Here is a 72,089-nt window from a genome sequence, read left to right as displayed (position 1 = left end):
ACAATCTGGACTGTGTCTGAGAGACATCCTCTGGCATAATCTTCCAAAAATTACTCTGTGAAGCAATCACCAAAAGAATTGAGAGAGAGATCCGCGGGATTGATAGTTGTGAGAGAGAGGGAGAGGTGGAGGGGAAGGGAGAGGGAGAGGGAGAGGGAGAGGGGGAGGGGGAGGGAGAGAAAACTCTGATACATACATCATGATTTAAAACTGTGATTATTAATTAAACTCCTTCACTTTAATAAGAAATTGACTAGACACCTACAAATTGTAAAAAGCATGATTAATAGAAATGTGTTAAGAGGCAGAGAGAGGAGAGAAATTTGATATTTACATTATGGTTATAGAGCTTGATTGATTTAACTAACTCATTCATTATAACAAGAAAATGACTAGACAACTGCAAATTGTAAAAATCATGCTTAATAGGAGTGTTCCATCTCTAAACTTTGCAAAACCTGAAAGAAGTGTAGTTGATGATTTTGATAAATATTTGCCTAAAAAGGGCATGATTAATTCGTTGAGGGGAATGGATTCGACATAGACCGACCAACAAAGCTCTATGACTGGGGATCCCATAAGGAGGTTCAATGGGGAGAAGCAACATATATGAAGGTGGTACATAAAAGAAGCAATATTTTGCTATAGGCAAGCATATTACCATGTTTTCATGGTTATTGTGCTTCTACCCAGCCATAGTTGTCGCAAGGCTGCAAATATAGGATGGGCTATTTTTTTTCCCTAAAAATATCATGAAAATCAAGATCAAGTGCATGACCTTTTAATAAAGTTAACCTGCGAACAAACCCCATCAAGTACCATGAGTGTGACTCGTTTGAAGTTTGGGCGAGGGACCTCATTCCAAGTTTAGTCCTCTTTCCACAACTCATGCGCAATTAATTCTTTTTTCCTTTTAATTTTTTGTTTATGTCATTTATTATCTTATTGATTTATTGCATCTGACGCACAATTAATCAACGCACAAAAAAAAAAATCTCAATAGAATCACAACAAACTCAAATTACACTAAACTTGACCCTGGAATCCAAACAAGCTGAAGTTTGGGGTAGTAGGATCATAAATTCACAACTCACACACACATGAAGGTTAAAATATGGTTATGTATTTAAGCTCAATCTCAAGCTTGATAGCTCCAAAAGCTTAACTTAATGAGTAAAGTTGGGACAAGCTCCAGCTTCTCAATCTTGAGATTGAGCTAGCATATTTTTTTTACCAAGCTGAGCTCGAATTCCCACTAGCTTAGTTCAGCTCAACCCTTTTGCAGCTCTAATCTCTTTTTCAGTCTATAACAGCACAAGAATCCAATCAATCCTTCTACATCTCAGAGAAACTTTTGTTTCCATTTTATCATTTTTTCCCAAAAAAGTAAAAGTATTTTTAAAATTACATTTAGTTTGCACAATACCTATTCATAGGAATAGAATGGGAAAATGATGAGAATGACATCAGATTCCAAATAGACACATTCACAGGCATCAGCTTTTTCATCTTAGTATCTAGTTTTCTCCGGCTTAATAGCTTGCAGTAGCAAAACTCTTCCCATGTGCCCTCGGATCAATTGTTATAAAGTTGATCAAACTATATTTAAAAAACAAAAAAAAAAAAAAAAAAAAAACAAAACAAAACAAAATATGACCTAAAAAACACTCAAAAGTTGGTCATCACTAGTTTACTACCACTTATGGCTATTGCCACATATCCTTCCTACTCATTTTAGCACTTCCTTGTGCACGTTTCTTGTGCACGTAGACCCATTATTTCCAACACGGTTGTGAGTCCTGTCGGAGTGATTTTAATTAAGCTTCAGCATGCAAGAAGGAAATAATCTTAGGCAGATAATGTCTCCCACTCGGAACAAACACGATCCAGAAGCGCATTCAACAAATCCACCACTAAGTCGACCCAAATCAACAACGAGCAATGCACACTCTCCAACAAAATGAGAATAATATGTAGTTTATTTTGCTACGAGAACTGGAGTAACGAAGAATTCCATCCCTAAGTAGAGGAGTGTGAAACGAAAAGAACAAAAAATGAAGAAACCTGTTCAGAGAGGGGGCCAGAGGAAGAGAGCTCCTGGCGAACAAGATCCCCTGTGGCGATGTGAGGGACGCCGAGGAGTGTGGAGAGGCGGCTGGCGTAGGTGCCCTTGCCGACTCCGGGACAGCCGAGGAACACCCACTGAACGTTTCTGTCCTTGGGATCTCGGCGCGGAGAGAAGGGCTTGGACGAGGACGAGAGAGATTCGGATACGGCAACTGAAGATAACGCCCTCCATAGCCGCGGGACGGAAAAGGACGACGTCGAAGGGTTCAATATGCGATTCAAGGCCGCCATTGTTGAAGATCTGTCAGCTGCAGAGGCAGGAAATTGGGAATGCAGCTCGACCAGAAAATCAACTCTCTCGATATTTATATGCCTGTGCGGACTTGAGAGAATGGATCGTTAGGTTTTAAGGCCAAGTGGCCATCAATGTAATGAGCAATTGTGAAAATGTCCTTTTTACTTTTTATTTATTTTCTTCTCACGAACTGCGATATGGTAAAATCTGCAAAAACACCTTTTGAGAATTTTTATAAATGAGATTTTATTTCAAAAATGATATTAAATTCTCACGTTGTGTAAATTTTGTAAATAATATTGCGCAAATGTCATATTCATTTTCAATATACTAACATGTCACTTGCATCGCACATGACTTCTTGTGAATAATATTGTGCTAATTTATATATATATATATATATATATATAATTATTAATAATGGGACTTAAGGGATGATGGAAGGCAAAAGAGAGGGAAAGATAATTTAAAAAAAAAAGTAACTTTTTAGAGATATTTTTTAAACAAATTAATAATATATTGTCATAATTTTGTCTTATGTTAAAAAAATTTACCAGTTTATTTTGAGATATACCTTTTATTTAGAATTTATAACATCATTTTATTTATTTTATTTTCAGTTAAATGACTTTTTTTTTCATGTGTTAACGTGTTCAAACTAAAATTTATAAAATATAAATTTACATATTTTTTATTGAATTTATTTTTTTAAGAAATGTTTTATCTTATTTTAGGAGAAATAATTTTGTTTACATAAACTGATTTACATTACTTTTACTTTCGAATATAATAACTCATGTTACGTATGAAATTTTTATTATTTAATTCTTTTAAATGTTATGCATATTTTACAACACTATCACTAAAATATTATTTTAAAAACTATAATTTAATGCATAGTAAGATAGACTCTAAACATAAATTTAACTAATCTCTGAGTAAATTACTAAAACTATATTTCTATCACATTGTTGCCTATATATATATATATATATATATATATATATATATATATATATATATATATATATTAAAATGCATGGATTTTGAATGAATAGTAAAAAATTAAATTGATTGATTTAAGATATTTTTAGACGAAACATGCAACTAATCTATGTGTCAACACATGCATTAAAAATAAATGCATTTTCATTTTGAAAAAAATTAAATAAATGTGAATCTTAATTGTGTGGACAATAAAATAAAAATACTAATAAATTAATTAATTATCCTAAAAAAAATTAATTGGTTCTTAAATTGTAAAAGAAAATAGTTCAAACTTTTCAAAAAAAAAAAAGTAAAATTGGAGTATTATTTACTTATACATCACATCGGAATGTGGGCGATGAAAAAATATAATATCCAAAAAGTAAAAGTTGTCGAGATGAGAATGCTTAGATGGATAAGTATAATAACATTGAAAGATAAATTAAGGAATGAACATATTTATGATAAGTTAGGTGTAACTCCTATAGAAGATAAGATAAGGGAGGGACAACTCAGATAGTATGGACACTTGCAACGTAGGTCACATAGTGCACCTGTGAGGAAGAGTGACTTAGTTACTGTGGGGGGCAGTAGAAGAGGTAAGGATAGACCTAAAATAACTTGAAAGGAGATGGTGAGTAAGGATTCAATATCCTTGAATTTATCAAAAGAAATAGTCCATGATCACATAAATTATCAAAAAATAATTCATATAACCAACATCACCTAGTGGGATAAAGGCTTAATTTTGTTGTTGTTGTATTTAGTTTATTTACATCTATTCAAAAATAATCGAACAAAGGTTTTTGTGGTTGCACATGTTTCATTATAGGGAACGAGTAGCCAGGTGTATTACCAACATTTCTATTTAATTAATTTTTACTTAAAATTATAAAAACAAAGACTAAATATGTGCTACACAAAGAACCAAATGCAATATTTTTGTAAACTAAATAAAAATTATATAATAATGAGACCCATGTATTATTGTTGGCCCTAGAGTCGAGTTTATAAGGGGGTGAATAGATTTTTTTGCGTACTTTCGCTTTTCTTTATAAAATATAAAATCTTTGCAAAATACAAATGATTATATCACAATATATAAAATATAAATCATGCATAAGATATAAATTAAATAGAAGGAAAGAAAAGTTTAACTCCGATGTTAACATGGTTTAGCCTCTTGCATACGTCGACGCCCTGAATCACACCCAAGATTTTCACAATCCACTAACACAACTTCTTCACCAGCAGTGAAGCCTTTACACCATAGGAACAAATCTCTTTCACTCGCCAAAAGTCTTTCAATAAGGTTCACCAAGAACCCTTTTTAGTTTTTACAACAAATGGAAGAAAACGATTTACAAATACAATGTTTCTTGAATGAGTTGATATTTGATACAATAAAATCCTCACACAACTCTCTCAAAATAATGTACCACACTAAGATTGAAGAGTAAAAGAGAAGTTGAGCACAAAAATGATGAAGTAATTGAAGTGTGCTTGCAAATGATACATGATTACTAAAATTAATGTTTAAACAAGCCTTTAGACTTGTATTTATAGGCAAATTGAGCTACTAGCCTTTTTATGGTATTTGGCTTATACATTAATTATTTATTTTGAAAACTAGTCATTTATAGTCATTAGGTGTAGAATCCCGACGCAAACCATTGATGAATTCCCCCATACCGTTGACGGTTTCTGTTGTTTTTTGTCCCACATTAGTATAATAGTTCCACATTGGTAGAAAAAGTTGTTTTGAATTTTTTCTTTGCTTGTCCCACGTTGGTGAGAAGTGTTTTTTGAACTTGAAGTTGAAACTATATAAAGAGTTCAACTCTCCATTTGTAAAACACAACTCAAAGTTGTACTTTGTCAAGAAGTAGTGGATTGATTGTCAGCACTCGAGGACATAGGTAATTTTGTACCAAGTCTCGTTAAATTTTTATCTTATTCTTTTTATTGTCTTTTATTATTAGTTTATGCATTTGCTTTAGTTCTTTATATTTTCAAATAGCATTAGTTGTAGTATTGGTGTTTGACAAAAGTGGGGTGCCCAGCACAACAATTAGCATCAGAGCTAGGTTGAATAGTGTCAAAACGGAGATGTTCCTTTGTTAGGATCCTTGATTCCACATTTGATGCCTAAGAAAGACTTTATCTAAGTGAGTACTTAGAGACCACTGCGGCTCAGTTGCTCCTTAGAAGTCAGTCTGGTCAAAATGGAATTTTATAGGATAAAATAGAGTAGACATAGTTGGTATGTACTATTCATCATAGGTCTTTTGCTTTATTAGTTGCTATTGAATATAGAGAAGATTGCAGAAACTAGTGCAGCAGTAGAAGAAACTCTGTCCACACGAACTCCAACCCCTTCGGTTTCAACATCATCGTCAAAGATAATAGCTAATGCTCGGTTTGAGGTGGAGAAATTTGATGGCACCAATAATTTTGGTATGTGGCAATGTGAGGTGATGGACATCTTGTATCAATAAGAATTAGATATTGCTTTGGATGATAAACCAGTGGATATGGGTGACAGAGATTGGGAAAAGATCAATCGTTAGGCATGTGGTATGATGCATCTGTGTCTCGCTAAGAATCAGAAATATTGTGTTATGAGGAAGACATCTACAAAGAAATTGTGAAAGACATTGGAAGATATATTTATGATAAAGAGTCTAAAAAATCGGCTCTATTTGAAAAAGAAATTATTTCGCTTCCAGTATCAACCAGGTATTTTGATTAATGACCATATAAATGCTTTCAATAAAATTTTGGCTAATTTGTTAAATTTGGATGAAAAGGTGAAATATGAGGATAAAGTCATATTGTTAATGAACTCTCTCCCTTATGATTATGAACATCTGACCGCCACTCTATTGTATGGAAAAGATAAAGTTACTTTTGATGTTGTTTATACTGCATTGATTAGTACTGAATGCAGAAAGAAGGATTAGAGGGTCCATAAGAAAACAGTAGAAGCACTAACAATAAGGGGACATTCTCATAGTCATAAGCTTGAAAGGAGGAGTAAATCTCATAGGAGCGGTAAATCTCATGGGAGACCTGCTAAAAACGAATGCTCCTTTTGTCGCGAGAGATGGCAATGGAAGAAAGATTGCCCTAAATTACACCAGAAGAATAAGGGCAAAACACATTCTAATGTCAATATTGTCAATGATGATAGGAGTGAGTCAGATTTTTCTCTTATTGGAACATCTTTGTCACATTATTTTGGTGAGTGGATTTTGGATTCTGGTTGTTCCTATCACATGTGTCCTAATAAGGAATGATTTTCTAATTTTGAAGAATTAGATGGTGATGTTGTTTTTAAGGGAAATGATAATACCTGTAAAACAATTGGAATAAGATCAATACAGTTGAAATGTCAAGATGGAACTATTAAAACCTTGACTAATGTTAGGTATGTTCCAAGCCTAAAGAAAAATCTGATTTCATTAGGTGCCTTAGAATCTAAAGGGTTAACTATCACTTTGAAATATGAAACCTTGAAGATTAAATCAGGTGCACTGGTAGTGATGAAAGGAGTAAGGAAAAATAACTTATATTATTTACAAGATAGTACAATTATTAGCTCAGCAACTGTTGTTTTTGAAAAAGATGCAGGTTTAGATACAATCAAGTTATGGCATATGCAATTAACACATGCAGAAGAAAAATCTTTGCAACAATTAGTTAAGCGAGGTTTGTTAAAGGGTGTAAAGGTGTGCAATCTTGAATTTTATGAGCATTGCATTCTGGGAAAATAGATTAAAGTGAAATTTGGCACTGCAATCCACCAGACTGAAAATATTTTAGACTACATCCATATGGATGTATGGGAGGCCCACAAAAACGGCTTCATTTGGTATGCATTATTTTTGTCACTTTTGTTGATGATTTTTCGAGAAGAGTTTGGGTGTATTCTATTAAGAATAAAAGTGAAGTATGTGATATTTTCCTTAAGTGGAAAAAATTAGTTGAAACTCAAACTGGTAGAAAGATTAAACGACTCAGATAAGATAATGGTAGTGAATACAAGAGTGGCCCATTTATGGAGGTATGTCAAGATGAAGGTATTGCTCGACACTTCACAGTTAGAGATACACCACAGCAGAATGGGGTGACAAAGTGCATGAATCGGATTTTGCTGGAGAAAGTTCGATGTATGTTGTCTAATGTTGGGTTAGACAAAAGGTTTTGGGCCGAGGTTGTTAGATATACGTGTCATCTCATCAATCGTCTACCATCGTCTACAATAGGAGGAAAAACACCCTATGAGGTATGGTCTGGAAAGCCTGCTAGTGATTATAATTCCTTTTCATGTATTTGGTACAACGACTTATTATCATGTTAAAGAATCTAAGTTGGATCCAAGAAAGTAATATTTTTGGGGATAAGTGTAGGAGTCAAAGGATACCATATTTGGTGTCTTAAAACGAAAAAAAGGATTTTAAGTAGGGATGTGACTTTTGATGAACTTGCGATGATGAAGAAAACAATACGCAAGGAGCCACGAGTTGAAGAGAAAACCAGTGGTACTCAACAACAGGTGGAGGTTGAGACAATTTTGGGAAACCCAGTGAGAAATGAGACTACACAAGGTAACTCTCCAGTTACGGTGGGGAACAGTGTACAAGAAAAGGAGATTTCAATTCGAGAATCTTCATAGCAACAAAAATCAATTGTTTCTCAGAAGCCAAGGTGAGAAATTTGAAAACCTGCTCGGTAAACTGATATGGTGGCCTACGTACTTCCAGCTGTGGAGGATAATGTTCCTTACACTTTCAAAGAAGTAATGAGGAACTCTGAATCAGGCAAGTGGAAAAGAGCGATGAATGAAGAAATGCAGTCTCTTCATCATAATCAGACTTGAGAGTTAGCCCAACTGCCCAAAGGTAAGAAAGCAATTGATTGCAAATGGGCTTATGTAAAGAAAGAAGGATTTCCTTACGCAAATAATGTTCACTTCAAAGCTAGATTGGTAGCTAAGGGCTACGCACAAAAGGAAAGCATTGATTATAATGAGGTATTTTCTCCAGTTGTTAAACATTATTCCATTCGAATTTTGTTGGCTTTGGTAGCACTATTTGATCTTGAACTAGTTTAGCTTGATGTAAAAACTGCATTTTTACATGGTGATTTAGATGAGGAAATCTATGCGACTCAGTCAGAAGGATTTCAAGTTGCTAGGAAAGAAAATTGGGTTTGTAAACTAGGTAAATCGTTGTATGGTTTAAAACAGTCTCCAAGACAGTGGTACAAACGATTTCATCAGTTTATGATGTGTGAGAAGTACAACAGAAATAAACATGATCTGTCACGCCCCGAACCCGGTAATGAGACCCAGGGGTGAATTAGTAACCTAACCTGTCCCTGTTCCATACAAGACATCTATACACAGGACAATGAATGAGGGTCCAACCCCGTGGGGTTCCTAGGTACCCTATACACATCCATATACAACAGAGTATACGCAACGGAAAATGGTCTTTCTATACACATCCAGTACCATACCAGAGTCTATACAAAAGGAAATCCAGGTCTATAATACAAAACACAACCCAGGTGTCAGCCAAAACTACAAAAGACCACCCGATACAATCTTAGTACTTACCCAAGTACCTCTCGCAGTACCTCGACCACTACACTCCCAACTCAAACGACGCTAGTTCCGGTTACTTGAAGGACCTGAAAAATATGTATGTACAGCAAGGGTGAGACACCTCTTAGTAAGGGCAGATACAGGTTATATCGATGTGTGGCATATGAGTGTTATCATGATACACAAAACATACGCAGTTAAATGCAATTCCAATATTTTCACAATACAGTTCCAGTACAGTGCATACACGCACACACACATGATCAAGCAACCCGGTGTTGTCACACCCTTCGACCTGAAACTGGCCCGCATTACACGGCATCCTTGGTACATGGCTAGTCCCAGACTCCCATGACATCGTACCAGTACAAATTGGTGGATCCACACCCTTTGGTGATCAGTTGGCAAGGCTCACGCCCTCGGATATAGAGCCGAACACTCTTGCCAAATATGGCCAGCGATTTCATACGCCCTCGGATATAGAGTCGGATACTCTTTTTGTACTTGGAACAACTCAGAACTCAGTTCCTATTTTTTTGTATTTCAAAAAAACACAACCATGCATGCTTATATAACCAAACAAACCACACCCATTTGGTAATCTAAAATTATGGTTTTCCAAACACATACAGTTCAAACAAGTTAGGGCACAACCATCCCTATAACACAATATATATCACAATATATTTACGATTTTCCAACGAACCAAGGATGCAGCCCGTCGCCTCCTTTTCCCAAAAATGTAATCATGAAAAACTCATAGTTTTACCCGTTAGATCCCCCCCAAATGGGTAACCAAAATGCACACAAGACCGTGAACCACGGTTCCACAGAGTCCAATTTCAAAAATAACCGACATAAACTGAATCCCCTTACCTTTCCTCAAATGACCAATCCCGAGCTTTACAGCTCCTAAATTGCGAACCGAGTTCCCAAAATCTACAAAGCACATTACAGAAGATACTCACAATCCTATTCCCTACATAATTGAAAACCGAGCCTTACCTCAATTTCGAGCCAAAACTCGAAGTGTCTGGAATGAAGATTTGATTCGTAGGACTTGTAGAGAATCCTTCATTGATCCTCATGGTAACTCCAGATCATTGATTCCAGCAACGATCGGCAAAGAAATCTAGAGAGAGAGGGACTATGTTGAGTTTCTAAAGAGATAGAGAGAAAAATTGAGTTTTCTTAGCTGAGAAGTAATGAAAATAGATATTTATAGCCCTTTGACTAGGTCATCTTCGTCGATGAATGGCGTCCTCGTCGACGAGCCCATATAGACAGCTCGTCAATGAAACAGTGGCCTCGTCGACAAGCTTGAGACTTTCGGTTTCTCGAAACCTCTCGGCTTCTCCTTGTCGACAAGCACCTGAAATTCATCACCGAGAAACTAGGGCCTTCGTCAACGAACTCTTGCTTCATCGACGAAGCCTGCTCAATTACTATTTTTCCCTTCTCTCAATTAATATATCACGGTTCGGTTTCTTACATTATCATTGTGTATATTTTCGTAGACTACAAAATGAATCTTTTATATATTTACTCTTGTATGTTAATGATATGTTGATAGCTTCAAAGAACAAAGAATAAAGAATAAATCAACAAGTTGAAAAGTCAATTAAATCAAGAGTTTGAGATGAAAGATCTTGGTGAAGCAAAGAAGATACTTTGCATGGAGACTCGCAGAAACAAAATGAGAGGAAAAGTTAGTTTGTCTTAAAAACAGTATTTGATGAAGGTAGTATAGAGTTTTGGCATGTCTAAGCAGTCAAAATCAGTAAACACTCCTCTTGCTTCTCATTTCAAACTTAATGCGGCTTTATCTCCTAAATCAGATAAGGAACGTAAGTATATGTCACAGGTTCCTTATGCAAGTGTTGTTGGTAGTCTAATGTATGCAATGGTTTGTACTAAACCTGATATTTCACAAGTTGTTAGTACGGTGAGCAGGTATATGCATGATCCGGGTAAAGGACATTGGCAAGTTGTGAAATAGATTTTGAGATATATTATGAATACAATTGATGTTGGCATAGTATTTGAGGAAAATAATACTATTGATCAACAAGTTGTTGGATATGTGGATTCTTATTTTGCAGGAGATCTGGATAAATGTCGATCAACTACTAGATATGTTTTTATATTTGCTAATGGTCCAGTGAGTTGGAGGTCTACGTTACAGTCTACCATTGCCTTGTCTACAACAGAAGTAGAGTATATGACAGCTTCATAAGTTGTTAAGGAAGCTATTTGGTTGTAGGGTTTACTTTAAAATTTGGGAGTTGTTCAGAAACAAATTGTTGCATTCTATGATAGGCAAAGTGCTATTCATTTGACAAAGAACCAAGTTTATTATACACGAACGAAGCACATCAACATCCGGTTTCATTTTATGCGGGATATTATTGATGGAAGCAAGATACTTCTTCAGAAGATTGCTTCAATTGAAAATCTCGCAGATATTTTGACTAAGATTATGACAACAATCAAGTTCAAACATTGTTTGGACTTGATTAATATCCTGCAAGTTTGAATATTCTTGAAAGGCGCCGATGATGTGGAACTCTAGAAAATGTTGGTGACTAAAAATTTTGTTGAATTTATCGTCAAGGTGGAGATTTGTGGTTTTTGGTCCCACATTAGTAGAATAGTTCCACATTGGTAGAAAAAGTTATTTCGAATTTTTTCTTTGTTTGTCCCACATTGGTGAGAAGTGTTTTTTGGACTAGAGGTTAAAGATAAAGAGTTCAACTCTCCATTTGTAAAACACATCTCATAGTTGTACTTTGTTAAGAAGTAGTGTAATGATCGTCAATGCCCGAGGACATAGAAAATTCTATACTGAACCTCGTTGTTAGCTTTGGTGTATTCCCAAGAGAGGGGGTGAATTAGGTATTAAAAATTTATTCCTAGGTTTAGTTAATTCAACAGCAACATTACACGAACTTAGGGTATTTCTATTTAATTATAACCCAATCAACACATGCATTACCTATAATGAATCAAGCATACAACATACTTGTGTTGAAAAATAAAAGTGCAGAAAATAAATTTACGGAAATAAAAAGAACACGCACGATATGTTATCGAGGTTTGGCCAACTGTGCCTACGTCCCCGCCTTTAGCTCACAAGCCCAAGGATTCCACTAATGCTCACTTAACGGGTGTAGCGACACCTAATACAATCAGGTCAATTAGCACAGGGCTAACCTCAATCTTTACAAATTCTCCTTACGAGGCGAAGAAGGCCCTAGGTTAAATTTATAGGGCTGACCCCAACCTTTACAACCACGTCAATTAACACACGGCTGACCTCAACTTACACAATCCTTCCCGGGTTGGATTACTGCCCCCTCAAGCCACGCCTGGAAATACAATAGTAAGTTCACAATAAAATGGTACAATGATTATGCTTTCATGTAAAGCAGATATGTACCCAATATAAGCGCAATCACATACACATCAACAATATAGGTAAATGTAAGCTCAGTGATGTGTATTTTTGTGCAAGCCACACTCAACGAGATATGATCGCTAATATGCTCAAGAGTGTTCTAAACAAGCAATACTTTGGAATTTAAGCAAAGCACAAATCAATAGCAAATCAGTATTCTAAAGATATCAATCGGATATTCAAACTCAAGAAGATTTTCTTTAATGAAATAGGCACACTACTAGTTTGAAAATGTTTTGCTTGTTGGAAAATATCTTTGCACAACCAAAAACAAAGCTATTGGACACTTACAATAACAATGCAAATATCCTAAGCTTACTAGGTTATCCCAACACAAGATTTATAGTGTGAAAATATGTGGGATAAATCTAAGCTAAACTCCCAAAAAATAATATCTTAATCACACAAGCAAGTGGGAGTTTTTAGCAAGACCTAGTAATCACAATAACACAAAATATGCTTTTATAATCTCAGAATATATCAGAGGAATGGAAATTTGAGAGTATTTGGCCAAAGAGTATATTTTCAAAAGAGATGATTTTTTGGCTAATCAACTTGCTAATTAATTGTTAATCTTTGTAAATGAGTCTATATCTATAGGGAGGGGTAAAATTATAACTGTTTGAGATATGTTGGGAATAATTACAAAAAAAGTCTCAAATAGTTAAAATACAATTAGCCCAATTTAACCCAGTTTTACCGTGGTTAAAATAATTTTAACCCGCCGAGGTTCGGGTGGCTAAACCGAGGTTCGGTCACCCGACTAGACTCGGTAATAAAAGATATTCAAGGAAGTTCGGTCGCCCGGATTCAGGTTCGGTGACCCGAATCAAAGTCAATAGCATTGTTTTGTGACTTTAGGTGCCTGGTCCTATATTCGGTGGCCCGAAATCGTGTGTTCGGTCACCCGAAGTTCTTTTTGAACTAAAACGATCGGTCACCCGAGTTGGTGGGATGTCCCTTTCGAAGGGTTCGAGCGCCCGTGGAAGGTATGCACATTATTGGTCGGTCGCTCGAGAGCCCAAGTCAACTGTTGACTCATCAACAGTTCGGGCGCCTGAGGAGTTTTGAACTCTAGGGATTCGATCGCCCGAGCTCTCTTAAATTCCTGATAATTGTTCAATTTAAGGCGCATATTTAACACTCCTATGTATTAGATGATATGTGTGTGAGTGTTGGTACTTAGAGTCATGCTATGGTCTTATTGAGCTTATCATATATCTTATATGCATGATGTGCAGGTAAGATAAATACAAACCATATCCTAGGTTACTATTACAAACCCAGATTACAATCATTGAATTTATAATTACAAATTAAAGTCTTCAGGGTCTTCTAGTTGCTTCAAGTATCATTCCTTTTCCTTGGGATATCCATTTACGCCTGCACAAACACTTGAAAATCATCAAATACCTGAGTATTTGTCATTATCAAAAATAGGTGCGACCTATAAGGTCAGCACTCGTTAATTTTTTGTCTTGTTCTTTTTACTGTCTTTTATTATTAGTTTCTTCATTTGCTTTAGTTCTTTATATCTTCAATAGCATTAGTTGTAGTATTGGTGTTTGACACAAGTGGGGTGCCCGGCATAACAATTTCCTCCAAGTCAAAATTCAATTAACTCTCTGCCTAAGACATCTAGGCTGAACCGTTGACGGTTTGCCCTGTTCCTTCATAAACTTGATTCTAAGGTGCATGAAAGAGATTTAAACCTATTGACCTTATAAGGCTTAACATCCTGTTTTGGTGCTAACAAACAAATGGAACTTAACATATTTGGTTAAGTGATGACATTTCAGGACACAACCATGAGAAAGCAAGGTCAAGTATACAAAAGGATTCATGAAAGCTTATATTTCAAATGAGAGATGATCATATAAAGTTTAAAGCATGGATTTCAAGATGATATCTTAAAGCTTGAAGAATATGAGAGGATGGATTGATGTTAAAGAGTTTAAAGTATGCCAAAGTTTAAAGCAAAGAGAGCTCAAAGAAAAACAAGCATGAAGATTTAAGCACTTAGAATGTCAAATGTCCTAAAGAAGTCTTTATATAAGTGCTTCATATTTTAAATATCTTTTGAAATATTTTTTAAACTCATTAGGATGCATCATAGACTAAGAGATCAATTTTCTAAGAACGCTGAAAAATGATTTTGAAAAATCACACTTAAGTCTTTCAAATAACAAAGGTTTAAAAATAATAAAAAAAATGAAAGTTTTTCAGAAAATGAAACTGGTTAGCCGACTTACCAGAATACACTGAATTTTCCTAACTAATTGACAAAAACCTCAGGTTGAATATTTGTCCAGCCGACTGACCATTTTGAACTGAGATCAGTCAGCCAACTGATAAGGCCAGCAGACTAACTCTTTTTGAACTGTGTTCAGTCATCCGACTAACAATTTCCTAGAATTCATTTCTGGCAGACAAAAGGGTCTCAGCTGCTTGTCTAGTTGACTGACCCTATAAAAATACCTACCCAGTCGCCTGTCCAGCCGACTAACTCTACAGGATTTTTAAATTTTGAACTTTAACAGGAAAATTCTAAAAATTAGTTTTTCAAATATGAACATTATAAAAACTTGGTGGATACTCCAAGTTGCTTGGGACATAAGGAAACTCATCCGAAAAAGTCTATAAATACTCCTTTAAACCCAAGAAATCAAATCACCAAGCAATCACACAACACTCAACTCTCAATCTCTCACAAAGTTCTTTCTTGCTCACACTCTTGCTGGGAGAATTCTATTGAACTACAGCTGATATTCATTTAGAAATGAATTGGCGACATATTATACTTGAGCTTCAATTCTATTTCATCTTGATATTTAAATTCTTGAAGTACATAGTACTGAATTTGTACTAATCTACTCTATCTTGAGAGTGTTCTTGTACGCAGAGTTTATTTCATATATATTGTAGTTCTTAGACGATTCAAGGTGTTTGGATCGTTGACCAAGCGTGAGGTATCGCTTGGAGAGATGATTACTCTAACCTACTAAAGGAGTGCCCAAGCGTGGGGTATCGCTTTGAGAGGTGCAGCTCTAGCCTACCGAAGGAGTCTGTAATGATTTTGTTCCACTCAAAAAGGAACTGGTTTAGTGAATCCTTTGGTGGTTTGTCAAAGGCGAGGACGTAGGCAGGGGATAAGCCGAACCTCATAAAAGCCTAGTCTCACTCTCTTTCTCTTACTCTCTTTAAATTTTAGCAAACATATAAATTGCGTGGATGATTTAATTCTTTAATCATAAAAACGACGTGGATTGGAAATTAAATAAACCAAAGTGTAATTTTGATTTGGGATTGTGGAAATCGAAAGGGAGTACGTTGGTTGATCAATACTTTGCGAAAACCTCAAAAGGGAGTAGGTTGATTAGTTAACACCCAAAGATAAATTAACTAAGAGTTTATTTAAATTCTGAGTTGTTAGGAATTTGAGTTGTGGTTTACATTGAAGAAACAAATTTCATTACCACGGGGCTTACATATATTTACAGGACTGCAAAAAAGAAAATATCTTGAATCATTGAAAAGCTAAAAATTGTCAAAAGGCTATCTTGATTGGGTATTTGTGGATTGAACACTTTGGTTGATTGATTGACTGAATGTTTAAGTTTTGATTTACTTGAATTGTGTTGTGTTTAGTTATGGATTGAATAAAGAACTAAGGATTGGTTGTATGATTGCTGAAATAACAAAAGGTTAAGAATTCACGAAAATGTTTAAAAGAAAATTTTAATAACCCAATTCACCCCCCTCTTGGGACTACACCTTAGTTTTCAATTGGTATCAGAGCGAGGTTATAACAAATCCTAACAAGTAGTTATACAAAGATCTAGATGACACACATAGAAGAGGGTCAATCCTCAACTAGGTCTCCCATCTTTTGTGGTTTAAACTACATATTTTGGAAACAAAGGATGAGAATCTATCTACAAACCATGGATTGAAAAGCATGAAAGGTTGTCCCACATGGTGACCTTATCCCCACTAAACTTGTAGATGGTAAAGAAGTACCCAAAGAAGAAAAAGAATGGACCGACCATACCCATAAGATGCTACAAATAAATTTTAGTGCTATGAACGCATTGTATTGTACCCTTGATATTAATGAATTTAATAGGGTCATGGAATGTAAATCAGGAAAAGAAATTTGGGAAAATTAGAAGTAACCTATGAAGGTACTATTGATGTAAGGGACAATCAAATTGATATGCTCACTAGCGAGTATGAAGCTTTTAAGATAAACTCGGATGAATCCATCACTAGTAATACGTACGCTAGGTTCACCCACATAATAAACTTCCTAAATGCATTAGGAAAAACTTACACCACCTATGAGATGACCCGAAAAATTCTTAGAGAGTTGCCACCTATATGGGAACCAAAAGCCACAGCTATAACGGAAGGAAGAAACCTTAAAAATACCTCCCTAGATGAAGTCATAGGCTCTCTCCTCACATATGAAATGACAATGAATGAAAGAAGTGGAAAATCAAAAGCCCAAGAATCTGTTGCTTTTAAAGCTTCAAAAGAAAACTTTAGTAGTGAAAATGAAGAGGATGAACTAGCCTTCATATCTAAGAAACTTGCAAGAATACTAAGAAGGAAAAATAAATTCAAAAGAAGAATCCGAAACTTGGAATCAGATGTTGAAGAAACGAAGAAGTTAAAGGATAAAATTCCCACATGTTATAATTGCAAGAAAGATGGACACATAAAACCGGAATGTCCATTACTTAAGAAAGATTCTAAAAAGAAAAAGAAAAAGGTAATGAAAGTCACTATTTGGGACAATATGAGTACAAGTAGTTACGATAATGAATCAAGTGACCAAGAAGTTGCTTATACTTGCTTCATGGCACAGAACGATGATGAAAAACAAAGCTCTTCATCCAAATCGGTTAGTGGTTATAGTAGTGATTCATCTAATAAATCCAATGATGAAAGCATGTCATCTTATGAAGAGTTACAAAATAATTTATTCAAAGTGCATAAGATGCTATTCAAAATAACTAAACAATACACATTATTGAAAAACAAGAATGAAACTGTGATAAAAGAGTTAGAATCTAAAAATCTTGCTGAAAAGGAAAAAAATTGAAAATCAAGAAATTAAAAAGTAAGAATGAAAAGTTGATAAAGGAATTAGAAGACTTAAGATTCTATGGAAAATGAGAAAGATCAATATATTTCAAAATTAGAAAATATAATCAGAAAAATATCTCAAAATCAAGAAAATGGCAAAAATATATAGAATTCAGAAATTTATGATCTTAAGAATGAAATTGAGGATCAAGCCAAAATCATTTACAATTTCACAAAATGAAAAGAAAATTTTCACAAAATAATTGGCTCACAAAGAATGTCTCTAAATAAAGGAGACATAGGATTTAATGGAGTTGAGAATACAAAGAAAAAAAATCTCTACATGGGATACTTTATAAAAGTCTCTATAGATTACGCTAGTACTTCTTCAAATGCCTACACTCACACCACATTTTACCTATGTAAGAAAAAAAGACATATAAAGTTTAAATGTTCATTAAAGAGAAAGGGTGTGAAAACTAAACAAGTATGGAAAGTAAAAGAAACATCTTTTGTTAAATAATAAGGACCCAAAAAAGTATGGGTACCAAGATGAAATACTATGACTAAATCCTTTAATTTCAATTGATATCAAATCTATAGAAAATCATACAAGGATATTGAACAAAATTGAAATAGAGAATAAGGATAAAATTATTCAAGCTTATTAATGTTTATCTTATTGAAACTAATGAAAATTGTTGGCCTCAATCAATGAATGAATCATACAAGGCTAAAATTAGAAAGTATAAAGATATATGAAGTTTGGATGTTTATGTGAAATCAAAAGAAAAGAAAATATGAAGCAAATTGAGCTTATTGCATGAGTATTTTGATAAAGAAGAGAGCTTGGCAAAGAAATTGTGAAAGAAAACAAACTTTAAAAGAAAGCAAAGGTCAATCGACTGACCATAAGCTCAGCCGACTGACTAAAAATAAAATTTTTAAACAAGTTTTAATGGAACTTAAAATGAAATATATTTGAGAATAAGAGATACTTGAGCAACATAAGAACAATCTAAGAAAAAGCGTATTACAATGCACATGATAACGATATACTCTGTGCTTATATGATATGTAATATGCTACATGTATATATCTTGAAATTGTAGAGAATCTCCCCAAGATCAACGTGGTAGCTTCTGATCGTCGAATTGAAGAGAAACGGGGCCAAAATCGTAGAGAGAAGGCAGAGGGGTCGAATTTTAGGGAGAGAGACAGAAGAGAATTATATTCCTCACTAAAATTCTGATTTTCACCTATTTATAGGCAACTTGCCATGTGACCTCATCAACGAGACATCTGAACTCGTCGACGAGCCCAAGCACATCGCTCGTGGACGAAACTGGGAGCTCATCGACGAAATTCAAAAATATGAAAAGCTCTCTCGATAAGTCCTCGTTGACGAGACATGTATACTCTATGACAATGCTCAGAATATTGCTCGTCGATGAGAAAATCAAGTTCATCGACGAGCATATGTTTATTACCTTTTAAAATTCCTTTTCCCCTTTCTTCTATTTCCCCCTTTACCTTTTATTTTCTTTCTTATTATTTTAAATAGTTAAAAAAATTTTGGGTCGTTACACCTACGATGTCCCAACGACAAATCTACTCAAGTTAAAGTGTTCAGGAGCGGAGTTAGGACCCGAATATGATGTTCGTTTTTTAATCTGACAGGGAAATGGAGAGAAATTGAAGAAAGAGGGAGAGAGACCTTAAGGAGAGAGAGAGAGGGAGGGTGTAGGGAGAGAGAGTGGCGAGAGAACCAGAGGGGGGGTTGATTCTAAATTCAATTTGGATTGAATTCATTTGGAAGCATCTTGATGCTTCCTGATGTGTGTGTGTGTGTGTGTGTATAATATGATAATGTTATATTATATTATATATTAATATATTGTATTGTTAAATTAATGAATCTTATTATTTAATTTAAATTTTTTATTTTTTAGATCACTACATCATGAACTGTTATTGACTATACTGAATTGATTGATACCATCTCCATGGTTGATGCAGAATGTGTGCTTGCATGCTAATAGTTATCTAGGAGATTTGCATGCTATTTGAATTGAACGCCACCTACATGGCTGATGCAAACTTTGTGATTGCATGTTAGTAGTTGACTAGGGTATTGCATGATTGATTAAATAATCATATATAGACATACATGCTGACCAATTGACTGAAATTATGATTCCATAAGACTCATTTTGAATTCTAAATATTTCAACAAGTCTTATGTAGCTTTGAAGGAGTGGCCATGTTCAAAATATTGTTTTAATCTTAAATGGCCACTTACACTGTTATTGTGTACAAAATTGCAAATTTTTCCAAACAACTATAAGACTGCTATCTAAGCCCATTTTTGTGTCAAAAAGAGGGAGTTTTTTTTAATGCTTAAATGATATTGTGCTTAGCTTGATCCTTTTGTTGATGACAAAAGGCGGAAAATATTTAAGCAAAATTGCAAAATTCATTTATAACACTCCATGCTTCTTGATTTTTAAATGGGATAAGTGTCTGAGCAAGTTGCCAAAACTAAATGCATTTTGAGCTGAAATTAAAAATCTCTCAACTTGAAAAATTTCAATGTCTTCTTTCTAGATATGCTTGAATTACATTGTCTATTTTGAAATTATGCATATTGTAAAGGGGAGCCTTGTCAGTCGAACCTCATTTTGCTCTTGTATTTGTCATCATAAAAAAGAGAGAGATTATTGACTTTTTTAGTCTTATCCTATTTTAATAATAACAAATCTTATACAACTCATTTGTGCATTTAGTCTACGAACAGATTTATTATTTAGAAGGCACAAATAGTGTATGCGATATGGGAGCCATGAGGCTCTTACAGTTCAGTTCACCTAGCCTATTCCATGGATAATTGAAGAGTAAAAAGTGAAGACATGTATTGTTTCAGCTGTAATGCATTTATATTAAATTGTATGTGCATGTCTTACTTGATCTGATGAGAAGCTCAGTAACGACCTTAGATTAACCCTAGGAACTCAAGTTTTTCATGAAAAACCCATTCACTTAAAAGTTAAATATTTACAAAAGGTTTAAAATGATTTTGAAGTCAAAAGAGGGCTAAAACTCAATTTTCTTAAAGGGTCGGTCGTTTGGCTCATAAACCTGGTCGACCGAGGTCAAAGAATGGCCGAAGCTTGAAATTTATAAAGGGTTCAGCCAACCAGATCTTAAGTCCAGTCGACTGACACTCAATGGAATGAAGGTTTGGCAAACTGGATCAATGGTCTAGCCGACCAAACCGCGCTAAAAGGAAAATCGCCTTAGGGTCGGTCGACCGGACCCTCGGTCAATCAACCGAAACTCTTAGGTTGAAGCTATTTTGAGCAGAAAACGGCCATAAAATTCAAAATTATATTATTATTTAGTTACCAACGGCCATAAAACGGTCATATTTTGAATTTGCCTATATAAACCAAGCCCAAAAGCCTTTAAACAACTTTTGGCCAATATATTTTCATACTAACATATTTGGGCATTTCTTATACTCAAAATCAAAGAGCATTTACTCTCATCTACTCTCTTCGTTGCAAAAACAATTTTAAGAGCAAATCCATAATTTTTCCTACTCTTTTCTTTGAAAATATTTTTGGAGAAAAATCATATACTGCTAGTAAATCTTTGATCATTCATTATATATTATTTTTTTCACATCAAAGATCATCTTGCTCTCTCATTTGCAAAAAATCATCTTGAGAGAAAACCCTAACTTCTCCTACACTCATTTTGAAAATCATTCTTGGAGAAATCATTTATTGGTCTTAGATCTTTGAAGCATTTATTGCACATTTATTTTTACATCAAATATCAACTACTCTCATTTGCTCTCATTTATTTCTAAATATTTTGGAGAAAAACACTTAAACTCTACTGAACTTTCAATCTTATCTTGTGAGAGTGCATTAGGTTTTTCATTGTACAAACTAGCTTTCAAAGAAACATTTCATTGTACTCAAACTTTTTATTCTCATTTGTATTTGTGGTTTGGGTTTTGAACTGTATCAAACGAGGGCATATCATTTGGAGAGGTGGCTCCGCTTATAAGGAGTGGTGTAACGAGTATCTCCGCCCAAATGAAGGAGTGTTGTATAAGGTAGCTTTGCCTTGTTTGAAGGAGTGGATAGTGGAAATTCTCAAACAGTTGTCTTGAGGCGAGGATGTAGGTGGGGATAGCCGAACCTTGTAAAAATCGTCATGTTTGCATTCTCTTTCCCTACTCTCATTTATATTTCCGCACTTGTATATTTACATTTATTTTGTTGTGATTATTGTGTATGCTTTAAATATTGATAGTACTTGAGATTGATTGAGGAACCCTAAAACTTCATGGTGTGTTTGTTTTAAAAATACGGTATTAATTGACCTAGATTTTTTAAATAGCAAATTCACCCCCCTTATTGTGATTACACCATATCTCACAGTTATGCATATTTTACAACATTGTTAGTAAAATATTATTAGAAAAACTATAATTTAATGCATAGGAAGAATAAACTCTAAACATAGATTTTGGTTGTTGTATATTATTTCATCTCAATAGGTAATTGCTTAGTTCAATTTGATTAACTAATCTCTAAGTAAATTAATAAAACTATATATCTAGCACATTGTCAGCTAATCTATATATATATATATATATATATATATATATATATATATATGTATATGTATATAAAATCATGGATTTTGAATGAAGAATAAAAAATTAAATTGACTGATTTAAAATATTTTTAAACAAAACATACAATTAATCTATGTGTCAATGCATGCATTAAAATAAATATGTTTCCATTTTATAATATAAATACGCTGGTAATAAAAATTCTTGCATTGAACCCTATGATAGATGGAGCATAATAGCTTTTCTTAATTTGAATAATTAATATGTCTCATTATTTTTTAATAAAATTATTCTAAATAAGTTGGTATCCGATGTCTTGATTTTATGTAATTATTAGTTGCAAAGATTGTTTTATTATGCTTTTTAAAATTAATTAACTTGTCAAGAAAAAAAAAAGAATATATATTTCACATGAAATATTAATTTATTTCCATTTGATCTTCCAATGTCAAGCAAAACTATGTTTCATTAATTTTGTGATTATTTAATTAATATGTTTCATAATTTGTGATAAATTAATTGTAATATTAATTTTTCATTAAAAGTTTTCTTCATATATGCTACACAATGTGCATGCTCCGCTGCTTTTTTATAGGTAGGCATATATATACTCACACATAGATATATTGTTTATTTACAAATTTAAATTCTTGATTGAAAATAACTTGCCTTGAGATTTTTTTTTTAAGTAAAAAAATTGAATTTGATTATATTAAACTATACATAACCTATAAGATTATGGGAGAATAATGGACAGTTAAAAATATTTATTTAAAGTTTAAATGTCTACCTAATTTTTTTTTTTTTTTTAAGTTTTAAAATATGAATTTATTAAATTTCTCATATGTTCAAAATTTGCAAAATATTGCAATTAAAATATAACTTATAAATTGAGGGTTTTTGAAAAAATTATTGAAAATGACCTCTCTTAATCAATAACAGAGAATTTGAAGTTGATGCATTTCCGAATTAATTTTTATTGAGTTTATATTAACATAGTTTTTATTATATTTGCAAATGCCAACATGTTTTCTTTTTCATAATAAATATTTTGAACTTTTTTTTTATAATGGATATTTTAAAATAAACTATTTTAGAATCTTGGGGTTTATAGAGAGAAGAGAAGATAGCGATGCTATATAGAATACCGGTTTACTCATATTTTAACTGTTTCCAAAATTTTGGGTTTTTTAGGATTAGAGAAGATAGTAATGCCATATTTTGAGATGCCTCAATTTGACACACAAAAAAAAAATCATAGTAAGTTAATTTGTAATGTTCGAATAATAATAAAAAATCATAGTAAGTTAATTTGTAATGTTCGAATAATAAATTATTTTGTTATGTCTTTTGTCATCTTATTCAAGTTTTTGTTTTGATGATTTCAAAATACAAATGTCTATATATTTGATTTACTAATTTGATTTATGATAAATATAGCTTGCATGTGCATTGTTACGATATTAGATTCAGTATCAAGTGATCTAACAAAAAGACTAATGCATGAATGGTTTACTCATATGTTTTCTACATGTATAGTTACTCATCAACTGTGTCTATCACATGTCTAATGCCTTAAATTCATATTCACTATGGCATATTTGATTTATTTCCTTATATAGCGATATTTTACTTTGTTAAATAAACTTAGTCACATCTTTCTAAGTAAATCATGAGATTTTAAGATTAAATAAATTAAGATTTTGTATTGAGTAAAAGATATATTCTTTGGACTTCTATTCAAACTAAATTCGAGTAATTTTGAAAGCTTGCTAAATTCTTAGTTCAATTTGTTAGACTAGAGGAGCCTATGTGTAACGACCTGAAGAATAATGATATTTAAATAATAAAGAGGGAGGGAAATGGAAACAATAACAGAAGGATGCAGCCGACTTCGTCGCGTTCATCGACGACGTTGCACTTTGGGATGTAATAACCTAAGAATTTTCCTAGGGCCTCGTCGACGAACACAGGGGATTCGTCGACGAGAGTACATCTGGACATTGTCGACGAGGAAGCATTTTGTCGATGGGAAAATACTGAGCAACTGTTTTTCGAATTCTGAATTTCATCGACGAGATGATGCGGCTCGTCGACGAAGGCCGCAATATAAATAGCCCTAAACTAGGTTTAATCGCAGAACCTTCAGCGAAAATCTTCCCCTCTCTCTCTTCTACAGTTTTTCTTCCCTCTCTCTTCAATTTCGGTCCCCTCAGTCGCCGGATCGACGATCTGAGGCCACCACGACGTTCCTTACGAAGCTCTCTCCAAGTTTATCAGGGCGGATCAACGGTGGGATTGAGTTGAATTTCTTCCCGTGTTCAGGGTAAGGTATTTTATTCGAAATTAGGCTTTCCAGTAGTTGTAGGAAATGAAGTAGACAGAAAAATAATGATGTTTTGTTCTGATGAATGTTGTTTTAGGGAGTTGAGTGGGAAACCCTACAGGTGCAGGATCGATATTCAATAAGGGTTTTCTAATAGTCAAGTAAGAGAAACATGCTATGTTAGGAAACTTCATTATGATTTCAGTACAAAATATAGGTTGTTATCAAATTATTATTCAAATTATATATACGGTTTTCAGAGCCTGATTGTAATAATATTTATTAGTGTGACTTGAGTTGATTAGAGCATAGTACCATATTTATACAAACCATGAATACCATGTTTACAGTTTATGAACATAAATACCATGATATTTACATGCCTATGGAATAAAGGACTTTTAGTATGCAATATACTCAAAAAATATATATTTTCAATAATTTCAGAATAATCAGTTTTTCAGTACCATAACGCCCCAATATTTAGTTATACAGATAACAGTTCAGTTATATAGAAATCAGATTTTCAGTCAGTTAATTTAGAATTTTAGATAAATTATATGAGGTTATGATTATTTCATAAATCATGGTAAAACAGTATGTTAAAGATATTAGCTATCTATATAGTATTAGACCTTGATGGATCAGATTCAACAGAGCACGGTACCGTAGCTACAGACATTCAGTTTAGAGTGCAACCACTTTACTCAGATAGTAAGTGGTATGAGGTCGATCGTGCCCACGTCGGGACAGACTCTCCATTAGATATGGATTGAGGGGGCCGATCAAACTATCGGAGTTCAGTTGACTTACCCTGATTGGCCAGCCAGGATAGGTCTCACCTTCGGGCCGCACAACCCTATCATGAGGGGTTAAATCATGACATACAGCCATTTAAAGAAATTTTCTCAAATATTACAAGTATATGTAGATTTCCAGAAATAGTAGTAGTATTATGATAAGTAAATTTATATAGTTTTAATATATGTTATTTATACCCACATTTACAATTTCAGTTATCCATGATATTAATTTTAAATCAGATTATTTATATAGAAATATAACTAGTAGTCACACACTAGTAATAACATGTTTCGTCATACTGAGCGTCGTCTCACCCCAGTGTTGAATTATTTTTCAAGTGAACCAGCTAGACGAGCGGATCGGGCTCGCAGGTAGATGGGCTGTTGGTCTACCCTGTTAAGGGTGAGTAGTATTTTTGGGTAGTATTTTGTATGCCCTGACTTCAGTACGGAATAGTTTTGAGGAGAACAGTGATATATGTATAATTTAAAGGATATTTAGACGCTCTGGTATTGTAATTTATGTGGTTATGTTTATGTATGTGACTTTCTGCTGTTTAGGTTAATGTTTGATATTAAAATAGGAGAAAAAAATTTATTTTATTAGCAGGTCGTTACACTATGAGTGGGCTTGATGCATATGGGTGAACACCAACTTGACCCATGGGCTCCTCCAGTCTAACAAGTGGTATCAGAGCCGATGATTCATAACTCTGGGTGAGCAACTAGCCTAGAAGATGGATCCGAATAAGGTCAAGACGTGAAAGGTAAGATTGGTTTAGAGGCCCACATGGAATACAATCTGAGATACGTAAGATGCGGCGGTAAGGTCCACTTGAACGATTGTTGGAGAATTAGTCCCATGAGGGAGAATATGACTTGTTCAATGGGGAGTAATTGAAACTCACAAGTGAGGGAGAAATTATGAAAAATTTCACTCGTGAGTTTGTCCCACATTGGAAAAAATGAGTTGATGATGGATGTTTATATACATGGTTGAACTCAATATCCAATAGATTTAAACTTTTGAGTTAAGTTGCTATTCACCCATGCGTATCAAGCACACTTTTGGATTCCTCTGGTGCTAACACAATTTAGTTGAAAAAGTTTTTAAATTTTAGTTTATGGGTTTCCTAAAGCCTAATTGAATTTCAAATTCAAATTATATCCGGTGGAAACTATTCAAAATCTAGTAAATTTCAAGAATTTTGTATTTAATGAACATTTTTCCAAGACGGAATGAAAACTTCATTGACTTGGGCCGATTCAATCTCTCTTGTTCTCTATGTCTCGGTTATAATTAATCATCCGCATTACACAATTTGAATTTGAATTTAGAAGTTATTGTATGATCTTTTATCAATTGTTTTTATGCTAAATTTGAATTTGAGTGGACTTTATTATTTCTTCGGTAATATATTTTTAAATCTCTTTAATACTTTTTATTGATTGTTTTTTAAAATTTTGAATGCTTGATTGACTTGATCACAAATTTGAGTCAAGACCCAATTGACTCCTTGTTGGAAATCAATTTGAACATGTTTGATTTACAAAGATTTCAAAAAGGTTGATTTATTTCAAATCCTTTCCTTTAAATTTTGTCTGAAGGAAAACCTTCTGCGTAACAGGTGATCAGGGCCGAGTCCGTACTCCTCCGACTTTTTCTTCCATCATCCAATGGAATTTCGAAACGTGTCAGCGCCACTAGCCTCCTGGCCATAGGATATTCACCACTTGGGGCGCCCCCGTCTCAGGTGTGGGGCCCGCGGGCCACTCGGGGCACCCGTTTTTGTTTTCCTATGGCGGGTACACTTGACACGACAAAGTAAAGTCTGCTGTACTGGGTGCGCCAACGTAACGCCACGTTTCGGCAGATCCTTTGATTGAAAAGCAAAGGAGCACGAGGAGCCCAGGTTGGGTCAAAGCCGATCGTCCACCACACGTTTGAGACCGGCAATATCAGCCGTCGGATCGATCACTTTGAGGGTTAATGGCATCATCCGAGGGTGTAGGCGACACGGCCGGCGTCAGCTGCAATGGACGCACATGCATGGGATCGTACGGGGTGTCCCGCTGGGAAAGCTAGTGGACTGCAGAGACTCGCACTTCACATCCCAAATCTGCTGTTGGGCCCAATTTCCGTTACACGCTGCCAATTACTCGCTCCCAACCAAAACATCGCCGCTGTTAATGGGAGGAAAATGCTAACATGCCTACTCTTGTTTGGCGAGTTTGATTCCGAATTTAAAAAGTATTTATAAGTATAATTAATTTTTTTTATAATTTTACAACTCATATTTATATGTATGATATATTTACAGAGTCGAGTTAATGAACCCATAAAATAAGTTGAGTCTAAATAAATTATGGATTAAATTACACTTACAGTTCCTATATCATGATATTTTTATGTTTATACCCGACCTTTAATTTATTTACTGTTACTTTTAAACTTTTAAAGTTATTTCAATTTCGTTACATCAATTTAATATAAGACTCTAAACTATTGCACCAATAATCTCTATACAATTGACTATATCATACTCATTTAGGTCCAAATTTTAATATTTTACAAAACTCAATTAATAACTTAGAGACAATTAAAGCAATAAAATTGGACATGATTATTGTGTCAAAACTCGCATAAAAAGTAAAGGTTCCAAAGAGGGACTTATTTTAAGAACTTTGGAATTGTTTGGAACTATTTATGAAAAACGTACATTTCAAATACTTATTTTGAGCATTGCTGATAATTAAGTATTAAAATTATGAAAATGCAAAAAATCATAAGTAATGTTTAGTTGTGTTATAAAAATGTATGGTCATAAGTACTTGTGAAATTAATAGTATTTGGATAATTACTTTTGCTATAAGTAAAAAGTGCCATACCAGTTTATTACAATATTATTATTAAATTCAACACATAGTTAATTTATTATAGTAAATATAGCAAACAATATATGATTACAAAATTATGTTAATAATATCAATTAAAAAAAATATTTTAATTAATAATTTAACCATTCTAATTAAAAATCTATTTATATTTATTTCACTCAACACTTAGTACTTTAATTAACAAATTAATTAACATATCTTATAGTTAAGAAATTAAATAAAATCCTTATTAAAATATTTAATTAACATTAAAAGTAATTAACAATAATTAAATGTAAAAGTCGGCGGAGTTGAAGTTCATCAAGTCGGCGATTAATTGAACGGTTTCAGATTACTGCTCACTGTGCCTACACCCACGAGTTACGCTCTCTCTGTCCTAATGCCTCTCTCTATCTCCCTCATGTTATCGTCACCATGAATCCGAGCTCATCAAACGCTCAATCGATGGCGGCCTCGACCCCTACGGATAGTTCCGGCAAGAAGGTGAGGAAGCCGTATACCATCACCAAGTCCAGAGAGAGTTGGACCGAAGAAGAGCACGACAAGTTCCTCGAAGCTCTGCAACTGTCCGTTTTTTCTTGTTCCCAGTCTTCTCTTTTCCGTTTCTCTTAAAAAATTTCATTTCGTCTCTACTTTCTTTGACTTCTATTGCGTCTTGATTATCGATCTTGATATATATGATTTAATCTTCTTATGAGCTTCTATGGAGTTGGTTTTGCTTTTGTAGATGTTTTTTTCTTTTTTGGGGTGGGGGGAGGTAATTATTTCAACTTGGTTTTTGTTTTTGATTGGTTGTTCTCTTTATATTGATTTGGTTGCTGGTGTAGGAGATAATCTTAGCTCTGTAGCCCGAATATAAATGATGACATAGATATGAATTTAACAAGAAGTTTATTATTATTGCTTAGTATTGCATGTTGTGAATCTTGGAAGCTTTGATACCAATTTTTAGCACCACGGAAATTTAGTGGATTACTCGGCAAGTGAAAAACAATTAGGAGTTGTCAAACGATGAATATAAAACACAAGAATTTTTGGCAATAGTTTTAGTTTCATAGTGATACGTCAACAGGTAATCAAAATGATGAACAAGCTTCACTAGATTAATGGAGACAACAGAGAAAAAAATAATTTTATCAAAACGAGTGCCAACAAAATCGCAAACAACTGAAAAATCTACAATCTATGATAACCTAGAACAAACTCCTTAATTTTAGGATGCCAGGAAAATTTTTATGTGCTCAGTCCGAATTCCTTGCAACATTTGACATTCCAACTTAAATTTACATAAGTCAGCTCGAAAAGAGGTTTTCCATTAAAATTAACCATGTAAACAGAATTTGCATGGAAGCTAATGACAAGTAATTTGACAGTTAGCTTCAGTAGGCCTGACATGCTTTAATTTGGGAAATTTTATATAGATCACATTCATTTTGGTTGAACAGGGCTTCCTTGAGATGAATTTAGTGTTAAGAACTTCCAATGATGAGTGCTTCCAAGTACCTTGTATATTGGCCCTTTCGACTATTATTGCAATTTAGTCTTTTGCACACACACACACACACACACACATATATATTACTTGAATATGGCTGGCAGTTAGATCTCAGTTATTGCGTGAATCAGCCTCTGAAATTTAGTTTTTCGGCTTCTGTGTCATTAGGTTTGACCGTGACTGGAAGAAGATTGAAGATTTCATTGGTTCAAAGACAGTGATTCAGGTGCTTAGTACATCATATTACACCTGCCTGTGGCAAGCTTACCTTTGGTTTGATGGTAGTTTGTACAGTAGTACTTGTTTATTTGCCAGCTCTATTAACTGCAGATTTGCTAGCTATATTAACTGCACCCATCTTAAAATCTCAAAGTATTAGTGGGGCTTGGATAAAGTGCATGATGCATAGGGTTGGCTCCATGCTATGTCACATGAACACTTAAAAATATGTGAAGTGCCCATATCAGCTGGAGGACTGATGAATTAAGAAAGAGAGAAGTGAGACACATTCTTAGTTGCCAACACGTTATTCTTAGCATAGGTCCCCAAATTACTTTTTTAATTTGCTTCCTTCGTCTATATTTTTATAGAGTGCCCACATTGAACTGATTGGCTTCATTTTGCCTACAAAACTAGAATGAAAAATTTTCATACGTCTGCAAGTTAACCATGGTGTTGTGTTCTTTGACATAAACAAATTTGTAGAAATCCCGAAGACCATTAGAGGATTTCGAGAATAAAGGGTCAATAATACGAGAGATTGTATAGGGAATTATTGGGCAGATTTTAGGCATTTATTTTAGGAATTCTTGCCTTGTTAATATGCGATTGTATTATATATAGAGAGAAGTGGTTGTACAAAAATTAATTTAAGAAATACAGAAATTCAATTATGTTTTCATGGTATTAGAGCTAGGATTTTTGAACCTTAGTTAACAATTGTAGACGGCGCCGTCAACAGTAGAGGGTCGAGCTCCTCTGAAACTCTCGACGGCGACTTCGAAGCCATCTCCATCGGAGGCTCAATAGGACTTGACAACTTGTCCTTCCAGCTAACGGTGGAGAAGATGAATGGAAAAAACTACTGAGAATGGTCACAATCGATCAAACTTGTGATCGATGGCAAGGGAAAGTTTGGGTTTCTTATCGGCAAGACACGAAGACCTGCCCCAACAGAAGCTGCCGCCCTTCGGAAATGGAAATCGGAGAACTCCATGGTCACGGCGTGGTTGATAAACTTAATGAAGCCGTTGATCGGGAGGACCTATCTCTTCCTGCCTTTGGAGAAGGACGTCTGGGACGCCGTTCGTGAGACCTACTCCGACGTTGAGAACTCGTCTCAGATCTTCAAGCTTAAGATGAGACTGTGGCAAATGAAACAGGGAAAGCGGAACATTACGGAGTATTATATGGAGATGTCGGTTCTTTGGTAGGAACTCGATATGAGTTTCGAAGAAGAGTGGGAATGCCCGGGAGATAGCGTTCGATACAAAAAAACGCATCGAAAATGAACGGGTGTTTGAGTTTCTTGTTGGTTTAAATCAGAACCTTGATGATGTTCGTGGAAGAATTCTGGTTCATCGTCCCTTACCATCAACACGCGAAGTGTTCTCGGAAGCGAGACGAGAAGAAAGTAGGCGTAAGGTGATGCTGAAGGAGGCAGTCTCTACTGATCATACTGGACCAGAAATGTCTGCCTTGGTATCTTGAGGAACTATTCTAGGATCCAGTTCAAGACAGCAGAAAGGACGTCCCTAGTGTGAACATTGTCGAAAAATTGGCCACACTAAGGAGACGTGTTATGAGATACATGGGAAACCAGCTGACTGGAAGCCACGACAAGGCAACAAAAATCGTGGCTACCAAGCCACGGTTGACAAACAAGCCGAAAGACCTCAAGGGGAGAAATGCAGTAATAATTCCAATTCAAGTGCTGCGTTTAACTTTGAGCAGTTGGAACAATTCTACAAAATGTTTTCTACCTTTCAGACTTCGGGTCAGTCTTCCACAAATATTTCTTCAGTTTCTTTAGCTCAAAGAGGTAATTTTTTGCAAGCCTTGAGTATAAATCCTTGGATTATTGATTCTGGTGCCTTTGACCACATGACCGATGCTTATCATCTATTTTCATCAGATTCACACTGTGCTAGAAATTTGAAAGTTAAAATTGTGGATGAATCACTCTTGTCTGTCGCAGGCAAAGGGAATATCTGACTCTCTGACTCCATCACACTAGAGTCTGTTATTCATGTTTCTAATTCATCCTGCAACTTACTAACCATTAGTCAGTTAACAAAAAATTCCAATTGTTCTGCTAAAGTTTTTCCCTCTCATTGTGTTTTTCGGGACCTATCATCGGGGAAGACGATTGGCAGTGCTAAGGAATATGAGGAACTCTACTACTTTGAGGAGGCTACTGTGAGTGAACAATGTCAAATTGCTAGCTGTGATTCTGCATCTGTTCCTAAGGATAGTAATATTTTGTTATGGCATTTTAGAATGGGTCATCCCAATTTCCAATGTTTGAGACAGTTATTTCCTTCCATTTGTTCGAATAAAACATCATTTGACTTTCAATGTGAAATTTTTGAAATTGCAAAACATCATCGTACTTCTTTCCCAAAGTCCAAATACAAACCAACTTTACCGTTTACTATGATTCACAGTGATGTATGGGGTCCATCTAACACTCTTAATCGTACCTACACAAAATGGTTTGTCACTTTCATTGATGTCACACTTGTATTTGTTGGGTATACTTGTTGAAAGATAAACCTTAAGTACTTTCTGTGTTTATCAATTTTTATTCCATGATTCAAACACAATTGCACACAAAAATTCGAATTATATGTAATCCTATTCTGGGAAATTATTTACAAGAACATGGAATAATACATCAAAGTAAAAAATGGGGTTGCCGAACGGAAAAATAAACATATCCTTGAAGTAGCTCGTGCATTGTTGTTTACTATTAATGTGCCAAAATTGTTTTGGGGGGATGCCATTCTCACAGCTACATATCTCATCAACAGAATGCCTAGTCGAGTTCTCTCTTTTGCTTCACCTCTTCAAAAATTCCAGGCATTTTTTCCAAACTCCCATCTCAGCTCAAATCTCTCCCTAAAAGTGTTTGGTTGTACTACTTTTGTCCATATATATCATCGACGTAAACTGGATCCACGTGCTCTCAAGTGTGTCTTTCTTGGCTATTCTTCTACCCAAAAAGGGTACAAATGTTATGATCCTACAACAAAAAGGGTATTCGTGAGTCTCGATGTTACTTTCTTTGAAACTACTCCTTACTTCCAAAAACCCTCTCTTTAGGGGGAGACTGTGGGTAGCAAAGAAGCTCAAGTTTTGGATTTCAATACCTTTATTATTGCAACTGAACCTGTGCCAAACATTGAACTTGTTACTGTACCTGTCCCAAACATTGAGCTTGTCATAAAAAACCCTCCTAACCTACCAAATACAAAAGAAAACTTGAATTCGGGGGGAGATGCAAGAAAACAATATAACAAGGAGATACTTGTCTACTCAAGAAAGCCAAAATTAAAGGACACAGAGAATCTCATACCTGAAGGACCAAAATAGTAGGAACTGGTGATAGATCCAAGCAACCATGAGTCTTCATCCACTCCTGGTCAGGTAATATCTTCAAGTAACCTTGAATCTTCCTTTGATAAACCTGCACATGATGATCTCAATTTACCCATTGTAGTCAGAAAACAAACTAGGTCATGTACTAAATATCCTTGGTCAAAATTCTTGTCTTATAAAAGCTTGTCTATAGAATATCATGCTTTTACTTCTAACCTTGATAGGATAAAAATTTCAAAGAATATCCAGGAAGCCTTGAAGATTCCTGAATGGAGGGAAGCTATAATGGAGGAAATGTGGGCTCTGGAAAAGAATGGAACTTGGGACGTTATGAATTTGCCGAGAGGGAAGAAGCTAGTTGGTTGTAAATGGGTCTTCACAGTGAAATATAGAGCTGATGGGATAGTTGAACGCTATAAAGCCAGATTTGTTGCAAAAGGATTTACATAGACCTTTGGCATTAACTACACGGAGACATTTGCACCAGTGGCAAAACTGAATACAGTTTGGGTTCTCTTGTCCTTGGCAGCCAACTTGGATTGGCCACTGTAACAACTCGACATTAAAAATGTGTTTCTAAATGGTGAGTTAGAAGAAGAAATCGACATGATGATACCTCCAGGTTTCAGTAAAAGAGGTAAAGAAAACAGGGTATGTAAACTCAAAAAGTCCCTGTATAGACTCAAGCAATCTCCTAGAGCATGGTTCGACAGGTTTGCGAAGGTGAGAAAAAACCAAGGATATCGACAAGGGCAATCAGATCACATTATGTTTTTCCATCAGTCTGAAAGTGGTGAAGAAAACAATTTTGATTGTGTATGTTAATGATATAATCCTAACTGGAGATGATACAATGGAGATGGAAAGATTGAAGAAAGTCCTAGCTGCTGAGTTTGAAGTTAAAGACCTGGGACAAATGCGATGCTTCTTAGGAATGGAAGTTGCCAGATCAAAAAAGGGTATCAGTGTCTCTCAGCGAAAGTATATCCTTGATCTCCTAACCGAAACTGGCATGCTTGGATGCAAACCTAGTGAACCCCCCATTGAAGCAGTAAAGAGAGTTGAAGACTGCGGAATATCGGTTGAAAAGGAGAGGTATCAGAGATTGGTTGGGAAACTCATCTATCTATCGCATACTAGACCCGACATTGCATTTGCAGTTAGTGTGGTAAGCCAACGCATGCATTCACCCAAAAAGACTCACCTAGATGCCGTGTACAAGATCCTTAGGTATCTCAAGGGTTCTCTGGGCAAAGGACTCTTCTTCAAGAAGTATGAAAGCAAGGAAGTAGAATTTTTCACAGATGCAGATTGGGCAGGATCAATAGAAGATAGAAGGTCTACCACTGGATATTGCACCTTTGTATGGGGAAATTTGGTGACTTCGAGGAGTAAAAAATAGAATGTACTGGTTCGAAGTAGTGCTGAAGCTGAATTCAGGGCAGCTACACAAGGGATATGTGAAGAACTGTGGTTACAGAAACTCTTGGAGGAGTTACATGTCACGGTAAAGTTCCCTATCAAACTCTATTGTGATAGCAAAGCAGCCATTAACATCTCTCTCAATCTAGTCCAGCATGACAGAACCAAACATGTAGAGGTGGACAGACACTTTATTAAGGAAAAGGTTGAAGAAGGAACCATTTGCATGACCTATGTTCCTACCAAAGAACAAACAATTGACATTTTCACCAAAGGAATACCTCGACAAAGTTTTAATGATTTCATATACGAGTTGGATATGATTGACATTTATGATCCAACTTGAGGGGGAGTGTAGAAATCCCGAAGATCATTAGAGGATTCCGAAAATAAAGTGTCAATTGCACGAGAGATTGTATAGGGAATTATTGGGCAGATTTTATGCATTTATTTTAGGAATTCTTTCCTTGTTAATATGCGATTGTATTATATATAGAGAGAAGTGGTTGTATACAAATTAATTCAAGAAATACAGAAATTCAATTCTATTTTCAAAATTAGACATAGAGATGTCACTAAATCCTGACTAACCCCATGTCCATGTAACATAGACCTCACAATATCAATAAGATTAGACAGCTCACCAACGCCATTGAAGCAATCTTGACTAATCAACTTGTCAATCTTATGCCATTCATATCTTTAATAGATGCTTTGCCTGTTTTGGTTTAAGATCAATTATATGATATTCCATATCAGGAGTGTTCTAATTATCTTTGATATCCTATAACTCATCAAAATTTCTCTTGTTTGTGCATTTACGTGACTCTACTTGAATGCAAGAAACAAATGCTTAGTAATGTATTTTGTAACTTGTAATTATAATGTGCTGGAGTTCTAATGTTTTTATACTACTACAAGAAAATTTGTTATAACCCAGTTGTGTCATGCTATCTATTATCTGGTTAAGACATTTAATCCTTTAACTTGTCCACCAATTGCTTGCTAATGGTCTTAGGTGGCTTTGATAGCTTCATTGAGATACACTTTGGTTATGCCTCCAGCCTAATGTGAATGGGTTCACTCATGTGAAGAGAAATAGATTTTTCATTCCATACGGAAAGACAGGTGGGCATGAAATAGAATCTAAGTGAAAAAGAATCTACCGGATGACATAGTCCTATGAACAGTTGTTTAGCCCATAATTTGGACCTGGCTCTATTGAGCTATATTTGACGTTGTGACTAAGGTTGGCAAGAATGCTGTTGTGTTAAATTGGACAGAACTCCTCTGGACATCAAACATGCAACCTTCTGATTAGGATTTGATTTAGAATCATTCAATATATATATGATTGGATTAATATTATTTTTTTGATATGAACTTTAATTCATTTTGTAGTAAACCATGCATTATTCATGTATAAGTTATGTTTCATGCGGTTAGTAAAATCCATACTTCTTTATGAATTGTGGCCCAACATCAGACCATTCTTTGCTGATTGCTCCCCTTGCAGATACGGAGTCATGCCCAGAAATATTTTTTGAAGGTCCAAAAGAATGGGACAATAGCACATGTGCCACCGCCACGTCCTAAGCGCAAAGCTGCTCATCCTTACCCACAAAAGGCATCCAAAAATGGTTTGTCTGTATTACCGACGACAAATAGTTTTTGTTGAATAATTTTAGTTGAGCTGTTGGCATCATCAAGTCTGACATGCTATTTGTTGAATTGGTTGGCAATTTTAGTGCCGCTGCAAGCATCTCTGGCTTATCCATCATCATTGAATACTCTCGTGCCTGGATATACTCAATGGGATGATTCTTCCATGCTTGCAAATGCTGCATCAAGTGGAATTTTGCCATCCCAAGATGAATATGCCAATCTTCATGGATTCGAAGGCATGCATATGTTTCTATCTGTTATATTTCACCTGACAATATAAATAGTCCTATTTAAAGGGAACTTTCCAGCACTTATTTTGGAATACAACATTACTGATTCAGCTGACATTGGATCAAAGGGGATGGTAGCTAGGATTACTAAGAGCAGTGTTAGTGGCATTGGGATTTCAAGCAGAATGCTACCATCTTATGAGATACCAAAGCAAGGGAAACAAGGTTCTGTTCTCCATGGTAATATTCTGGACCAAAAATTTGTGTTTCAAGGTGAATGATTAGCTTAATTAAGGCTGAGCATGATCAAGTCATAAATTCATTGTAGCTATAGTGGCACATGGTATTATCTGATCATCTCTATTACGTACCATGAATGTTTTAAACTATATGCATATTGGCACTTCTTTTCACATGCCCTGCTTGTATTGTCAGAATGCAGGCAACAACTTTAAGCATTGTTCAGCCAACAAGTTTCAGTCTTTTAGTTATCTACTTGAATGTTCTCCTACATTCCCAGTTTTATGACTTAGATTATCAGAGTGACAGAGTCAACAATATGTGAAAGCAAAGCCATACAAACTTTTAGAATTGTAAGAACTGTATTGATTGTAGATGTATTAATGCCTAACAGTTTGGAATAAACTTTTAGATTTTTATTGTTGGCTTGGTACGTTAATTTTCTTATTGGTAATATCCCCTTTTGGCACCCAATTCTTATATCAATTTGCTAATGAATTATTCCACTGGCATTAATTTCTTTTAATCCTTGAGATGTTCATTTGTTTGAGTACCTAATTTCATGGTTTTGAACATGACTTTATCATTTGCTTTGGTCACTTATGTGTGTTTTTACATTCATTTATGTTTTTCACTTACATTTTCAATCAAAAAATGACGCTGTCTCTCATTTTTTTTGGTCTGTCTTTGCCAGGTATACCAGATTTTGCTGAAGTGTATAGCTTCATTGGAAGTGTTTTTGATCCGGACACTAAAGGTCATGTGCAGAAGCTCAAGGAGATGGATCCTATTAATTTTGAAACTGTGAGTTAACTAATACTTATCATTATTTCAGTGGTCGAAGGTCGCATGAGTTTTCCTGTTTCATAAAATATTAGTGGGAAGCATGGTCTTAAATTTCCATGAAATTGTTGAAATTTCTGGTGAAATTTTCGGTTTCCATCACTCTCGAAATCAAAATAGCAGTCTATTTCCATCTTACATAATTTCCGTTGAAATTTCAATTAACATCCAAAATTTATCTAAATCTCAAAATTTTATCAAAACTTGTCGAAATTTTAACTGTAGAATGAAATTTCCTCAGAATTGAAATGAGAGATTTAGGAGTGAAGTGAAATTTCTCTCTTAATTTAATTAATTTTTTTAACGAAACAAAAGATTATTATGAGGGCTTTTGAAATTATATGAAAAAATAAACTTACAACAACTTTTTATTTAACCAGTCATGTCTGAATTATCATTATTTGTATATTAAATAATATTTACATGATTTGTGAATTTCATTTGTATTAAGTAAATATGTTTAATGCACATTTTATCTAACAAATATGTTTGATACATATTATATTACTACTTTTCCACCTCATACACAACATAGATGTATTTAACTTGTAATATATTAGTCCTAAAAGTTACATTATTATGTCTATTAACCATTTCTAAAGTTTCATAAAAGAATTCCATACTTTACTACTGATTTTCATTATTTTTTTAAATCGAAATTGAAATTTCCATTGACATTTCCGTACTTTTGGAGCTTCGGAATTTGAGTTGGAATCAAAATTTAAGACCTTAGTGGGAAGATGATCTGTTATCAACTTATTAGAAAAGATAAGACCATGGAAATGGGCGGGTTTGTGGTTAGCGCTCATAATTATTCCATACAAAATTATCTACATATTCCAAGTTTTTACATAATAGGACTCAACATTGAATTCAATAATGCCATCAGAGCGAAACTATTGAACTAATTGGAGGATGTAGAACATGCTAATAGCACAAACAGTAGCAGAGCCAGGAATTTTATCTCGGGGGAACAACACCAACAACTAAAATATTTTCCTCATGTGTTAAAATATTCTAAAAATAAAATTAAAATTAAAACTTTCTTATAAAAAGAAAAATCAAGTTATATATTCTTGTATCATGAATCGGATGACTATATTGGACTATAAACAAGCAAAGAGGTTATCCAAGAAAGGCTATTTTGATATTTGCTATCTCTTCCCTCTATTGTATTATTCTTTTATATATATATATATATATATATATATGTATATATATATATGTATGTATGTATGTATGTATGTATATATATGCATATTAAAGAATTTCCATGTTTTGGGGATCCAATCTCAAATAATGTTTTATTTTTGTGCACACAATGGGTTATGCTAGGGAAATTTAGATTTATTTGTTTATTTTTTCCCCACCCGGGGGGGGGGGGTTGTTGTAATTGTATTATAATTATAAGTATTATTTATTATTCGTTCTATTTATTACTTTATTTATATTTATTACTATATTAATTAGATTACTATATTAGATAATTATATATCATATAAATTATATATTAGAATAATAATATAATACTATATTAGAATGTATAAGTATATAAATTAGAATATTAAACTATAGTAGAATATTATTGGTGGTGGTGGGGGTGGGGGTGGGGGGTGGGGGGAGGAAGTGAGTCTGAACATGCACAAGCAGCACAATGTCTATGGTAGTCCCATGTCTGGGCTCAAGGCAGTGTATTATTTTGGTTTAAATTTTGCCTTAGTGAGCATCCATCAGTTGTTTGTTTTCTATTTTTGTCTGGGTGTATGTTCGATTATATTGTTTCCTTTTACTGAATGATTTAGAAAAAGTCGAGCTCACTAGGCAATATATTGTTGGGGATCAAGAAGCAACAATCACACAAGCAAGAAATAAACAAGTAAAATGAACACCAAGATTTAACGTGGTTCGGCCCAAACTGGCCTACGTCCGCAGAGCACACCGATCTTCACTGAAAAACTGGGAGAAAATACAAGAGGAGGAGGAGGCAACTGCACTCCACTCAACTCAACTCACTCTTTCTCACACCTCTCTCTCTCTCTCTCACCTTCAACTCAATTACACTCACATTATATTACATGCACACACATCTCCATTTATATAGATGGGTGGGGATGGATAGAAATGGAAGGTGGTAATGAGGTTCAATGAGGTGATTCAATGGGGTGAGCTGGGATTAGCACTGACACTACATCACATCAAAGCTGGCATTCTACAGCTCATCAAGGTTGTCTCTCTACAGCTCATCAAGGCTCCGTTTCCATTACAGCTCAACATATATCACGGCATCTTAGAGTTGGACATAAATCCTTTTTCTCGATTTAGATTCATCTAGGACAATATTTTTCTATTGTTGGACACAATCGTGGGTGTTACCTGCATCCTTTTTGGTGTGCTCGTTGTTGATGCTGTGCCTTCAATTTTGGCTTAGTTTGCTTCCCTTTACTTGTACATTTATTGGCCTCCATTGCACACAATTGGATCTTCTTAGATTAGTTGTCCTCATTTTTCCATCAAGTATATATTCTTACAAGTGGTTTCATTTCTTAGTGAACCCTTCTCATGTTTCACCCATTCAATTAAACATCTTCATTTTGGTTTAGTTTTTTAGGCAAGGGTGCAATGCTGTCGAGGTCAATATAATTCTAGAACTAACTGATCAAGTTGTTCCATAATTCTCTTTGTTCCTGACTCAATCTGAAGTTCCTGACTCAATCTGAACCATGTGAAGAACAAATCAGAACCAAATTGAGCCTGACCATCCTAGGCTGAGGTAAAAGTTGTGTGCAAATCTACTTTTTATTTTATAAACTTATAATATTTTTCTCACCTATAAGGGATCCATTTATATAATTTACCCTAGAACAAACTGGCCTAAACTGATTCTAAGTAACTTGAATCCAATATCCATTCAAGGAGGCATAATAATTGAACTAACTAAAGCCTAGGGGTTGGCCTGATTTTGGTTTTGAGGACTGAAACGTACTGCATGCTCATCATAAATCCTAGTTGGCCTTATGATTGTTTTAACATTTTCCTTCGTAACTTTACGTTTTTGGAAATTTTCATTTTTAATGATATACTTTTGGCTATCATGCGACTCCTAGAAGCACATTTTCACCTCATCCTACTCTTAATTGTATGGGCAAGTCAATGTCATTCTTTCATCCTCAATAAATTTTCAACATAATAAAAAAATTTCCCTTGTTTATCTACTGACCATTGATTTTTTTTTTTAAATAATAATAATAAAAGACATTTGTTAAGGAAAAGAGGATAGAAATACAATCTAAGAGAGTATAAAAGACATTTGTTAAGGAAAAGAAGATAGAAATACAATCTAAGAGAGTATAAAAAAATCCTTGGAAAAATAATTTTAAAAAATAAGAAAAGAAGGAAACCTAACACAACTGATTCAAAAAACCTTTTTTTCTACTCCTTCCCTTCATAATTGGTAAAACACATTTAAATTGGTAACTCTTGTGGTCCCTTTTTCATCTTGCTCTTTCCACAATCCAACCTAACATCCTTCTCTCCTGGATCTAATTGTCCAAAATATTTTGAGTTTCAATATCCTTTTTGTCAACTTCATTTTCTAGAAAGGCAAGAGTGGGCAAAAAACTATTGCTGTAATTCCATCACAGTCTCCTCCACCTGATCATTTCCATTTTTTTAATATGGCCCTCTTCCTCGAAGTTAGGAATCCCTTCCTCTCCTATGGTACAAGTGTCTAAGACACATGAAGGATATCCAAAGAATTTGAGGTTCATTCAGTAACGATCAAACTCACTTTCAAAATCACTCTCCTCATCAGCCACTCCATTTCTTCTCCTCCATAGTCAGTTCTCTCTCGCAACCCATTTCCAAAGAAACACTCCTAGACTTAACTAGGCTCTCCAATGGCCTTGGTTTTAAAAAAAAAAAAAAAAAAAACTATTTTCTCATTTATATGCATGGTAGCCATGTTGTCATATTTGATCTATTTTGTTTGGGCCTTCCATGCTAACAATCTCTGTTTAGGTTCAAAGTTATGCTATTTTGTTGAGCTGTGACTCATATTCAGAGGGTATACTCTTGAAGGTTGTTACTAATTAGAGTCATGGTCCAATACAATTGTATATCATATGAGGGTATGAGATAGTATGTTGTCATGGTGCAATACAACTATATATCATATGAGGGTACGACATGGTATGTTAGAGTCATGGTGCAATACGACTATATATCATATGATGGGTACGGTACAATATGGTAGAGTCATAGTGCAATACAACTGTATATCATATAAGGTACGATACAGTATATTAGAGTCGTGGTGCAGTACACCTGTATATTATATGAAGGTATTTTTGGGTTTCATATGGGGCTATATATACACATTGTAGCGGAGGATTGAACCTGGAGAAGACAATTTTTCATTGATAGTGAAAGTTGCACAGGGTTTCCATGGAAATAGGCATATTGCTGAACTATGAAAATTCGTGTTCTTCTTTTCCTTTCGTTTTTTCTCTAATTTTTGTATTTGCTTTGTGTGTGCGCACATAATCTTAGGGTTTTATTTCTCAACATGTATAATATAAGAAGTTGCAAAATCAACTAAATAATGTAATACTTCACTATATCATGTATGCATATGAACCTAATATTAGGAGAGGAAAAAAAAGGTAAGATACTTGTGGTATTAAGTGGTTTTTGGGAATGGAGTGGTGATGAGGTGAAGATGTTTTAACTTATATAGTGGTAGTTCAGAATTTGGTGCTGGGAGATGTGTACAAACAATCTTAGTTGAATTTTCCCTGCCCAACTTTTGCTTATTAAGTTGAGAAGGCTGAAAAAGGCATTGTTTGCAGTGGATGACTAGCATCAAAGAAACTTGTATTGAGATGTAGGTTCACCATAATTGTCAAATGTCCCAAAAAAATAAAAGAAATAAAAAGAAATCTGTGTTCAAAACAAGAAAGAAAGAAAGAAGAAGAAAATGAAAAATAGAACTAGAAAATTAAAAGGACAATTGTTGCATTTCCACTTACTATATGTTCTATTTATTTTTTTGAATGATTTGATTATTTGTGCTTTTCTGATTTGGGCACAAAGCAGAAAATATCTAAGCATATCAAGCTTTAGGAAAGCAACCATGTGCATGCATATAACGAGGAAAATAAATTTTCAATTAGCAAAATGTTAATTTGTTCTTAACAAAAGATAATTTAAAAATCCAAATCATACACGTGTACACAAAGATTCATATAAACACGTTACATATTCTTGCTGTTTCTGAATCTGTAATCATTTAACTGAAAAAGTGGAATTTTTTTTTGCTGAAAAAGTTATTCGATGTTAATATATTGAATATAATTGAAGTTATACTGCAAGGCAGTTTTAAAATAAAAAAAAAATGATAAGAAAATGAATAATTGACTTTGATCCTATAGAGTTGATTATAGAAATAGAAATAATTATTGCTAAGGAGTTAGTCTCATTTTCTTCTCTCTTTTGCTCCCCAAAAGGTCAGTCTCAAATTTATGGCTGAAATTATCTTAATTCTATAGTAAATTCATCCCATTTACAAATTATGACCACTTATATACTCTACATAAACTTTATAATTTTGGAAAAAATGAGGAAAATTGTATTACTACTAACAACATTAAAAAAAATAAAGGAAATGTAAGATAAATAAACACTTATTGACACACTGACTCACTGCTTCTAAGAGTAAAGCATGCCCCTCTAAGCACATGTCCAAGTGCACAAAGGTTGTGGTGACCTACCCTGTAGTAGTCAACAGTGTATAATTTATTGTGGAAGAGTAGTCATGGGAGGGAGTGAGTCTCTGCATGAAGGTGAAGAATAATTGTACAAAAAATTATGGTTTTATTCCTTGATGAAATAAATGAAAAATAATTTTACTTAAAACCATATTTCTTTCTTTCTTTTGAAATATCATCATATTTACTATAATTCCCTACGTATTTTCAAATATAAAACAAATAATTTTGATTAATGGCATCAAATAAATTTTGATACATGGGACATGAGTTGAGAAGTATCTAATGCATTATGATGCTGTCTTATGGACTATGAATTGACACTTTGTATAAACAAGGCAATATTACAAAAAATTGATAAAATCTACAGTTTCTATGAATTGAATTCCTTGTAATGAGATGGACTTCTCACTCATATTAGATTCTCTAATCTTGGCTGTTCTTTGCTGGGTGGCACTAATAGGCTTAATGCATTATGATGGTGTCTTATGAACTATGAATTGACACAAGGACTTTGAATTGACACTTTGTATAAACAAGGCAAGATTACAAAAAATTGATGAAATCTACAGTTTCTATGAATTGAATTCCTTGTAATGATATGGACATCTCACTCATTTTAGGTTCTATAATCTTGGCTGTTCTTTGCTGGGTGGCACTAATAGGCTTAGTGCATTATGATGGTGTCTTATGAACTATGAATTGAACACTGTATAAACAAGGCAGGGTTACAAAAATTTGATGAAATATACAATCTATGAATTGAATTCCTTGTAATGAAATGAACCTCCTTACATTAGATTCTCTAATCTTAGCTGTTCTTTGCTGTGTGGCACTAACAGGCCTATGCCCCTGCTTGGATTTTATGAGTGTGTTAGAGAACTTGCCTAAGCTCTCATATGAAGTGGCCCCACTATGACATTCATATAGGTGAATCCGTCACATGTGCACTATAATTAGGCACCACCTAATTTCAAGCTATGGATTCATTAAAAAGTTATAATGCCCAATCTCATCCCATTGCAGTTCACACAATCTACGCCATAGGGATGGGGAAAAAGTGTATAATATGATGGTGCTACAATCACCCAGTGACTTGTTATTACCCACATGAGCTGATTTCCTGGAGTCTCCATTCATTGAAGTTAGGTTAACATCACTCGTGATTCGTGTATACCCTTAGTCTAGACTCTCCACAGTTATTATACTCCAAGTTGACTGCATGCAAATAGGTGACTACCCTCACACTTTGTTCCTTTCCAATGGAATTATATTCAACAGAATAACACAGCTTGGCTGTTCAACCACTTGGTTAATCCAATTTCTGTAATGATTAGTTACTGTAGTTCTTTTATTTTTCCTTTTTTTTTCTTGCAAATTAAATGATCAAGCTCTTATTGTCCATTTTGGACAAAACACCATACAATTCCATATTTTTGTTGATCTATAAGCCAGGCTCTAAATCAATTTCCATGGGTTTTAGGGTTTTAGAATTTTGGTGACTCCAAGATGGAGTGAACAGAGCCCATTGTGGAGAAGGTCTCCAATCGAGAAGCTCGAGAAGCCATATTTGCAACAAGAAATTGAGAGATTTTGATAATTGAGTATTTGAATTTTAGGCTTTTTACCAGTGAGTCCTTTGATGCTTCAGCTCCATCATTGTGGTAGCTAGCTATCATATCACATATTTTTGCATCATTTCTCATGAGTGATGAATTTCAAGTTTTGCACGTGCTAACCACCTAACAACCTTATATTGCATGCTTACATTTGTGCAGTAGAGATTTTTCTTGCTTCTATTATTCTCCTTCTCAGACGACTGATGACATCAACTTGATTATCATGTGAGCATGCAGATACATCATATTCCTTTTAAGTTTAGGTATATGATTATTTAATAAAATAGCAATTAATTGATTCAATGTTCACACAATTACCGAATAGTATAGCTTCCGTCTAGAATCAAATAGCAAGGTAAAGAACACCTCAATGGAAAGAACATGCATGTAAATATTTAGAAGCATAAAAACTTCAAAAGTTGCCAACATCTAAATGTCAAAAATAGAGCACACCACACTAGAAATAGTTATAAGGAGAACACATGTCCAACCTTCCTCTTTTCTAAGCCCTATTCTTGTTCCTGCTTCTCCTTCTGTAAATATGACAATAGGATACCACACTGATTTCTTGGTTTTATCCTTTGAGAACTGGTTCACATACGGGGCTAACATAGTAGACTAAAGAGTAATAGAAAAATCTAGTTGAAATTAGTCTGATGGTCAGACATTGCTATTGTACTTCATGAATTTTTACAATGATGAGATTGTATAAGATGAATGACAGTTGTGGGATCTAATCTTCCTTTACCCAAATTCCTGGACGTAGCTTAATGTGAATTTGAGGCACATCTTCATTCCTGATTTTTGTATTTGCACAATAATGGCCTCACAAATTCTTTTATTCTCTGTCATGAAACCTTGGTGTCTTGTGAATGGTTTTTCATTTTTTTCCACCTTTTGTGGATGTGAATGTTGAGCTAAAATGGAAATGGAGAGTCTTGATGAGCTTTGATGAGGATGAGCTGCGGGGAGCCAGCTTTAATGCACTCGAGTGGGCGCTAATCCGTGTCGGTGCTAATCATCCCAGCTTGTCTCATTTAATCACTCCATTGAATCCCATTAAACGCCTTCCTTTACTATCCATCCCATTCAACTATATAATGGAGAAATGTGTGCATGAATGTGATGTGAGTGAATGTGAGAATAATTTAGTTGAAGGTGAGAGAGAGAGGTGTGTGAGTTAAGTTAAGTGGAGTGCAGTTGCCTCCTCCTCTTGTATTTTTCTCCAAAGTTATAGTGGAATTCGGTGTGCTCCGTGGACATAGGTCAGATTGGACTGAACCACGTTAAATATTGTGTTCCTATTTTGCTTGTTTATTTTAATTGTTGTGTGATTGTTGTTCTTAGATCCCTAACAGTGAAAGCCAAGTTTTTTGCATGGTTGATCTTTATCAATTTTATCTATGGTCCTTATAACATTGAATTGATCTTTTTGTTATATATTTTTTATTCCTCCAACTATGTAAATAACTGAATTTGATGATGTGCATGCAGGTTTTGCTATTGATGAGAAACCTGACCATTAACCTATCTAGCCCTGATTTTGAGCAGATTGTAAGTGTTCATATTCTTCATTTACTTGTCAATGATTCTTAGCGGCATGAGACTCATTCCTGCTATGAATAATATTCTCATGCTCATTATGAAGGTTATGTTAAAATTTTTAGGCTTTATGTTTCCAGTAGGTGGCTGAGCTGGATGCAGTTTATACTTGACAGTTTTCTTGATTTTGTAAAAAAAGGACTTAATATCTTCCTTGTTCAAACGCATGTGTAATGTTGGCACTGGGGAAGTTGTTGAAATCCCAAGTATCCTTGGGAATATTGAGTAAATTAGGAAAGTGGGTAAATGTAGAAGATTGTGTATTGTTCTGTAAGGAGATTGTTTCCTTGTTTACAATATTTGATTGTATTATATATTGTAAGATTAGGATGTACATGATTCAGAATTCAAGAAATAAAGAAATTTCATTATGTTTTCATGGTATTAGAGCTAGGGTTTCTAAACCTTAGTTAGCAATGGCTGATGGCGCCGTCAATAGCAGAGGGTCGTGCTCCTCTGAAACTTTCGACGGTGATTCTCAAGCCACCTCCATCGTGGGGTCTCTTAGATCAAGTCTAATGGCGGCATCGCGGCGACTTCGAGAACTCCAGTCGTAGCCGGTGAACAAGACCTGTGTCGATTGCTCCCAGAAGAACCTGCAATGGGTGTCGGTATCGTACGGCGTCTTCATGTGTCTTGAGTGCTCTAGCAAGCACCGCAGCGACCTCGTTGCTTACATCAGTTTCGTTCAATCGGTGACAATGGACTCCTGGTTGGAGATCCATCTCAAGAAGATGGAAGACGGCAGCAACGAGCAGCTTAACGTCTTCTACAAGCGCAGCGGCGACCATTTCGTGGATGACCTCCTAAACTTCTCGTCCGACATAGGCGATGACGACAAAACCAAAGCGAGTCTACCTTCTTCTATTTCCATCTTGACCAAGCCGGAACTCGATTATTTGCAACCGTTTGTTCCTTGAAGTTGCAGAAGAAGAACTAGAATGGCTATTGAACAAAGATGCCTTCCCGAAGCAATGGAGCCCAGTGTCGGTTCTTGAAACAAGCAATAGTAACAGTATTGGCAGGATGCATTCAAACTCTCATAGGAAGGTAATGGAGATGAGAAAACTAAAGCAGAGTGAGGTGGTGGCGATGAAGTCTCTGGATATGTCCCCACAGGATAAAGCGGCCATAATTGCAAACGATGCTGCAATTAAAAATTATGGAGGGGAGCCTGTTATTGATGGAAAAATGTTGAGGTAGGGCCTACCTAGTTCAGTGGATCAGACCTCGTTTAGTTATTGTACGGCTTCGTCTTCCACAAACATTTTTTTGGGTTCTTTATCCCAAAGAGGTAATTTTTTGCAAGTCTTGAATATAACCTCTAAATCCAAAACTCCTTGGATTATTGATTTTGGTGCTTCTAACCACATGACTGATGCCTACCATCTTTTCTCATCATATTCACCTTGTGCTGGAAATTTGAAAGTTAAAATTGCAGATGGATCACTCTTTTCTGTCGTAGGCAAAGTGAATATCCGACTCTCTGACTCCATCACACTAGAGTCCGTTCTTCATGTTCCTAATTTATCTTGCAACTTACTAACCATTAGCCAATTAACTAAAAACTCCAATTGTTTTGCTAAATTTCTTCCCTCTCATTGTGTTTTTCAGTACCTATCATCGGGGAAGACGATTGACAATGCTAAGGAGTATGAGGGATTCTACTACTTTGAAGAGGCTAATGTGAGTGAACAATGTAAAACTGCTATTTGTGATTCTGCATTTGTTTCTAGTGATAGTGAAATTTTGTCATGGCATTCTAGGATGGGTCATCCAAATTTTCAATATCTAAGACGTTTATTTCCTTCCATTTTTTCAAATAAAACGTCTTCTGAATTTCAGTGTGAGATTTGTGAACTTGCAAAATATTAGCGTAATTCCTTTCCTAAATCCACATACAAACCATCCAGACCCTTTACTATGATTCATAGTGATTTATGGGGGCCTTCATGCTCTCTTAATCGCACTCACACGAGATGGTTTGTTACTTTTATTGATGATCATACTTGTATTTGTTGGGTTTACTTGTTGAAAGATAAAACTGAAGTTCGTTCTATTTTCGCTAGTTTCCACTCCATGATTCAAACACAATTCCAAACTCACATTCAAATTCTACGAACTAATAATGGTACGGAATATTTCAATGATATCTTAGGACATTATCTTTAAGAAAATGGAATTGTTCATCAAAGTTCCTGTGTGGATACCTCTTAATAAAATGGGGTTGCTGAACGTAAAATAGGCATATTCTTGAAGTAGTTTGGACATTGATGTTCACTACAAATATGAAAAAATATTTTTGGGGCGATGCCATTTTGACAGCTACATATCTTATTAATCGAATGCCTAGTCGAGTTCTTTATTTTGCAACTCCTCTCCAGAAACTCCAAGAATGGTTTCCTAACACTCGGCTTGACTCCAATCTCTCTTTGAAAATCTTTGGATGTACTGCATTTGTTCATATTCATGCTCATAATCGGGATAAATTGGAACCTTGTGCCATTAAGTGCGTTTTTATTGGTTACTCTCCTATTCAAAAAGGCTACAAATGTTATGATCCTATCATGAAAAAGTTGTTTGTTAGCCTTGATGTCACGTTCTTTGAAACAACTCCTTATTTCCCAAGACCCTCTCTTTAGGGGGAGAAATGGAGTGAAGATTGGTTCTTTGATTTCTTTGTTGATGAATCTGTGCCATACACTGAGTCTACCATGGCATCATTTCCTAAATCTACCATTGCATCATTTCCTGACCTATCATGCACAAAAGATCACTTAACCTCAGGGGGAGATGCAGAAAAGCAAAACAACACAGAAATACTTGTTTACTCAAGAAATTCGAACACAAAGAATAGGGAGAATCTCATACCTAAGGCGCCAAGAGTGTTGGAACCGGTGATAGCTCCGAGCAACCATGAGTCCACGCCCAATCTCGATTAGGTAATAGATGGTCATGAGCTCCCTTCTGATAAGCCTGTACCTGATGACATCAATTTACCCATTGCAGTTAGAAAACAAACCAGGTCATGTACTCAATATCCCTAGTCTAAATACATGTCTTATAAAAGCTTGTCTACAGGATATCTTGTTTTTACCTCTAACCTTGATAGGATGAAAATTCCAAAGGATATTCAGGAAGCCCTAGAAAATTTTGAATGGAGTAAGGCTGGAGGAAATGTGGACCTTGGAGAAAAATGGAACTTAGGACGTTATGAATTTGCTGAGAGGGAAGAAGCCAGTTGGTTGTAAATGAGTCTTCACAGTGAAATATAAGGCTGATGGGATAGTTGAACGATATAAAGCCACACTTGTTGCAAAAGGATTTACACAGACTTATGACATTGACTACACGGAGACATTTGTACTAGTGGCAAACTTGAATACAGTTCTGGTCCTCTTGTCCTTGGTAGCTAATTAGATTGGCCATTACAACAACTCGACATTAAGAATGCATTTCTAAATGACGAGTTAGAAGAATAAGTCTACATGATGATACCACCAGGTTTCAGTAAGAAAGGTGAAGAAAACAGAGTATGTAAACTCAAGAAGTCCTTGTATGGACTCAAGCAATCCCCCAGAGCATGGTTCAACAAATTTGCAAAAGTAATAAAGAACCAAGGATATCAACAAGGGCAATCAGATCACACTATGTTCTTCTGACAGTTTGAAAGTGGTAAGAGAACAATTATGATAGTGTAGGTTGATGATATAATCCTAACTGGGGATGATATAGTAGAGATGGAGAGATTAAAGAAAGTCCTAGCTACTAAGTTTGAAGTTAAAGACTTGGGACAAATGCGGTATTTCTTGGGAATGGAAGTTGCTAGATCAAAAAAGGGTATCGGTGTCTCTCAGCGAAAGTATATCACTGATCTCCTAACCGAAACTGGCATGCTTGGATGCAAACCTAGTGAAACCCCGATTGACACAGTAAAGAGGGTCGAAGACTGCGAAATACTAGTTGAAAAGGAGAGGTATCAGAGATTGGTTGGTAAGCTAATCTACCTATCACATACCAAACCCGATATTGCATTTGCGGTAAGTGTGGTAAGCCAACATATGCATTCACTAAAAAAGACTCACCTAGATGCTGTGTACATGATCCTCAAGTACCTCAAGGGCGCTCCGGGCAAAGGACTCTTCTCCAAGAAATGTGAAAGCAATGAAGTAGAAATTTTTACAGATGTAGATTGGGCAGGATCAGTGGAAGATAGAAGGTCTACCACTGGATTTTGCACCTTCGTATGGGGAAATTTGGTAACTTGGAGAAGCAAAAAATAGAATGTAGTGGCTCGAAGTAATGCTGAAGCTGAATTCAAGGCAGTTGCACAAGGAATATGTGAAGGACTGTGGTTACAGAAACTCTTGGAAGAGCTACAGATTCTGGTGAAATTTCCTATCAAAATCTATTGTGACAACAAAGCATCCATCAGTATCTCTCTCAATCCAGTTCAACATGACAGGACTAAACATGTGGAAGTGGACCGACATTTTATCAAAGAGAAGGTTAAAGAAGGAACCATTTGTATGACTTATGTACCTACCAAGGAACAAACTGCAGATATCTTTACTAAGCGTTAGCATGACAGAACTTTGATGATTTCATTAGCAAGTTGGAGATGATTAATATCTATGATCCAACTTGAGGGGGAGTGTTGAAATCCTGAGTAACCTTGGGAATATTGAGTAAATTAGGAAAGTGGGTAAATGTAGAAGATTGTATATTGTTCTGTAGGGAGATTGTTTCTTTGTTTAGAATATTTGATTGTATTATATATTGTAAGATTAGGATGTACATGATTCAGAATTCAAGAAATAAAGAAATTTCATTCTGTTTTCAGAAGCCCTCACAAGTTGCTTGATATTCATGGAGAGCTCCAACATGATACAAAAAGTTAAGCCTTTGGTCTTAGGCTCATCTGTGTATATAATCCACTCATCTTCTGCTATGTGGGACAACTCACAAGTGGAATTTCTTAATACACAACAAATTATGCTTGTTTTACGCAGAAAAGTTACATATTCCATGTTGCACAATACGTAAGGAGGCAAGTGGTTATAAAACTATGATCTTTAACACAATGCACTTATCAGTTTAATGCCCATGCCACAATATTCACTGGCACTGATGTGAAAAGAAAAATTATTATAATTATCTGATACCACTAATGAAGAAATAAAAAAATTGGTTTTCCATAAGGTTTTTGAAGATATCATCTGTTTTTAAGTAACTAATCTATTTAGGCCTGAATCAGAAACTGTTGACAATGTTGTTTGATAAGTTCAATGCAAGGAAAAATTCTGCTCATTGTCTCCAGAGCCCCTCATCAGTCTCCTTTACTAGGCTTCAACTATTTCAGAACTGAAAACTGGCGAAAATTTTTTGATAAAGATACCTTATTTGATATTCTTGGCCATGTTGGGCCATTCATGAAATCTTTTTAACCATTGCATCGTAGCCTTGACAATATCCTTTTGTCATCCTTGTCCAGAGAAAGGTCCTGTCACCATATGATAGTACCAAAACAGTAGGGGTTGCTGCAGGGGATGTTGTCAAGAATCAAAACAATGACCTGTCATTTTGAACAGCTGAACAGTATGTGTTTTCAATTCTCTCTCTCTCTCTCTCTCTCTCTCTCTCTCTCTCTCTCTCTCTCTCCTTTGTCATCTTTACTTGTCCTTTCTTCCTTTTTGTAATGTTTCTGTTTTACAGATTCTAGATGATGTTTTGCTAGAATTTGTATGTTTTCTTCACTGGTGTCATGTGAAGAGACGGTTCCAGTATTGCACGCAAAGTTTGGGGATATAGCAGCAAAGTCCCTGCCGTGAGAGTTTCAGAGGCTTGCTGAAGAGAATTTCACCTGAAGACCAAAAGCTCAGAGAGATCTAAAACTTCCCAGGTCCATAAAGATCTAAATGTCAGTAGCTGTGATACGAGTGTTGTTGCTATTATAGTGATATGGGGTTTTAATAATGTATATCTCATGTAATTTATTAAGGAACAGTTTTTGTCTTTTCTTTTAGGCTATGCCCCAAAAGTTTTGTGGAGTTGCCAAATCTGTGTAGCAATGAGAGTTTTTCATTGTAAGGTCTTTTGCATTAGCCTCCTGAATTTTCAGTGCAATTTCACATGCTAGAATTATGTTCCATCTTCTTGAATAGATGTCATCAACTGCACTTACCACAACTGGGAATGATGGTTCGATCTTTTCCCTTTGCAATCGAACTGTCATATTGCTCTGTGACCAGTATTACTGTGAGCCAGGACTCCTTGATTGAAAACCAGATGAAGGCAAATCAACAAGGATATTTGCCATGAGGCCTATGATCGTCAGATAGCACTGCGCAGCCGTGCTCTTTCATTCCTAGCAGTCTTCTTTAGTATTTCTGTCTTGAACTTCTCATTGTCATTGGCTTGGATTTGGAACGATAATAGGGTGGTTAATGGTTATGGCATTCTATTGCTGCTGATCTATCTGGCCATTAAATTGACTCCAGGGTGTTGCTTCAATTTGGGTGAGGGAAAAAAGGGACCAAAAAAAAATTCGAAAGCTTGTTTATGCACGAGGATGGAGTGAAGTGCAGCACCAAACTTGTTCGTTGGGTTGGTGCCACCGATGTGCTGGGACTCGTCTGGTTCCAAATTCATTAAAAAAAGAAGAAGAGAACTTGTTATCTTGAATCAACTTTTTGATATGGAGAAATTATTAAGTTAGCTGCGCCATACTTAAGAAAATCTCTAAAAATTCTTGAATTTGGGGTGATTGAGAAAGTTTTGGTCCAAATGGATAACTATAAGTTGAAAATCACCTCTGATGGGTTGTTTAAAATATACCTTGGTTAGGCAAGTTAACTTCTTTGATGGTTCATTAACGTAGTTGGTCATTATGTAAAGCTGGATATAGAAAAGAGAGTGTCACCGTGTGGGGGTGCAAGTAGATCACAAAAGGGCTAGCAAAGGGCTCATATTGGGTTTTTCTATTCTTTGAATTTTTTTTGGTTGAGTATCGAAAAAGAAAGTAAATAAGAAAAATATATATATTTCATTGTATTTTCTCTTTACTTCAAATAGCATTAAAAATAAAAAACTTGTTCTAATATGATTAAAAAATAAGAAAAAAAAATGTCAATCATGTATAAAATTAAAATTTTATTCATTTAATTGCTATATTTTTTATTTTTCTTCTTCTTACTTTTCTTGATTACCAAAATGAAAATTTTTTAAAAATATTTCCTTTCCTTTTTCTTACATTTTCCCAATTCTAAAGAGGTACTAGCCTAGTAGGGGATGATTTTCATTACAAAACTTATGGTCTATACTTCCGGTGTTGTATATGTATTTGTTAATTTAATTTATATAGTGTTGTCATAATGAGCACTCTCTCTTATTGATTTTTTAAAGTTTTTCTGATAATGATAATTAGTACTATGGATCACAACTATAGCAGCCTTAACCTAACACTGGAAATTATATGTTACCTACCCTACATAGAAGTGTAGTTTTTTCACTTGTGTTCTTCCGTTCCTGTCAAGCTCATGTATAGGCTTCAGGTTATATTTCCCACCGACTTAATAATTAAAATTACTTCAAAGTAATTAATTTATTAGAGATATTTTTTTGGAAGAAGATAAGAAAGAGTATGTCCTTATTTTATAGTCCTGTTTTGTTTGCATGTTGGTATTGTTTTTGGGAGACCGTTAAATTTTTTTCTATATGTAATTTCCCATTATTTATCTTATAATCACGGTATTCCTCCACCAAAAGTGAGGGTATATTAATAAATAAATGAAGGTACGGTCTTTCTTTAAAAAAAAAAAGAAAAAGAAAAAGAAAAAAAGAAATTACAAACCAAACAAATAAACCGCCATTAAACTATTTTATCCACGCCAATTGAAAAATTTTCGAATATAATAGCATTTCTGGCTCTCCAAATATTGTAAACGGCAGTAGCTCAAATCAGCTTGCTGATTATAGCAGATTTTGATGTTTAATTTAACCTAATGAAAGAGTTTAGCTCAGATTTGAACCACATTCAAGAGCTTCTTTGAATATTAAATGACGAGCAAAGCTTATAATTGACAATCTTGGATGTTTGGCAGCAGAAGGAAAAAAAAAGAAGAAGAAGATGATCTTGAGACTCCTTCTCTTGGACACATATTAGACAAATAGTAGATACTGGGGCATATATATATTTCCATTTAGAAGCTCTATCAAGAGTTGGAAGTTTGTTTTGAATGACCATCCAGCACAAAATAGCTTGCTTAAGGATGGCATATTCAAACCAAATTGCACACAAAGCAAGGAGAGGATTGGAGGATGCCTTAGAGAAGTAGATATCAGTAAGTCAAGCTCATATTCCAAATCATTTTATCTTCTGAATGTGCATTTGGAAGAAGGCTTCTAGTTTTGGATTTGGTATCAATCAAGATCCTAGATATTCTCCAGGCTATCCCCATTAATAATAGCATTCACCTTTGAAAATATTGTTAAACAAAACACATAGGGAGACGTGGACAATCCAATTCAATTAAAAAGACTAAAGGGACGCCAGTTATCATAGAACAAGTGTGTTCCCTGTTGGGCATTTGTGGAGCCTAGTTGTGTCTTAATTTGGATGACGACCCGACCTCTGTTTAATTAGAGATTTCTATCCTAAGGCTTAGTCCATGGAGCGAAGGAACGGAACCCTAGGCGCAACATATAAAAGGGTGCTTTCGGGTGATTAGGGTTGGTGTGGTTGTATCCGCGAGAGAGAGCGAGAGCGAGAGAATTGTATCGCCGCACTCTCTGTGCTTTCTTCTTGATAATATTGAAATCCCTGCAACTCCGTGGACGTAGGCAAAATTGTCGAACCACGTAAATATTGTCTTGTGCGTGTGATTGAATTTTTCTTTGGCGTTATTCTTTCTCTATTTGTTTCTCACAGGTTTCGAGAATTTGTTCGTATATTCCTAACATTCCCTTTTAAGATGATTGAAACAAAAGTAGAAAGAGGATCTCCCATTACAATTCTTTTCCAAGTCCATGTAGAGTATGCAGGCCTATACGCTTCTTCCTTTTAGTTTATAATTGTGGATCTTGGAAACCCAAATGAAAGCTATTGAAGTAAAACTATTACAAAGAAACATGCCAGTGGATACCTCCATACATACAATCATGAATCGTTTTCATATTTGGACCCCCTTTGTGGGAAAGGTTTAAAGCACTTTTCCTCTTAAATTTTTTTAGTCACTTGTGTTCCAATCATTCTCCCTCTAAAAGAAAGCACAAAACATTTCATAACAACTTCGGGAACAATAATGACTAGTATTTTTTTAGAAATCAAAGGGAAGCCTATGATACTTAATTGGAAGAAAGCCCTTTTTCGCTCGAAGGAGCTTATTGATTTGTTTGACTAATTAGAAAACCCATCATAAAAATTTCCAAACTTAGCACTAGACTAGCTTTTAGGCCTAAAAAAGTTGTTGTGGGTCAAGTTGGGTCAGGTTGAGCTCAATTTTTCACCAAATCGATTAGGTCAATTTGATAAAACTCAAACCTAAGTTGAATCGTATTGTACGTGGTTTGGATTGGTTTGATACTTAGGTGAACTAGGTTGAGTTGGCGATTGAATTTTATTTTATTTTTAGAAGAAAATAATATGAATAAGTGGAATTTAAATTTTCCAAAACACAAGCAAATGATCTAAGTCTCTAATGACTCGAAATTTGGAGATTGAACTAGAAATAGTTTCTTTACAGACTTATCCTCAGAGCACCAACCACAATATGTAGCCTTTGTCCTTCTCTCCCTTTATATTTATTGTTTCTTTTAATTTTTTGTCATTATTTTTGGGTCAGGTCGGGTTGGGTGGTTGTACCCTTAACCCGTCATTCAACTCATATGTTTGGTTTGTATAAAATTACAATCCACCCACCTCAAACACTTTCGAAACCATAATTCATAAGCGGTTTGGATCGGGTTGGTGCAGTTCTATGAATACCCCTACTTGAAAGAGCATGAAAAAGAGTCGGGACATTCATAATACCTGTAACTAAATCCATATCTTTATGGGTAAGAATTTAGAAGATCAACTACAAAAAAAAAAGATTTATAATTCCTAGTTTACTAGATCTAGCATCATAGTTTAGATTTTTTTAAGTAGTAGCCCTTTGTAGAAGTTTTGTAAGAATTTCCATCTCCATTACAAACAAATAAGGGAAAATAGGACCCCCTTGTCTCAAACCTATTTTGTAGATACCCGAACTAGGAAAATAAGGAAATTAGACAAGAAAAGGAAAAATGGGATTTCAGCAGGCTTCGTTGATGAAATCCATGTTCTTGTTGATGAAGGCCCTTATGTGGTTCATCGCTGAAATTCAGGACATTGTCAACAAAGAGATCCAGAACGACTGAAAATATCAGGCTTAGGGTTCGTCGACGAAACCCTTCTTTCGTCAACGAACGACCTTCTGTAGTTCGTTGATGAAGGCGCCATTTCGTCGACGAAGCTGACCGGATCAAGGGTCTATAAATAGATTTTCAATTGCTTTTTCATTAAGAAATGGAAATATCTATCTCTCTCTCTGTAGTGACCCGAAGAATAATGGTATTTAAATAATAAATAGGGAGGGATATGGAACCAGAAATAGAAGGAGGCAGCAAACTTCATCGACGACATTGCTTTTTTGAGAATAATAACTCAGAAGATTTTTACACAAGACCTTGTCGACGAACACAGGGAGTTCGTCGACGAGCGCATAAGTAGGCCTCGTTGACGAAGCCATGCCTCGTCAACGAGGAGATATCGAGAGGGGTTTTTGGGTAGTCTGAATTTCGTCGACAAGGAGGTAGGGTTCGTTGACGAAATTACTTAAGGACTTGTCGACGAATCCGGCTCTATAAATAGTGAAAACCTGAATTTTTGGATGAATTTTTAGCCAAACTCTCCCTCTCTCTCTCTAAAATGCACCTCTCTCCTTCTCTCTTTGATCTTGGCTCTATTTTCTCGCCGGATTGAAGATCTGAGGCTACCACGACGCTCCTGGCGAAGTTCTCTGCAAGTATGCCAAAGCTGATCATTGGAGAAGTTGGTTTGAAATTCATCCCAAACTCAGGGTAAGGCATTTTATTCAAAATATGTTTTCCCTACAGTTATAAGAAATGTTATATGTAGAAAAATATTGATGTTTTGTTCTGGGGGATGTCGTTTTTAGGGTGTTGAGTGGAGAACCCGGAGGGTGTAGGGCTAAAGTTCAGTAGGGGGCTTTTCAGAAATTAAGTAAGGGAAATATGCTATGCTAGGAAATTTGAATATGTTAATAGAAATTTTACCAACATGTATGTATACCAGTTATGATGTAGTTTTTCGGAATATGTGTTTTAAAGTATGTGTGGCCTGAGTAGATAATATTTGATGTAGAACTTTATACAGTTTTTCCAGTATATGAAGTTATACAGAACATACAGATATAGCCAGATATTCACAGAGATTATACGGACAGATATACATACATATACAACTTTTATTCAAATAGTTTCACAAAATAGATATATATACATATATATATATATGTATACAAATGTTTACTCAGATCAATATGTTATAGTTTTATACAGATCAGTATATTACAGATGTTTATCCAGAATAGTATGTTACAGTTTTACTTAGATCAGCATATATAGCATATACAGTATGCCATGTTTCCTATTACCATAACATTCAGAGTATATAGAGATATATTTTATAGACAAATATACAGAGATAGTATCAAGATGCTACAAATACGGAATATAGAGATTACAGAATTTACAGTACAGAAAGATAGCGTTATGGTAATTTTGGAAACATGATGAAAACAGTAAAAAAATATATATGTATATATATAGTATCAGATCCTTGAGGAATGATTACGGACAGATATAGATAAAGAATACAAAGCACGATACCGTTTCTATATATAGATAGAGTGCAACCACATAACTCAGATAGTGTGTGGGTACCGTCAAACTGTGCTCGAAGAGTATGCAGCTCCCCAATTCGCTGGGTTGAGGGGGCCAGTTTGACGAGGTAGCAGCTAGTCCCGCACCTAGGAGAGTATGCAGTTTGGTCGGACCGAGGTAGTGTAGAGTATATTGACTTATCTGGAGGGCCAACCAGATTAAGTCCCGCCTACCGGCCGCACAATCCGACAATCATGACGTACATAGTTCCAGGGATAAAGCACAATTATGTATATGTATCCAGTTTTACAACTTTTGTTGTATATAGTATGATATTAGCAGTATGAATGATAGAAAGTTCATATGATACATATAATTTAAGCTACTATACATATGATATATGTGTTTTACAGATTTACTAGATCATGCAGTTTTACATACTATTATTATAGCTTTACGACTTAGTTGCCACACACTAGTAATAGCATATTTCCACTTACTAAGCGTCGTCTCACCCTATTATTTTACCATTTTTTAGGTGAGCCAGCTAGCGAGCAGATCAAGCTCGCAGATAGAGTGATTTCTTGATAGCCCTGGTTTTAGGGTGAGTTTGTGGTTGGGTTTTGTATTTTTGGGATAGGTGATACTGGACGGAGTTGTTTTATTTTTTTATTTTTTATGACTATGGTCTAAATGTAGTGAACTCTGGTATTGTATAGTATGTATGGATGTATGGTTTATGTTTCCACTGCGTAGGTATGAACATTGTATTCAGAATTACCCCAGTGCTTGCTAAGGCCCGAGTTTCATAGAAGAGAGTATCAGAACAGTTAAAATATATATAATATGAAGAAAAAAAAATGATATAAATTTTGAGGTCATTACACACACTCTTCTCTCTCTCTCTCTCTAACCAAGGTCCACACTCTCTCTCTCTTTTCGATCTTTCACCGATCGTTGCCCGTTTCGACAATCAAAAGTTACCATGAGGATCAGGGAGCGAATATCTACAAGTCTAATTATTACGCGTCTAAATTGCAAAATTAGGTGTTTAAAATCATGCATTAAAGATTCTATTTTTAATTAAACGCTTAATTATGTTCAATAATTTAACATTGAGCTCGAATTACAATATTTGGATCATTACTTGATAATTTATGAATTTTTGGTAACTTATTATTGCAGGATAATTTTTGGACATTAAAGTCGAGATTAAAAATGTACGTGTGTGTACGTGAGTTAGAGTTCAAATCAAGGTCATGTGCATGAAGCCAAATATCGAAAACCGGACCGTGAGTCATATGCCTACAAATGACGAGCCATGCACACAGTTGTTTGAAGCCGTGTATGTGTGTAAAAATTGTAGAATTCGTAGTATGTAATGTGATAATTTTCAAAATTAAAGGAGACATAAAAGAGAATCGGTTTCCGTGTGAGAAGACTATGTGGGCTTCATGCACATGAATTCATGTCATGCAATGAAAAGTGGGCAACAATCCAAGTCCGAAATTCGCTAGGAGACAGCCTGAACGTATTTTGGTATTTTAATCATACCTCTTTCATATGACATTGGATTGATTTGATTCAAGTGGCATTGGAAAGCTTACTACGATATCTACAATTCATTGTGAAATATATTTTTTCTAATTCAAACGTTTACTAGGTCAAAATTGGGTTTGAAAGTGAAATTGTTGTGCTGGGTCGTGTGCAGTGCTTAAGGAAAAAAGAAGTATTGGGCCACCAAAAAAATGGCCCATGCGCCTATCTCAAGAGGAGACATGGTTAGGGAAAAATATTAGAGAGGGAATAAGATATTTTATGGAGGAGGAGGTTTTATGGGGAAAAAGAGAGCAGCTGGAAGCGGTGGTGCGCAGAACAACAGAAGACTCTCGATTTCTCTCAAATTTTCGGCTATATCTCTCTCTCTTCTCCCTTACTCTCTCATCTCTCTCTTTCTTTGAACTCAATGTTTTTAAAATTAATTTTATTGTTAAGTTTTTAAGTTATTCAAAGTTTGGATTAATTTTTGTTTAAAAATAGTTTGCTTAATTTAATAACTTTCTTTTTACTAGATAAATTTCTGTTTAAATCTCTCTCTCTCTCTCTCTCTTGCATTTAAATTCTTGTTTAGGCATTATTATTGTTAATTTCAATTTGTCTTCTTATTTAATGTTTTTATAGGGATTTAATTATTTTCTTTGGGTGTTTTTATTATTAAAGTTGGTATTTTTATTTAGAGTGTATTCTTGCTTGGATTTACGTTTAAAGTTAATATTTTTATTTAGTTGAATGATTGTAGGATTTAGTTCTTTCATTATTCTGGCATTGAATCTGGTATTTATTTAAATTATTTCATGCATATTTAATTTTTAGTTAGAATTTAAATTCTATTGCAAAAAACCTCAAAAATCTTAGGAAACTGAATTTGAACTATGTTCAGTAAATTTTTCTTTTCTTAATTTCTTTTGGAATTACACGAGTTATCTCATTTTGCACCTTTTGTGGTTCCTGATGAATATCAGAAGGCGAGGTGGTTTGAGAGGGGCCTGAATCAGAGGATCCACGAGCATATGGCGTGTTTGCTGATTCAGGATTTCACGGAGTTGGTGGAGAAAGCTACAATAGCAGAGTCAAGTTTGCAGAGGGGTACAGAGGCATTAGAACGAAGCAAGAGGCCTGTGTCCCCACGATCCCAAACAAATGTCAGACAAGGGTCGTGGAGGGGAGATAGAGATGCAGCAGGTTAGGGGTCAGAAAGAAGTGATCGGGGACAGCAGAGCGACTCGTCACGCCCCATTGCCCTAAATGTAATCAACGGCATTGGAGAGAATGTCGAGGTAGGAGTGTTATATGTTACAGGTGCGGTAAACAAGGTCACATAGCCTGGGAGTGCCAAGAATAGTCGAGTAATGCACCAGTCCCAAACCAAAATTAGAATCGAAGGAACAATCTGGTGTCTCGTGGAGGTGGAGGCCCAGAGCGCGTCTACATGTTGGGTACGCCTGAAGAGGGCAACACTAAGGACCCAGGTAATATGCTTATGTGTAATATGTTTACATTAGTATGTCTGTTAATGTTGTTTGACTTTGCATGATTTGATGTTGCACATGTTATAGTTGCTTGGAATTTGTGAATGTGGTTAATTAGCTTAATGGTGGGTAAATGGGTGACTAACGAATTTCGGGGACGAAATTCTTTTAAGAGGGGGAGAATGTAACAACCCGGGTAATTTTAAACTATTTGAAATTATAAGGAAGATAAAAAGGGAAGGAAGAATAAGTTGGGAAAAAGGGGGGAAGCAATCGTTCGTCGACGAATGTTCATCTTAGCTCGTCGACGAAGGTATGTGTCTCGTCGACAAGGAAATACCGAGAGGGGGGTTTTTTCACGAACTGAAATTCATCGACGAGTTCACTATTTCGTCTCCGAATTTTGTACAGGACTTGTCGACGAATCCCTGTGTATAAATAGTGGAATTCTTTTCATTTCAGCGCAATTTTCTACATGTTCCCCTTCTTTCTCTAAGATTTCGGCCATTCCACCCTTTTTCTTCGATTTCGGGCCGAATTTAGCTCGGTTCGACGATCAGAAGCTAGCACGAGACTTCTGGGAGGATTCTCTATAATATAGGCGGAGTAGATCTTTGATTTGAGTAGTTTGGGAAACATCCCAAAACCAAGGTAAATGAGTTATTTTGGAATTTATTTAGTAAACATGGTAATTTGGAGTTTAGGAAGTATTATAAGGGTGTCTTGCTAAGATTTGAGGAATTTTAAATTTCTGAATTACAGGGTCTCATTTTGCTGATTTTTGGGTCGAATTTCGAGGAGCAGGTAAGGAGAAATATTTTATAATGGTTTTTTCATAATTTTAAACAACTAGTTTCGAGTATGAATTTTTATATACATACAGGTATAATTTTCTAAACCTTATTGATATTGAAAATAATGTTTTTTTTTTATAGATAAAGTACATTGGAAAAAATCGTGTGGTTGAAACCATTTTTGATAATTAAATGATTGTGATTAATGTGGAATGAGGAATTATCGAGATTGTGAATATTGTTTGCCTGTGAAGTTTGCCTAGTTGAATATACTGATTGATTTTGGATACTGATGTTGTGTGTTCTGTGGTAGAATTGTAAGAACCCGACTCTTGATAATGGTTTTTAAATATTTAAAGAGAGGGGCATTTTGGTAAAAGAGCAGGCCTCGTCGACGAAGCCAGATTTCGTCGACGAAGCCAATGGCGGACTCGTCGACGAGGACACCAATTCGTCGACGAATCCACCCGGGTCAAAGGCTATTTAAAAGGATATTTTGAGTTGCTTAGTAGTGAAGTAATGGTTTCTCTCTCTCTCTCTCTCTCTCTCTCTAGGAACTCAGGATTCACTCACTCTCTCTAGATTTCTTCGTCAATCCTTGTTGGAATCGGGAATCTGAAGTTACCACGAGGATCGTGGAAGGATTCTCTACAAGTTCTACGGATCAGAATCCCGTTTCGGAGATTTTTGGGTTTCGGCATAAAATCAAGGTAAGGCTCGATTTTTGATTCTGATTCGGTAGTTTTGTAGGAAAAAGCCTTGTGAGTATATTTTGTACTGCGATTTGTAGGTTTTAGAACTCGGTTCGCTGTTTAGGGGCTTTGGAGTTCGGGATTTGTTATTCAGGGAAAAGGTAAGGGGAACTATGTTTATATTGGTTATTTTTGAAATCAGACTCGGTGAAACTATGGTTCACGGTCCTATGCGTGTTTTGGCTACTCCTTTGGAGGAATTTAATGGGAAAAACTATGGGTTTTTCATTATTACAGTTTTGGGAAAAAAAAGGGTGACGGGCTGCATCCCTGGTTTTGTTGAAAACGGAGCGTTAGCGTATATGGTGATTTATACTATGTTATTGGGATGGTCGTGCCTTGATTTGTTTAAACTGTATTTGTTTGAAAAACCATTATTTAGATTACCAAATAGGTGTGGTTTGTTTGGTTATATGAGCATGCATGTGTGTGTGACGGTTGAAATGCTAGTAGGAACGGGGTTCCGAATTGTTCCAGGTACTGAGAGTGTCCGACTCTATATCTGAGGGAGTGTGTTTGTCGCCTGCCACGTAGGTAAAAGTGTCCGACTCTATATCTGAGGGTGTGAGCCTATTCTGGTAGATCAGGCCGAAGGGTGTGGATCCACCAGTTAGCGTCGGTATGATGCCATGGGAGTCAGGGACTAGCCATGTGCCGGTGGCACCGTGTTCCTGGGTTGGCTACGGGCCAACGCCGTATGTCGCGGGCCGGCTTCGGGCCAAAGGGTGTGACGACATCGAGATTGCTGATTATGTGTATGTGTGCGTGTATGCACTGTGTAAAATTAGTACTGGATTGCATTTAATTGTGTGTATGTTGCATCATGATAATACTCAAATGCCACACACCGATATAACCCGTGTTCTTCCTTACTGAGAGGTGTCTCACCCCTGCTGTACGTACATTTATACGGGTCCTTCGAGTAACCGAAACTAGCGTCCTGGTGTAGGGAGCGTAGTGGCCGGTATACTGCGGTTAGCGCTTGGGTAAATGCTAAGACTGTATTTTGGTGGGTTGCCATTTTGAGACCTTTTTGGGCACCCATTTGTACATTTTTGATAAAGCCTGTTTCTGCTTTTGTATAGACTCTAGTATGGCACTGTATCTATATAGAATGACTTTTTTTTTTTCTACTGCGTATATGATTGTGTTTGGATGTGTTTAGGGTGCCTGGGAACCCCACGGGGTCGGACCCTCATCCTTTGTACTGTATCTTCGAATGTTTTAATCGGATATAGGGACAGGTTAGATTACATTTTCACCCTGGGTCCCATTTCCGGGTTCGGGGCATGACGACTTGGTATTAGAGCTAACCAGGTTGTTAGGTTTTGTAGACTTGGTTAGGCTTAGTTGTGAGTACATACCAAAGTATAGGATGTTTGATATGGGTAGAGTTGGTTGAGGGTTGTTCGGCTGCTAGACTGAGATTTGTCGATGGTATTCCGTGTTTTTCCTGGGAGGACGATTCCAGTAAAAGCAAGGCAGATCTTTGATGACTTTTATGTTAATGTGATAGGACAGACCTAAACTTGGTAGGGGGTAGTTAACACGATTAGTGTAGATCATTGTGTTAATTGTATGTGTTGTAGGGATACTGATAGATTCCTATTGTGTTACAGAATGGAGCCCAAAGATAATGACTTGGGAAGCGGTTCCGAGGAGACTGCAAGTGATGAGTCCCCGAGGTTTGACGAGGCAGGTGTTACGGGAGATCGGGCGGAGTGTGAGGAGATGCGAGCACTCTCCTGTTGATGTGGGGTGCACCATTGAGAGGTTCTACGCGTGCATCCTCCGACGTTCTCTGGAGGACCTGACCCAACAACGGCGGAGGATAGGGCGGAGAGGACGGAAAGGATCTTGGAGGTCCTACACTGCTCGGATAGGCAGTGAGTCCTTTATGCCACCTTCCAGCTGTCTAGGGAGGCGGGTCGATGGTGGACTGCGGTGAGTCTACTGGAGAAGTAGAGAGCCAATCTAGAGGAGATGCCATGGAGTCATTTCAAGGAGGTGTTCCTTGACAGATACTTCCTAGCTTCAGTACGTGATGCGAAGGTAGATGAATTTTCTGCTCTAACTTAGGGGAGTATGACGGTGCAGAGATATGCAGCTCGGTACATAGAGCTGTCCCAGTTTGCGCCATGTCTGATCTCAAGCGAATATGAGAAAACTCAGAGGTTCGAGAAGGGCATGAGGAAGGATATCCACAGACTAGTGGGTATGCTTCAGATCCGCGAGTTCTCGGTGTTGGTGGATAAAGCCACAGTGATTGAGACCGGTATGTGAGAAGATGAGGTGGATCAGGAATCGAGGAAGAGGATAGTACCTTCCAGTTCTCAGACAGGATCTCGTCAGGGATCGTGGAAGAAGAGGAACAAGGGCTCGGGCTACCGCCCAAATACCAAACGCTAGGATTCTCAGTGGAGCCAGACTAGTGGTTGTTGTACTAGGTGCTTTAGATGGCATGAGGGTTAGTGTCGTATTTTGATGGTTACTGCTATAATTGTGGTCGGCCTGGTCACATGACTCTTGATTGTCGTGCACCGAAGAGAGATGTGCCTGCATTCAGTGGGAACCGAGGGAGCAATCAGATACCTCGAGGAACCGTTTAGACGAATACAACTCCGGTCAGAGTATATTCTCTTACTCCAGCGGATGCTGAGTATGCAAGGAACGTGGTGACAAGTACCTTATTATTGTTTTCAAATAAGGCTTCTGTTTTGTTTGATTCGGGTGCAACCCATTCCTTTGTATCTGTGAATTTTTTAGGACGGTGTGGGTTTGAGACCTGAGTCATGAACGAGGTGTTATCTATTACTACGCCATATGGGAGTGTATCATTCTGTAGGAAGATATTGGAAGACTGCCTAGTGGTGATTCTGGGAAAGCTACTACCGGCGAATCTTGTGGTATACGCTATGTTGGGGTTCGATATCATTCTGGGGATGAATTGATTGTTCTCCAGCTACGCGGTGATTGACTATTGTAGGAAGATAGTAGTGTTTAGACCACCCGGGGAGCAAGAATATGAATTTGTGGGATCGTGTGTGCTTTTGTCACCATAGATTCTATCGGCATTGCAGGCGAGGACGCTACTCTTGGAAGGATGTCAGGGGTATCTAGCTTGTATGAAGGAATTGCCGCAAGACGAGTTGAGGCTTGAGGATATTTGGGTAGTCAGCGAGTTCCCAGATGTGTTTCCATATGATTTACTCGATTTACCTCTAGATCATGAGGTGGAGTTTGCGATAGAGTTGCTGCCTGGTAAGGCACCGATCTCTAAAGCTCCATACCGGATGGCTCCAGTAAAACTTCGGGAGTTGAAGGAGCAGCTACAAGAATTACTGGACAGGGGATTCATTCAACCTAGCGTTTCACCCTGAGGAGCTCTAGTATTATTTGTGAAAAAGAAAGACGGGTCGATGCGGATGTGCATTGATTACCGTGAGATTAACAAGGTAACTGTGAAGAATCGCTATCCTTTACCTCGTATAGATGATCTCTTTGACTAGTTGTAGGGGACGCGAGTCTTTTCGAAGATTGATTTGCGGTCAGGATATCATTAGGTGAGGGTCAAATCAAAGGATGTAGCGAAGACGACTTTCCGAACCAGATATGGCCACTACGAGTTTTTGGTCATGCCTTTTGGGTTGACGAATGCTTCGGCGATGTTCATGGATCTGATGAACAGAGTTTTCCATGAGTACCTAGATCGATTCGTAGTGGTATTCATTGACGACATTATGGTAGACTTGAGGAGTATGGAAAAGCATGTGGAACATTTGAGGTTAGTGTTACAGATTCTGCGGGAGAAGAAGTTGTATGCTAAGCCGAAGAAGTGTGAATTCTGGTTGAGTCAAATTGCGTTCTTAGGCCATGTGGTGACTGGTGATGGTATCTCAGTTGATCCTAGCAAGATCGAAGCTGTGGTCAACTGGGTGAGACCAAAGAATGTGCAGGAGGTTTGGAGTTTTCATGGATTGGTAGGTTATTATCGTCGGTTCGTGGAGGGGTTCTCTAAACTATCTGGGCCTTTGACTCGATTGACCAGGAAAGGAGTACAGTTTGACTGTACTAGTGATTGTGAGCAGTGTTTTCAGGAGTTAAAGCACAGACTGGTTATTGCTCCAGTGTTGACCATTCCTTTAGGGGATGGTGGGTTTGTGATTTATAGTGACGCATCTATGAAAGGTCTGGGATGTGTGCTTATGCAGCAGGGTAAGGTAGTAGCTTATGCTTCTCGGCAACTGAACGAATATGAAAAGAACTACCCTACGCACGATTTGGAATTGGCTGCTGTTGTATATGCACTGAAGATCTGACGATACTATTTGTATGGTGTGCAGTGTGAGATCTTCATTGATCATAAGAGTCTCAGGTATTTATTCACACAGAATGAGTTGAAAATTAGACAGAGGTGGTGGCTAGAGTTGATTAAGGACTACGATTGCACAATTAGTTATCACCCTGGGAAGGCAAATGTGGTGGCTGATGTGTTGAGTCGGAAGTCGGGACCTACGGTTGTATCTATGGTTGTAGCTCAACATCATATTATATGAGACCTGGGAAGCCTTGGCATGGAGTTGGTGTCTGGTGATCATCAGGCTTTCATTGCTAGCTTGGTGATCCAACCGACCTTGTTGGAACGTATAAAAGTCGCGCAGGCTAGTGATGCAGAGTTGGCATAAGTTAGGAAAAAGGTACAGTAGGGACTGGTTACAGAGTTTAACATCTCTGATATAGGTGTGCTGAGGTTTGGGACCAGGCTATGTGTTCCAAACGATGATGAGATCAAAAGGACGATTCTGGAGGAAGCGCATCGTTCTTTGTTTACGGTACATCCTGGTAGTACGAAGATGTATTGGGACTTGCGTGAAACTTTCTAGTGGTCTGGAATGAAGAGGCAGATTGCTTAGTTCGTGGAGCAGTGTTTGACGTGTCAGTAGGAGAAAACCAAACATTAGAGGCTAGCAGGGCCGTTGTAGCCTTTGCCTATTCCGGTGTGGAAATGGGAGCATATTTCCATGGATTTTGTGACCGGTTTGCCACCAGCGCTTCACGGGCAGAATGCTATTTGGGTGATCGTGGATAGATTGACGAAACCTGCTCATTTCATATCGATGAAAGTTGGCTATCCTTTAAGTAGGCTGGTGGAGTTATATGTGCATGAGATTGTGAGAATGCACGGAGTACCGATGTCCATTGTGTCAGATCGCGACCCAAGGTTTACTTCTCGATTCTAGATGAGCTTGTAGGAGGCATTGGGGACAAAGCTTACTTTCAGTATAATGTTCCACCCCCAGACTGATGGACAGTCAGAAAGGATGATAGAGATTTTGGAGGATATGTTACGGGCTTATGTGTTAGACTTCGATGGTAACTGGATACAGTTTGTGCCACTAGTGGAGTTTGCCTATAACAACAGCTTCCAGGCTAGTATAGGGATGGCACCGTTCGAAGCTCTGTATGGTCGGAGGTGTCAATCTCCTTTGTGTTGGGATGAGGTTGGTGAACGTCAAGTGTTTGGACCTGAACTGCAGTAGGCGACTGAGAAGGTGGGTTTGATCCGGGAGAGGATTAGATCAGCTCAGAGTTGGCTGAAGAATTACACAGATGTTCGCCTCCGTGAGTTAGAGTTCGAAGTGGGAGGTAAGGTATTTCTGGGAATTGTTCCGATGAAAGGGGTGATGAGATTCAGGAGGAAAGGCAAGTTGAGCCCGAGGTATATCAGACCATTTGAGGTTCTTAAGCGAGTGGATCTGGTAGCCTACAGGATTGCATTACCTCCAGCACTTTCGAGGGTCCACGATGTGTTTCACGTATCCATGTTAAGGAGGTACGTGTTGGATCCTTCACATGTTATTAGTTATGATGAGTTGGAAATTAGGGATACTTTAGCGTATGAGGAGATACCTGTTCAGGTTCTGGATCGTAAAGTTCAGAAGCTTCGTACCAAAGAGATACCATTAGTGAAGGTAATGTGGGGAAACCACGAGGTTGAGGAAGTTTCTTGGGAACTGGAAACGAAAATACGCCGGAAGTATCTACAGTTGTTTTGAGCACTTGTACATGATCCTACTATGGGTTGGGATAGGTGGTTAGTCGTCGGGAGTGTGTATATTGTGAACTCCTGAGACAGTTGTATATGTAACCATGGTATTCCTCCACCATAAGTGAGGGTATGTGTGTATATATGTATGATGGGGCTATGCTGTAGTGGTTGCCAGTTTTTTTTCTCTAGATTGGTATATATGTGTTCGATTGTAAGAATGAGTTCGTGTATGTGAGAGTAGAAATTTCGAGGATGAAATTTTTATAAGGAGGGGAGGTTGTAAGAACCTGACTCTTGATAATGGTTTTTAAATATTTAAAAAGAGGGGCATTTTGGTAAACGAGCAGGCCTCGTCAACGAAGCCAGATTTCATTGACGAAGTCTTAGTCCTTCTCATCGACGAAATTCAGGGGCACGTCAACGAAGAAATGCCGAGGATTCTGGAGAAATTGAAATATCAGCCTCATCGACGAGGCCACCGTCTCGTCGACGAAGCCAATGGCGGACTCGTCAACGAGGACGCCAATTCATCGACGAATATACCCGGGTCAAAGGCTCTTTAAAAGGATATTTTGAGTTGCTTAGTAGTGAAGTAATGGTTTTTTTTTTCTCTCTCTCTCTCTAGGAACTCAGGATTCACTCTCTCTCTCTCTAGATTTCTTCGTCGATCGTTGCTAAAATTGAGAATCTGAAGTTACCACGAGGATTGTGGAAGGATTCTCTACAAGTTCTAAGGATCGGAATCCCGTTTCGGAGATTTTTGGGTTTCGGCGTAAAATCGAGGTAAGGCTCGATTTTCAATTCTGATCCAATAGTTTTGTAGGAAACAGTCTTGTGAGTATATTTTGTACTATGATTTGTAGGTTTTAGAACTCGATTCGTTGTTTAGGGGCCTTGGAGTTTGGGATTTGTAATTCGGGGAAAAGGTAAGGGGAACTGTGTTTATATTGGTTATTTTTGAAATCGGACTAGGTGAAATGTGGTTCACGGTCCTGTGTGTGTTTTGGCTACTCATTTTGGGGGAATCTAATGAGGAAAACTATGGGTTTTTTATTATTACAGTTTTGGGAAAAAAAGGGGCGACGAGCTGCATCCCTGGTTTTGTTGAAAACGGAGCGTATATGGTGATATATATTGTGTTATTGGGATGGTCGTGCCTTGACTTGTTTAAACTGTATTTGTTTGGAAAACCATTATTTAGATTACCAAATGGGTGTGGTTTGTTTGGTTATATGAGTATGCATGTGTGTGTGACAGTTGAAATGCTAGTAGGAACGGGGTTCCGAATTGTTCCAGGTACTGAGAGTGTCCGACTCTATATCCGAGGGCGTGTGTTTATCGCCTGCCATGTAAGTAAGAGTGTCCGGCTCTATATCCAAGGGCGTGAGCCTATTCCGGCAGATCAGGCCAACGGGTGTGGATCCACCAATTAGCGTCGGTACGATGCCATAGGAGTCGGGGACTAGCCATGTGCCGATGGCACCGTGTTCGCGGGTTGGCTATGGGCCAACACCGTATGTCGCGGGCCGGCTTCAGGCCGAAGGGTGTGACAACACCGGGATTGCTGATCATGTGTACATGTGCGTGTATGTACTGTGTAAAATTAGTACTGGACTGCATTTAACTGTGTGTATGTTGCATTATGATAACACTAAAATGCCACACACCGATATAACATGTGTTCTTCCTTACTGAGAGGTGTCTCACCCCTGCTGTACGTACATTTTTATGGGTCCTTCGAGTAACCGAAACTAGCGTCCTGGTGTAGGGAGCGTAGTGGCCGATGTACTGCGGTTAGCACTTGGGTAAGTGTTAGGACTGTATTTTGGTGGGTTGCCATTTTGAGACGTTTTTGGGCACCCATTTGTACGTTTTTGATAGAGCCTGTTTCTACTCTTGTATAGACTCTGGTATGGTACTGTATCTATGTAGAATGACTTTGTTTTTTTTTTTTTCCGCTGCATATATGATTGTGTTTGGATGTGTTTAGGGTGCCTGGGAACCCCACGGGGTCGAATCCTCATCCTTTGTACTGTATCTTCGGATGTTTTAATCGGATACAGGGACAGGTTAGATTACATTTTCACCCCGGGTCCCATTTCTGAGTTCGGGGCGTGACAAGAATTGTGGATGTGTCGCATGATTGGTTTGCGGTTGACTTGTGTTGGGATTCATGTAAATTGCGATATAGCGTTGGCAGTGGTATGAGGAGGTCGTTGTATCGTACCAGGTATAACTGTCATATAACGTTGGCAATGATATGAGGAGGTCGTTATATGAACGTTTATATTGGGAGGTAAACATTGGCAGTGGTATGAGGAGGTTGTTTACCTATTTACTATGAATGACATGGTTGTGTTTTAACCTGTGTGATTTGGATAGTCCTGTGTGGACATTTATATTGTGTGGTTTGTATAGTCTTGTGTGGACCAGTCTTGTGTGGACATTTATGCTGTGATTTGATTAGTCCTGTGTGGACCAGTCCTGTGGACATTGATGCGGTGTGAATTGATTAGTCTTGTGTGGACATTTGTGCTATGATTTGATTAGTCTTGTGTGGACGAGTCCTATGTGAACATTTATGTTGTGATTCTGTATGAATATTCTATGTGGATTGATTGTGATATGGGTATAAGTGTGACTTTAATTAATTAAGTAGTTTGGGTAAAGTAGATTACTCCACCCGAGAATTTGCAGAGAATGGCGAGTACTCTGGTAATTAATTGTGGGCACTAGGTAGAGGGAAGCCACTTGTATGGGCGGGTGATCTTCCCTATTCTCAGTGACTTTACCTGAATACATAACCCGATGGCTTACTAAGAAAGGTGAGTGCCTTAGTGCTAGCACTAGAGCAAAGAGGAACTACTTGT

The 72,089-nt window shown here is 36.3% G+C and overlaps 2 protein-coding genes across 3 annotated transcripts in view; one reads left to right on the top strand and one right to left on the bottom strand.

Annotated features, from left to right (window-relative positions):
• The window catches only part of LOC131148740 (adenylate kinase-like), a 22,795-nt gene extending 20,176 nt beyond the window's left edge, over positions 1-2,619 (bottom strand). The window contains exon 1 of one of the 2 annotated variants that reach the window (XM_058098644.1): positions 2,065-2,619. In XM_058098644.1, coding sequence (XP_057954627.1) covers positions 2,065-2,358 — 294 coding nt within the window. In that variant the 5' untranslated portion in view covers positions 2,359-2,619. The remainder of the gene's footprint in view (positions 1-2,064) is intronic. The other variant, XM_058098645.1, reaches the window with a different exon arrangement.
• Positions 2,620-28,513: 25,894 nt separating this feature from the next.
• On the top strand, positions 28,514-52,821 carry LOC131148626 (protein REVEILLE 8-like). Its single transcript, XM_058098462.1, has 9 exons — positions 28,514-28,755; positions 29,853-29,910; positions 36,223-36,346; positions 36,455-36,607; positions 36,713-36,841; positions 37,536-37,645; positions 46,563-46,622; positions 52,165-52,268; positions 52,386-52,821. Exons 1-8 carry the CDS (start codon positions 28,604-28,606, stop codon positions 52,255-52,257), a joined length of 879 nt encoding a protein of 292 aa, XP_057954445.1. The 5' UTR covers positions 28,514-28,603; the 3' UTR covers positions 52,258-52,268; positions 52,386-52,821.
• Positions 52,822-72,089: the final 19,268 nt, after the last annotated feature.

Source organism: Malania oleifera, chromosome 2, assembly GCF_029873635.1.
Source record: "Malania oleifera isolate guangnan ecotype guangnan chromosome 2, ASM2987363v1, whole genome shotgun sequence".
Lineage (NCBI taxonomy): Eukaryota > Viridiplantae > Streptophyta > Magnoliopsida > Santalales > Ximeniaceae > Malania > Malania oleifera.
The sequence above is the reverse complement of the archived record's forward strand: the minus strand, read 5'-3'. Positions and strand labels throughout refer to the sequence as shown.

Excerpts from the sequence above, each read along its gene's own strand:
- LOC131148626 (XM_058098462.1), top strand. The coding sequence starts at position 28,604 with ATGAATCCGAGCTCATCAAACGCTCAATCGATGGCGGCCTCGACCCCT. Across the intron at positions 29,911-36,222 it reads GTTCAAAGACAGTGATTCAG|ATACGGAGTCATGCCCAGAA; the intron begins GTGCTTAGTACA and ends CTCCCCTTGCAG. Across the intron at positions 46,623-52,164 it reads GCCCTGATTTTGAGCAGATT|AGAAAGGTCCTGTCACCATA; the intron begins GTAAGTGTTCAT and ends ATCCTTGTCCAG.